Source organism: Phalangium opilio, unplaced genomic scaffold (genome assembly GCF_054372755.1).
Source record: "Phalangium opilio isolate 3A_F unplaced genomic scaffold, DU_Popi_V2 ptg000086l_1, whole genome shotgun sequence".
In the NCBI taxonomy this organism is placed as follows: domain Eukaryota; kingdom Metazoa; phylum Arthropoda; class Arachnida; order Opiliones; family Phalangiidae; genus Phalangium; species Phalangium opilio.
Genome location: NW_028324191.1, coordinates 1613168 through 1685256, shown reverse-complemented (window position 1 = coordinate 1685256; position 72089 = coordinate 1613168). Strand labels below are relative to the sequence as shown.

Here is a 72089-nt window from a genome sequence, read left to right as displayed (position 1 = left end):
TCATCGTATGTACATGCAACAAATACGCCAGGAACACAATCTTCCCAAACTACTTCTTCCGCAGTATTCGGTTTAAACAAAACAACTTTTGTAGCAAATTGATCTTCGGATACTCTCTTGATTTTAATTTCGTTCTCAGATACGGGAAGGAATGCATGGTGTGATCGAGTGCCAGGGATTGTTTTTATGCCAACATATCTTTCGTTGAGCGAGTATTTCTCTTGGTGATTTTCGACATCTTTCTTTGAGAGATATCCAAAGTTGAGGTTTTTTGTTTTTTAAGCACCACTTATACATCTCTTCCGGCTTCTGTATTTGGGAAGTTTTAGTATCCTGTAAACTTGCCTTGGCAACCAATCTCTTTACGGTTCCGCCAATTCCATCTCGCTTCTGAACTAGTTGTCTTCCATCAACTGTAACAGACACACATTCTTTTTTCCAGGACACATCCTTGAGTATTCGTTATTTTCGTAGAACTTAATTATCTCATTCTTTACTTCCTCTGACAGCAACTTTCCTTGCCTAGTATGGCACCCTGGAAGAAGACCTTTTTCTTGTTTTAGTTTTCTGCTTGCTCTGACTATGTATTCATTAACACAAAATTCCTTCATAATTTCTGCCTTTGTGTAGTGTTCTGGGACTAGAGTTAAGAGATTTATTTTTTCCTGTCTAGTAGAAATGTTTACTTTTTCCTTAAGTTGGGAAATCATTTTATCGAGACTTTCACATTTTTTACAAGCTGATACTGTTTCTTCTTCAAAACATGATCTCTGAACATCTGAAGTTGTACCAACATATTTATTAAGAGCCGCTTCGTATGAAGTTGAAAGTTTGTAGACTTTACTCCTAATGTAACTAGCCTTATCTCGTTCGCTAACTCTTTTTATGGGTGACTGACCTAATGCTTTGATGGCCTCGTTCAATTCTTCTCGTTCTTCCTGACTAGGGACGAAACCTTGGCTTGATGAACTATCCTGAGATTCTGAATTATCAAGTATTTTCCTGCAGTCATTCATGCAGTTAGCGCATAGTTTTTGACCAGGAATAAGTGTTTTTAGAGTCCCTATTGCATTCAAAGAATTAGCCATAGAAACAGTGACAGCTCTTAGATTAGTGGTTATTTTTTTCTTGTGTTTGTCAAACGGATTAAAAGTATGTTTTTGCAAACTTTCGAATCTTGATCCATATTTCTTTTCATGGTGAAATCACACGTTATTCAAATCTTTGGCTTTTAATTGGGTCCTTAGCAAAATCAATTCTTTATCGTCCTCTTCTATTGAAATAAAATCTATCAAACCTAATAGCTTTCCTAACTCTAAACTATGACACCGTTCATTTAAAAGATTACCAACAGAACAATTTTCTAAACAAACTTTTTCCATCGTTAAAAATAATTTTAAACGAAATGTTTTACGTTAATAGACAAAACGAGACTGTCTGGTGGGCCGCCGGTTTTCTTCTCTATCCCCGGCCCCGCTTTGGGTGTAGCTTGTTGAGAAAAAAATACAAAAGTGAAAGTAAAAGTAAAACTTAAAACCAAAAGCAACTGAACAAGATGGCCCCGGCCAGATTAGAGGTTTAGGATCTCTCAACCCACTTTAACCCAACTTAACCTCGCACAACTAAAAAATATACTCTGCCCCACATTACACCTTCTTTGGTTTCCTTAAAGGGGATACACCTGAAGCTGTGGGGTCGTACTATTGTTACACATACCCCTATCCGCCCGCCGCGACTGTGGCGTCATTCTCTATAACCAAAGAGATGGTGTTTTTCCCTAAAAGTAAGAAATGACTGTTTCCAGCAAGCCTCCTGACTCTTTTAAACTCGAAGTCTAAAATATATCACCTAAAAATATATGAACGCACAAATAGCAATAGATGGTGAAAGTAGGAAATATAATATCTTGGTCAAATTACTTATTTTTGAGATTTAATTTTAGGGAGAAAGAATTCTAATAATCAAGATTTTTATTAACGCATGTTGTAGCTTGAAATCTCAGCTTTCCTCTGATGTTTCTTTTTATTTGATTTTCGATACCCTACTTTTCGTAATTTGGCTTGGAACACTACCATGTATTGTTATGTTTCAAGAAAAATAGTCAATTAACGGTTCATAAAAACAAAATAAGGAATACTAGGAGCAATTTTGTATCAATATACGTATTCAACGTGCATTTTTCACCCATGATGCACTCCAATTATAATTTTAAGAACACATATTTGGTCACTGTAATCCTTTTATTTTACCTCGCTGAACTAAATTGATGGGAAAATCGCCATTTTCAAAAATTCGTATTAAATTCACCGCTTTTAATTTTTGGTTGAAACATTGCACAGTTACTCTTTAGTGTCCATATTGATGCTGCATTAAGTTTTGTAAATATTTGTTTGATATTTATCGAGTAATGGGTTTAACATCTTCGTGATTTTAGTGGTTGAAAATCGTCCATACCAAGACATGTTTTTTAAAAAAATTATTATTTCCAAAACTAAAAGGAATTTGCAGCTTTAAATTTGGTTTTTCACCAAATTGAACTATATTACAACTGTGTAAATATTCACGAAAATTGATGCCAGTGCCGTGGGGAACTTTTTGTAAAATCGGGATATTAGTCGTGGATTTACCCAGAAGAAGGTAGTTTCTGAAACCAACGAATACAACTGTATTGTTAAGAAATACTCAAAACTCAACACAAACACCTCTATTTCCCAAAACAGCAGCCGCTATTTCTAAAACAGCAGTTTTGAAAAACTCCGCTGTTTTTTTTGGAATCGCGGTTGCTATTTCGAGAACTGCTCTACAGGGAACTGCTCATATGAGGTACATCAGTTGAGTGAACGAATAGCAATTAAGTGTGATTTCCCTCATTTCAAAATCTCTGGTGATGAAGGGACTAGTGAGTGACATATAAGAGTCCAATGCACTTGAACTCCAAAAATCAGTTTTGAATGACATTGATTGAATACCTTCAGTGTGATTTACAATTCCTTGAATGCTTTTAATATCTTCATTGACCAAGTTTTTGACTTGTGGGTACAGCTCTGGTATTATTTTGCTTGAGAATGTGGTTCGTGAAGGGGACTCATTCTGTGGTTCCATAGTATGAAGCACTTTCAGAAAACCCTTCCTTTCCACAATTGAATACGGTTGCATGTCAACAGCCATCATGCATCCGATTTATTTCGTAATTGACTTTGCTTTAGGGTGCTCTGATTGCCACTTCTGACTCTTCTCAAAAAGTGAAACGATGTTTTCAATCTGGGAACTTTGTTCTACTTGTGCTCCTTGACTAGTTGATTTCTTTTTCTTTGCCGACTGTTGCTCTTCTATCATTTTGTAGCTCAACGGATGTTTCAATTTTAGATGGTTTAACATCGAGCTCGTACTGCTGTCTATCCATCTCAGTTCTTTTCCGCAACCTTCAATTTTGCATTTGGTAATGAAAGTGCCACTTACTGTACCACATTTTTCAAAGAAAGACCATACACCACTCCTGTTTTTTCTAGTGCCGTCGGAACAAGTGTTAGCAGGCACTTCTGTCTCCGAAAGGTTACACGAAGCTAGTGTTGAATTAGCAGACTGGTCTTCATTAATATAATTCTCGTTTGATTTGCGACAACGCTTCGCCATTATTTAGATTTTTTCAAATAGGAGGTAAAGCTTTAATTCAGTTTTAACATAATCTAAGATTGCGAGTTGCTGAACAGGCGACCGACAACTACTTTGCTCCTTCAACTTCTAGTTCTAGTTCCCAGAGTTTTAGTAGTAGAATGGAATTTATTTTTTCCGTTCTCTTTTGGTTCTCACGAGTTTAGTATAGAATGGAATTTCCCACGCTAAGACCTTGGAGCAAAGAGGTGAGATGGACTCCAATGATGATAATGAACGATCTGCGGCATTGAGTATATATTTTGCCGTTAAGTAGGGACGTAGGGTCAAGGTAAGGGACTCTGGAAAAACTCTGACACGCTCCTACCGAAACGGTGAATATGCTGGGAGGACTCCGTTTCCTTAGATGAAGGTAGAGAGGTCAGGCATGAAGACACGATTCCATATCCCCTCTTTACTCGAAACAAAGACTGGATATAGCGAGAGAGAGAAACCGAACACCGCGATCTGCGCAATCGCGTTGAAATTCCAAAAATAAACGCTTGAAATAAGGCATGTGACCATAGTTCCTCCCATTTTATCGAATACTCGTTTTATATTCGAATTTAACCCCTTAACAAGGGTCGCAAGAGGACCATTACAATTTTGCGCCACATCTCGTATAAATTAAGCACAGATTATGAGTCCTATCTCCTATTATAATAAAGCAATAAATATGAAATGATTTTAAAAATTAGCTTATCTCGCTGGATTAATTAATGTAGAAATCGCATTAAGAAGAGTAGCTCCACAGTCAATAATTCACATCGAAAACAGACTTGCAAGAGCGAGAAAACGCAGAGCGCAGAGGAAGTGAGATGGAGTCTCATGGAGAAACCGTTTTACATAGCCAGTTCAGGGCCGGAAATAAGCACAGGACACTGGACATTGTCCAATAAAAAAATCCTTATTTCCAAGGTTGTCTGAGCTTGGTCTGTAGTCTGGTTGATATGTGAAACAATTGTGCACATTGGGTTAAAAGCATGAAAATTGGTTTACAAGCGCATAAAGATATTCTAAAACGAATAAAGATTGGAGGCATTCACAAAATGTGACGTAAGAAGTGTGACAATCATTTTAACACGCCCGACTTTCGAAAATCTCTCTAATGAACGGCCCCTAAGAAGCCGATTGAAGAGAGACGAGGAAGGTGCGCTCATTTCTTTCGGGGGTTCGGGATAAACTATATAAAGTATTTTTGTCGAGCTTTGCTTATACCTTTACAAAGTTGATGAGGTATGATATGCTGATAATTACATTTTTATCTAAGTTAATATGAACAATTCCTAGTTTAATTCTTAATTTAATCCATAGCAATTTTTAATTTGCTTTAAAATTGATAAAATATTCAGATACTTTTAAAAAGTTGTCATCGGTATAACTTCAGTAATATGACTTAAGATAGCTTTTTCTCTAGGGGTCAGACACTTTGCTTACAAATCATTCTCTGTTCATGCCTAGATTTTTACCAGTTTGAAATGTTTTCTGCTCATATTTATAAGCCTTGAATTTTGAGTATTCCTAGTTTAATTAAGAATGAGTAAATTAAAGTTAGTTAGTGATAGTTCTTTGGAAAGGAAACCAATAGAAACGACAGCAATGGATTGGAACAAAAGTTTCATTTGCCAAGAAATTAGAAATGAGAAATTAACTTGCCCTTCAAATTTCATAGAGAGATTCCGTTTGGCAAACTTCAAAACTATAGGAAAAATTTTGATAGCCTTCAATAAGATAGGATCTTTACCCAAAAACTTTAAACATTGACGGTTTGGACGATGGAAGCGGTCTCGAAGAAACCTTTAAATTGAAAAACGTGAAATTCCGCCGAGTACAAGTCGCAAACTACCCTCTCGCTATCCCAATTATTAGTTTTCAATTGTTCCCGACGACTCAACGCGAATTTAACAACTAAGCACAACGAAAGAACTGAAACGCCACTTCCACTTTTTTAGGAACAATGATACATTCAAAAACGCGCTCAAAAGATGTGGTAGATACTTTGTACCGCTTGGGACTCTCGGTTTCCTATGATCGTGTCTATCACCAGGGACACAGAAAAATATTAATAAGAACTGTAGATACCGACGTTGTTGTCCTTAGCCTTAGATTTTTACATGCCATTAATTGCGAGAAGCTATTTGTCGCATTTGGAACTGGTAACTCTTTCCGCTACTTGAATGTGACGCAGAGCTTGGCTACGACAAATGCCTGGCCTTGCCAACTTTTCACTCACTAACTGGATGTGATAAGACATCGAGCTTCGGCGGTAAAGGGCTACCTGGAATGCTTTCAGCGATATAACTCCCGCTTTAAAAGCTTTATCTACACCACTCGATCACCATCGAACTCGTTAAAGAATTGCTTCCCACCATAGAACGCTTTATTATTCTAATCATAATGTATGACCGATGCAGCTCAGATGAAGACATAAACTCTGCCAGACTATCCCTTTTCACTCAGAAAAACCGGCAGATTGAAAACATCCCTCCCACAAAGGATGCCTTTCTGCAACACTTATTCAGAGTCGCTTATCAAGCTGGTCATGTTTGGGGTCAATCTCTGAAGAATAATCCCCATTTGCCAGATCCTGGTAATTTTGGATGGTGCAAGAATGAATCAACAACCATCTGGCAACCACTTTGGATGACTAAACCACTGGCCGGTGTGGCTTGTAGAGAAATTATTAAGTGTGGTTGTAAGAAAGGTTGCCGAGGACAGTGTCGCTGCAAAAAGCCCAACTACCATGCACAGGTCTCTGTAAATGTGGAGGGTGCGACAGTGACATTTAAAAATTAAAAATTCTAACGCGATTAAAATTGAACTTCAGTGTTTTGTATTTCTTTGAAAATGAAAATCCAACTTGATAATGTAGAAAATAGAGATGGGCCGATACCGATCCCATATCGGTATCGGTACCGATATTTGTCTTTAACCGATATATCGGTATCGGTTAAAAATGAACCGATATTTCTACCCGATATTTTTTAAAGAAAAATATCGGTTCATTTTATGATTTTAAACTGATACCGATATATCGGTTAAAGTCATATGGGATCGGTATCGGCCCATCTCTACAACCTATATTATAGCATCTATTTTCTTATTGGTATCGGTTAATATATCGGTATCGGTTTAATATCGGTTTATTCGAAGGATCGGGTAAAATATCGGTATCGGCACGTATCGGTTTCCCAAGTATCGAATGATAACGGTATCGGTTAAAACTGGTATAGGTCCATCTCTAGTTGAAAATAACTAGCTTAAATATTTTTTAAAGTAATAGTTTTTTTCGCCGCCTAATATATTTCAAATGGTTATTGAAGTTTTTGAAAAAAAAAAAATATTGCTACATTTTTGTAAAGGTATAAGCAAATACTCGACAAAAATACTTTATATAGTTTATCCCTAACCCCCGAAAGAAATGAGCGCACCTTCCTCGTCTCTCTTCAATCGGCTTCTTAGGGGCCGTTCATTAGAGAGATTTTCGAAAGTCGGGCGTGTTAAAATGATTGTCACACTTCTTACGTCACATTTTGTGAATGCCTCCAATCTTTATTCGTTTTAGAATATCTTTATGCGCTTGTAAACCAATTTTCATGCTTTTAACCCAATGTGCACAATTAAAAATAAATATAGCAGATATCCTCTAGACTACTGAGAGACTGAGACTCGATTTTCTCCAAAAACGGACCCTTTCGCCGCAAAGTGGAAACACTGGTGACATCTCGTTATATTTTAGCGAAATCAACACCTGGCATTTTGCAAAATATATTTAAAATTATATTTCAAATTACAATTTAAAATATTATTTTTAATAAATAATTTATATAATTTAAAATAATATTTTGTAAATGAATTAAATAGCTTAAAATAAATATAAATTTTTAACCAAAATTTCAAGGTAGGCTCGAACGCGCGAGCCTCGGTTTTAAAACAATCCACAAGGAAAAATTTGTGGAGCGTTTTACCACTAGGTTACGACTAGCTCTGCAATTTTCCTTCTGTTTGCGTACTCTATACATATTCTAAAGCTAGACTTGACTGACAGCTGAGGGTGAAAATTAAGGTGGGGTTTTTGACGCCGTCCAATAAGCGGTGTGACGATGACGAAACGAAGGAGGAGTTAAACTTTCCGTTTATGCTCCCCAATATTTTTCGCCATCTAGCGATGGGCGCAAAATAAAAAGATTACTTGGTTAAGGAAACAATATTCGTATTTAAATCGGTTATTCAAATTTTTTTCGAATAATGGTTTTGTAATTCGAATACTCGTTTTTCCCCAAATGTCAAATTCGATTCGTCGAAGCGATTACTCGATTCCAATTAAACGAATACTATTCGAAAATTCGAGTATTCGCACAGCCCTATGGTCCAGGAATATTGAGATGAGACAGAGCTTTATAGCTACACAATTACTAAAAGAATCGTAATGCCGAAACATGTTTAAAATATTTTCATTTAGAATTCTGTAAAAAGAAATTATTATCGTTTTGTAAGAGATCTTTTCATCGTACTCGCTTAATATTAACTTTGATACGCTTATGGTGTTCGATTCAGATGCAATCGTCATTACTCGTTCTATATTAACTTTGGTATGCGTATAGTGTTTGGATTCAGATGCAATCTTCATCACTCGTTCTATATAAACTCTGACTTGTGTCATTTCAAAGAAAGAAGTTTATCTTAAATAATTAAACAAATATAACTGATATTAATTATTTTATTCGTCAGTATTTTATATTAACTATAGATAAGTCGATTTAAGAAACTTTATTCCTAAAATAATTTTAAACATAGCTATTGTTAACGTTTCACTTTTAGCGAACACCTATTTCAGAACTTTTGTAAATTTAGGGTATATATGGCGATTGATTCACGTTAAGGAATAAGAAAATGCGCAATTGCGTGAACCTTTGGTGGAAGCCCAGCATGTTAAAATAATAGTAATCCTGTCGAACCAGTTCGGAACCGCTCGTCACGAGCCGAGCGAGCTGCCGGATCAATCCGAACCAAAAGCAACGAAACGTGTTTCAGTTCGGACTACGGCAATAGATGGCCGTACCCTTATGCGCGGTTAACGAGGACATAAGACGGCTCAAACTACGGACTAAAACAAAATGCTTCTTTTCCCCCTGGGTTAGTAGCAGCAAATCTATTTGACGGGCTTCTTCGACCCTGTTCGAACTAATGTAGAGTGGGAAAACCTCATTTTCATAGCCAAAGATATTAACAGATAAATCATTTAGCTGCTCAAACTTTTCCAACATCCTTGCATTTACTTCTACGGGGAATTTAAGCCCTGTCAAGTGTAACTCGTTTTGGAATGGTAGATACTTCCCAACATGATTAGGGTGATTGTCCCTGTTAACAGGGTGTAAATGGGCTAAAACTGACTAGAGGAAACACTTATTGTCCGAGTTTTTTATATTAACAAGTGCTAATTTAGAGGCTAGGTATTTAGGGGTTTCGAAATACGTCCCCCCACGTAATGGTATATATGCTATAATATTAATTTGGAGAAACATAATTCTATCTAGTACCCAACCACTACCTTGCGCTTCGTACTCCTCAATTAAGCGTTTTAAAGATAAAACCCCTAAATCTATTTGTCCAGGAATAACGTCAGGTGTTAGAATGGAGAGATTTCGGGTCCTATGATAAATTAAACATTCTACATCCTGTTCTGAGTTCCCCAATTCACGCGTATAACGCACTCGAACAGTTAAATACCATTTTACCCCTCTTTCCTGAGCTAATTTATCTGTAAGATATTTCTCTATAGCCGCCCTATGCCTGTTAACATAAAGGTCCGCATCGGTTTCCACCGCTGCTGGTGTATATCTAGCGCAGAAGATTGCATTGCGTAATACGTTCAACTCCTCCAGTTGATCGAGTATGGGTGCGTCAAGAGCGGCGGTGACAGGTTGTGGATTATCCACTTCTGCCGTATCCATAAAGTCATGGATATCCTGGTTCTCCTGGCTTGTTAGGTCGTCCAGGAAGTCGGGATCTTGAAAGTGTTCCGGCATATGGGTGTTCAACTCGTCATGGCCTTTGAACCGCTTATCGCAAATATTGCAGGATAGTTCCGGCGGCTGAGTGTTGTCCAGCGTGGTGGTTGCAGGTTCCAAGTCTCCATGAGAGCTTGTAGCGCTTTGCTCTCCCGCTTGGTCAGGTCAGCTAGAGTGGGGCGTGAAAAACTCGGCGATGCTCTAGAGGCGTCGTCCGAAACGGAGTGAGGGGTCTCGAACAGGGTTGGATAATGAGGTCGAGGGGCCAGAAACGTCCTTGGGGTCTTCTATTTTACGTCTCTTAACAGCGTGAAACTTAGTCTGGTGACTTACTAAGTTTTGACGTCTTGTGTAAGTTGCAGAGCAGTCATCACAAGAGAATTTAATTCCCTCATGTTTTTCACGATTATGTCTCATGAGATCCTTATTCCTTGCATACTGACTCTTGGAAACGTTACACTCAAACATTCTTATAATTTAGGATTACTAAAACTAAACTTTAAATATATCACGAGACTTGTGAAAGAAAGAAAAAATCTCACCCTTTGCAGATACTTTTATCGGTAAAAGTTTAGGATAATAGCTCGAGAACATCCAAGACTGGAGTCAGGAACAAAATAAAATGTTTTCTAATCTTTGGGGTCTTTTTATAGTCTGCTCATGTTTACTTTAGAAATAAGCTAAATCGGGGGAGGGGGCGACGCGTTAAATTTTCAACTTCAATATCGGAGTTAATATGTGTTTGTATTTACACTTTATTTGCATTCTAAACCACTGTAGGTTACGAAATTCAGGGTTTATCCTGTCCTCGTGAGGAATCAGGTACACTGTCCTAACTGAAAACTTACTCTCTTTTTACCGTCTACTTTCATATTCCCCGCTTACTTCGTTAATAAAAATAATAATAATAGGTACCACATCTTTATTCGAGGGAAACATATCATCGAAAGTTAATATGGCACCTAGTGTTAAGCCTAACATGTATCTCCCAAACACGTGGCGGGGTTTCAACCGTCATATTTCATGTTATAAAAGTAAGATAACATCCCTATCAAATGACCTATTGTCAGTGAAAGTATAGATCTAACATGGCCCTCGAAAAATATGATAAGGTACGCCAACGGAAATTCAGTGGCGTTATCTTGAAATTACACGCCAATTTTGCTCTATCGGTTCACATCACGACATTTCACGCCAATTTTTCCTCCTTATCACGGCAATTTTTCCTCCTTATCACGGCAATTTTTCCTCCTTATCACGGCAATTTTTCCTCCTTATCATGCCAATTTTTCCTCCTTATCACGCCAAGGGCGCCAAAAAATAATGATGTAGTGAATTCTAGTTTCAGGTGAAGTTGTGGAAATATGACGCTCAGTCTTAAGCCAAACATATGTTTTCCCTTATCAAAGTCAATAAAGATATGGCGCGCATTGAATATCTGGCGTCAAAGGGGAGATTGAAGCGACTTCAGTGATAACGGCGACAACAGCGACAACGGCGCCAACTTGGTGACAGGCGCCAACAGCGGCAACGGCGGCAACTGGGCGGCACTGCCGCAAAAGACTCTTTCCTATCCTACTAGGGGCACTAATTGCCGTAAAAAAGTCCCTAAAATGTATTCGCCGTAATGATCTAGAAGCCAGTGAGGAATGCGTCTTTCTAGAGATCTTAACCGGAGTTAGCGACTCTCTATTGCTAGGGTCGGGTTATTTTAAACCAGCCAACAACGATGTGCAGTACAAAGTTTATAGTGAACGATTAATTCAGGAATTAAGTAACTTTGAAAATGATATTAATCTAATCGGCGATTTTAATCTCCCTAAGGTAGACTGGGAGAATTACGGCACTCAGGGCTGTTCCTCAGTGACAAAATCCAAAGCACTCCATATTTTTGAACTTTGTTTTTCTTTAAATTTGAATCAAATTAACCGTAACCTTGGCTATTTAAACCTATTAGATCTCTGTTTAACAAATGTTAACGGCTTAAATGTTGTCCCTCTGTCATCCCCTCTAGTTAAAATAGATAAATTTCACCCACCCTTTCAACTTACTTATAACACAAAGGCCTCACCATCGCCTACTGCCATTCCCTCTCGGTTCAAATTTCAAAATGGTGACTACTAACTACTTTACAAAATGATTAGAGATACAAATTGGTCGGCAGTTCTTCATTCACGCGACCTTGATTTTTGTGTGACCTATTTAACCAACCGAGTTCAATATGCTATGGAATCTACAATACCTAAGAGCAAGGCCCGGTTCTGCCCTAAATTTCCTCCATGGTATTCTCGAGACCTCCAATTAGCCATTAAAAGGAAAAAGTACTACTTTACCAAGAAAAACCGCACTGGGGATATAAAAGACTTCATTGAATTTAAGAGACTGAGGGCTGTAGATCGACGGTTGACTGTTAGGGACCGCAAATCGGAAACACTGAGATTATGTGCGGATGCCAGAGCACATCCCAAAAAATTTTTGGAGTTACGTTAATGGGAATTTAAAACCGGCTTCTATGCCATTATCTCTTAAGGTTAATGGTGCTAATATCACCGATGCAGAGGTCTTAGGCCAATATTTCAGCCAACATTTTTCAAAGATTTCAGTTGATACTACAAAACAATATCCCACTGTTGCTTCTCAATTAACTAATGTTGTTCACTACGAGTACCAGTCTCAAACTATATCACCTACTGAGATCTATGCGGCCATTAAGGCACTACCTTTGAAATTCTCAACTGGCTGCGATGATATACCGGCCTTCATTATTAAGGGTTGTGCAGCTCCCCTGCTTCCCGCCCTCACCCATATATTCAATCTATCTCTAGAGCAAGGCGTATTTCCAACTCTATGGAAAAAAGCCGTTTTAGTTCTCATTTACAAGTCCGGGCCTGTCCAGGACGTGAAGAACTACCGACCAATTTCTTTATTGTGCGTATTTGCCAAATTATTTGACAAACTAATGCATTCCCACTTTCAAAGCTGGTTCAAACGCTTCCCCAATGATTCCCAACATGGGTCTCTACCAGGCAAGAGTGTCGCAACGAACCACACATCCTTTTTGGATTTCGTGGCACCGCAGGTTGAAAGCCGCGGTCAGGTTGATGTTGTTTACCTTGACCTGGCCAAGGCTTTCGACCGAGTGTCGCGTGGTCTTTTATTAACTAAATTGCAACACCTGGGTGTGGATGGCAAGTTGTTGCGTTGGGTGGCTAACTACTTATCGGATCGCGTCAACGTCGTTAAGTGTAATGGGGCTATGACTAATAACTCTTATGTGGTATCTTGCGGCGTTCCGCAAGGCTCGTCACTCGGTCCTCTGTTGTTTAATTTATATGTCTATGATTTACAATTTGCCATAAAGAACTCTAAAATTTTTCAATTCGCCGATGATATTAAAATATGTAAAGTTGTCAGTTCCCGCCACGATAGCTTCCTATTACAGAACGACCTTGATGCCATCTCTAGTTGGTGCGATTGTAACAATATACCGATTAATCGGGCAAAATCAGTCCACGTGACGTATACACGACGTGTTTGTCGAGAGGTCAAATCGAAATTGTACATAAATAACTTGTTAGTTCCTCAAAAAAGCACGATGAAAGACCTTGGTGTCACTTTTGATAGAGGACTGTATTTTCGGGAACATATAAATTACACCGTTAATCGTAACCGTCGAACACTAGCTGTTATATGTAAACTTACTCGAAAGCTTCACTCCCTAAAACACTTCAGGTTACTTTACCTGAGTTTAGTCCGGTCTCGTATCCTTTATGGCTGCTCAGTATGGAGCGGCTGCAGTGCCTATTTACTAGATAGATTGGAAGGCGTGCAACGGAAATTCATAGCCTATTGCAGTACATTCTACCTGAGGGACCATGTCTATAACTACGATTTATTATTAGATACTTTGGGTTTAAGAACACTAGAATATCATTGGAAATTAGCAGACGTACAATTTATAGCTAAACTTGTACAGGGTAATTTTTCGTCACCGGAACTTCTGTCTAAACTGGCTTTTTTAGTACCTTCCAATATACGCAGATCTTTAACTTTTTACCCCTCACCCCTAAGACTAAATCCAATTTATAGGATGCAGAAAACATGCAATATCTTTCAGGATAGGTTTGATATTTACACCACTAAAATAAAAGATATAAAACTATAGATTAAAACACAATTCATTACAAAATCCTCTTCAATTTAGGTTATTTATCTTTAATTCAAATCTGTTAATTTTAACTTTCTCTAATTAATTCAGTGCATTGTATGGTCAAGGTTAATCTCACTCCCATGTATATTTGTAAAGAAGTGTATTTTCTGTAGATATTGTATTGCTATTTTATGCCTGTCTATATTCTCGTGAACTACATGTATAGTTTTTTATATAGACATTAAAAATCTATTTCATTTCATTTCATTATTATTATTATTATTTCTTTCTCAACCCCAAAATGGTTTAAGAAGCGGTTGCGTTTTTTAAACTATGTCGGACGAGAAGCATGCAAGAGATTATGATCCTTAACAAGTAGAAAGCGTAACCGGCTCGTTACCCGTGCGATGAAGTCGTAAGCTATACGTTCTCGTAACGACCCGCCTGAATCTACGCGCTTATGAATGATGACTAGTTATTAAGTTCTTACGGGGCTATGGATTATTATCAAAATGATTTTTTATAAAATGAAATGTGTTTTAGTAGCGTATCGTCACCCGCAGTGGTGAATGTGGAGTCGTCCGATATTGTGAGTTCCGATGAAAAAGAACTATCGCAGTTCCTTGAAAAGTACGTAATGATCGGCCTACCAAAGGTTTGAGGTTTGGCCATTGTACGGATTTCTGATTTTATGTGTAACATTTTGTTTGTTTGCGTAATATGGTAACTTAGAATATATCATAATCACGATATTTCTTAAATATGCCTAACATTATTTCGAGTGTAATACCTCTGTTTTTAGAGATCGGATGAAATTGCCAAACCATTTTAGACATTTTGTCCGAGGCTTAAAGGAATAGAATTAATTTTTCTCACAATTTTTACTTAGTCTTTCCGATTCACGTGAAGTTCATGATGAAGATGACTCAAGTCATGAAGAAGTTAACGAGGATGAACCATGTGTTCATTTGGAATCCTTAGTTGGCAAGGAAAAAAATAATACCTTGGAGGCAGAGTGAGAAAAAGCTGCTGTTGAAATTGATTCGAACGATGATGTTTTCTAATTAAAAAATAAACAAGCAACGCAAAAAACTCCATTTTGGGGTCTAGTATTTGAGAATGTATGAAATTTCAGAGGAATAAAGGTATCTTTTTGAATGAAGGGTTTCATTGTTAAGCTTAATTCGCACTTAATGCCCTGCAGTTTATTAACAACAAAAAGCAAAAGTAAATGAATATTCAGCTTAAATAACTGGGTAGTGATAGTCTTCTCTACTCGGAGAGGTAATATTTTAGTTTTCCCAACTTGTTATTTCTTTATTTTTGTTTTTTAATAATGTATAATTAATATATAACATCAATCTAAATCTAATGTAATACTCTGCATATCTGTGAAAATTGCTGAAGCATGTTGTTATATAGAGTTAATAAATAGTGAATTGAACTAAAGGCAAATCGAACAAAAGTGGGAGTGGAAAGCAGTCCTTGTGTTTTGCACTGAACACTCAATAAATCCAGTTCATCTTCTATAATCAACGAAATCATCTTCAGGTAATAATAACAATGGATAAAAGTAAGCGGTTTAAATTATATTAAACTATAAATTTGTACATGTTTCAATCAATCGTGATGATTCAATGTCATCCGATTCTCCCATCAGTGTTTCCCGTGCATCCGATTCTCCAATAGATGTTTCTCAAGCATCTGACTCCCCAATTGATGTTTCTCTAACTATTCAAAGTGCGAAAACGTCATATCATGTCGACTATAGACGACGTTATATTTAGGCTCTATGGGTCGACAGTGTTCTCAAAGTTGCATTTGAACAAGGGTTACCATCAACTAGAGTTGGATGAAGACGCACGCCCTGTCACCACTTTCACCACTCACAAAGGCTTATACCGCTATAAGAGGCTTACCTTTGGAGTTAGCTCCGCGGCGGAAATCTTTCACCATACCAAACGATGTTTGCTCCAGGATATTGAAGGATCACTCAACGCATCAGATGATATCCTAATCATCGGGAACTGTCACGCAACTCATGATGCCATACTTAACAAAGTTGTGTAGCGTCTGAAAGAAAACGTTCTCAAACTAAACATGTCAATATGTGCATTCAGTCAAACCAGACTATAATTCTATGGCCATGTCTTCTCAAGCTCTGGCGTGAGCGTCAATCCGGCAAAGATACGCACTCTGCAAAATATCCAGACCCCAACCACGCCTCTGGAAGTCAGGAGTATATTGGGTCCGGCCACCTACTCTGGACGCTTTATACAAAACTGTTCTGACGTTACTGAACCATTACGTCATCTCACCAAACTGAATTCCCCGTGGATGTGAGCTGGCGCACAGGAAGAGTCTCTCCGTCTCCTGATGACATACTTACTAAAAGAGACGATTCTATCTTATTTTTGTTCCTCTGAAGAATACCGTTCTCTCTCTCTCACCGGTTTGGGTTGCATTTTGTCTCAGAAGAATAAACAGGGGAATATTCAATTGTACCGTATGGGAGTAAAGCCCTGACCGAAGTCGAATCAAAGAATTCTCAAACCGAACGAGAAGCCTACGCAGTCGTATGGTCATGCGAACATTACTATCTGTACCTGTACGGAGCGTCTTTTCGCATCATAGCCGATCACATGCCTCTATTGACGCCGTCCACGCTTCTGCAACTGATCCCACCATTGAACTTGCTATCCGGTGTATACAGAGAAATGGATTGGACTTACCTCCTCCCCCTGATGTGAACGCAGATAGCATGGCTGTTCTCCAGCAAGTTCAACATGAACTCACCGTCTCTGACAAAGTTCTTCTCAAACAACGCAAGCTCTGTGTACCGAAGTCACTTCAAGCTAGAGTTATCGCCATTGCTCACGAGGGGCATTTGGGAATGGTCAAGACCAAACAGCTACTCCGAACCAAAGTTTGGTTCCCGCGAATGGATTACATGGTTGAAAGGGTTATACACTCATGTTTACCCTGTCTAAGCGTTACGCCACAATGCACGAAAGAACCATTGAAGATCACACCCCCACCGGACGGTCCATGGACTCATCTTGCAATGGACCATTTAGGTCCATTTGATAATAGGTATTACCTTCTAGTTCTCATGGATAGATATACAAGTTTTGCACTAGCCCAGATTGTTACCACTACGGCCTTAGAGGCAAACCTGAAGGTGCTTTCTTGAGTCTTCTCTATCTTTGGCCTGCCAAAAGTCATCAAGTCTGACAACGTTCCGCCGTTTAATGCTCGAGGTTTCACCGATTATCTTACCGGTCTGGGAATAAAACATCAGAAGATCACTCCCTTGTGGCCACAAGCAAATAGTAATGCAGAAAGCTTTATGACTCCTCTAGCTAAGTCGCTACAAATAGCGTCTATAAATGACACGCGGTGGCAGGATCAGCTCACCTCCTTTCTAACCAGTTACCGCCTCACTCCTCATTGCAACACTGGAGTCGCGCCATCTGAACTCATGTTCGGTCGCCCACTCAGAAGAAAAATTCCTTCAAGCAGTACAAGTTGTCAACCGGACGTTATATCCGATAAGGTCTTACGAGAAACGGATTCTGTAGCGAAGAGTAGGATGAAGCTGTATCATGGTCGTCGACTTACTGTTCACCAACCCAACTGGAATGTAGGTGACACCGTTTTAGTCAAGAAACCGCAAATGCGCAAGCTGGATCCTCGTTTCGATCCCCGACCATATATGATCACAGCCGTACACGGATCACGTCTCACCGCTGACCGTAATTCCTCGTTTTACAAACGCGTTCCATCTCCACCTGCTATGCCAACTTGTCAGCTCAACAATGACTCCCCGCGCGCGAACCCAACACCTGATGTAGCCGCCCATGACCCACAACCTGGATGCAATGAAGTCGTTGACAATACCATACCTACGTCAACGCCCTCCATCGCGGTTCCGTCACGGTATAATATACGCTCACAAATAATCAAAGCACGTCGACTCATAGGGGAATTGTATTAGGAGTTACCCCCTACACTCTACCTCAGTGTTATATTTTTTAACCATTTTTGTATTTACCTCTAAAGGCTTCCTCTATAAGAAAAGGGCAAATGTAGTGTTCACCTCAGTTATTGTGCCTTCTTTAAGACTTATGTCAAGCCTCTAGCAGACGACGCTGGAGATAAAAAATAACAAAAACCAAAGAACACTAGTTTTAAGTATTCAGTATTGTCTGATCCCCGGATCACACTAGATCATTTTTGTAAAGTCACGATGTGAATAAAATTTATAACGTTTTTTAATAGTTATTACGTTGTTATCAATCGACCACCAATACCTTTCTATTACAGACAGCAGGCAAGATAGTACAAAAGATGAGCAATTAAGCATTTGTTTACGGTACGTAATGATTGTCGTAAATGAAAATCATAAACAAGATAATATTTAGATAAAAGAGTCATTCCTTGGATTTTATCCCTCTAAAGACCGAACGGCCGCTGGAGTTACCGAAAAGATTTTAACCGAAATCGAGGAAATCGGTGTCGACGTAAAAAAATGTTGAAGTAAAGGTTAAGATGGTGCTAGTATTGTGAGCTGTGTCTATTCCGGTGTTCAAAGTCGCTTAAAAGCAATTCAACCCAATGCCGTTTTATGTTTATTGTGGTACGCATAATTTAAACTTGGTTATCAATGACACTATAACTGGATCAACTGAAGTTAGGGAAGTAGCTAACTTCTTTGCCATATTACAAGAGGTTTACACATTTTTTGGACTAAGCATCAGTCGCTGGGAATTGTTGCCTACTTTTTCCGGAGAGTCGACGACAATCTTGATAAGGATACATCAACCCGCTGGGCTGGTCGGCTCCTTTCACTCTTAGCCATTCGCGAACGATACACGGACTGTTCACGAGTAGTTGAGCGGTTTTCAAAAGAGCGTTTTGGAATAAAGCGGTTCCAAAAACAGCAGTTTGCAAAACCGCGTTGAAGCAAAACCGCGGTTGCTTTTTCCGCGTTTCTCAATATAGCGCTATTTTCCCAACCAGCGCTTTAGTACTAAAGCGTTTCATAGCCGTTTGTGATCCTCAGGTTATGGACTGGTTCGCAGAAGAGCGTTTCTGAAAATAGCGGTTCCCTAAACAGAGTTTCTGAAAATAGCGGTTCCCTAAACAGAGTTTCTGAAAATAGCGGTTCCCTAAACAGAGTTTCTGAAAATAGCGGTTCCCTAAACAGAGTTTCTGAAAATAGCGGTTCCCTAAACAGCGTTTCTCACAATAGCGGTTCCATAAACAGCGATTCTGAAAATAGCTATTTCCTAAACAGCTTGTTTGTAAATAAGCGGTTCCCTTAACAGCGTTTAATACCGGGTGGAAACTGCGCCAGCGTCCAGTCGAGATACTTCCCCTTACGCATTGGTGTTATACCATTATTGATTATAAAAAAACGTCTTGGTTTGGACCAAGGCCGAAAAAACAAACGATATGTGTGAGGTTTATCAATTGACTGAAGTTTCAGATATTGAAATTTTTTTCTAGTTATTTCTATCCACTCAATCCTTAATCAATATTTAATTCAATCAACTGATTTTACTGTTAATCGATCTAGTCCCTCTAAATTAATTGAAAAAATTACATATCTACGCTTTTTCAAGAACAATTACATTTTCCGAAAACATTTTATCATGAAATTAATTATTTTGAAGGGAGTACGTGTTGAGGGATTAGTATTGAATATTTGAAATGTTCTACTGGATGTCTAAAAAGAGCAAGCGAACTTTGGTATAACTCGAATGGAAAATGTAAATATTTAATAGATGCCAAACGAGGGTGTTGCGCGAAATTATACATTTAATTTCGTATATAGAAATTCTTCATTTCTATTGCCGCCTCTATGAAGGTAAAGTTGCACTAGAACTTCCATTTCCGTACTTTAGAATTTCTTGGTCATAACTCAGTCCTCATTTGAAACGTCACCACCCCTTTCTACATTGTTGGCGCTACTTTTACACCGGTTACGTATTACGCGTAATCATTTTAGCAAGCGCAAAGATCAGGGGCGAGGTGTATTCTCCGTCGCACCAAGGGTCATCGCCAGACGGTGCCAAAGTTCACTACGGGCAGGAGGCTAGTCAACTAGCAAAGCCTATAGCGGTGTTTCTAAGCGAGCGAGAGAATGAGAGAAAACACCCCAATGGCGGGATCACACCTGTGTTTTAGTTTCTCTGTATGTAATTTCCAAAATGGTCTACTCACTTACAAATGTACACCGATTACACTGAGTGATCGGTCGTTCGGGCGCTAGCGAGTGTCAAGCCATAACCATAATCATTCATGTACACGAATGTTTTATAGTGTTGGGTTAAAAAGGTTGGTGGGCAAGTCCGGAGTGTCATGTACCGTTTACTAATGTGAAAAGGTTTCGATCTATTGGCTGAGTGTGTTGCGACGGCTCAGATGACCCATACACTGGAACCACTGGTTATTATAAAACGCCATATATTGGGAAAATAGAGGAAGGGAAGGGTGTCGGAGTTAAATGTGACCTTCTTGGCATAACTAGTAATGAATGATGTGTTTAACCATATTATTTCCGCGGGAAATGAATATAACAAGTCATTGGTACTGAGAAGTATTTCTGTTTATGTGATCTTTACCCTTTACCACACAGGATAAACTTTGTTGCTTTGTCTTAAGTAGACGACATTCACTGTAAACGACAGTTATCAACAACTTAAAACAGATTTAAACTTCTTTTGGTGCAAACTTGAAAATTTGTCAAGCCAGCAACAATTAAAACTATGTCGGTCAAGGTGCTTACAAGTTAGTGAGCATCGACACGAAATCCCTTCAAAATAATTAGTTTCATGATAAAATGTTTTCGGAAAATGTAATTGTTCTTGAAAAAGCGTAGATATGTAATTTTTTCAATTAATTTAGAGGGACTAGATCGATTAACAGTAAAATCAGTTGATTGAATTAAATATTGATTAAGGATTGAGTGGATAGAAATAACTAGAAAAAAATTTCAATATCTGAAACTTCAGTCAATTGATAAACCTCACACATATCGTTTGTTTTTTCGGCCTTGGTCCAAACCAAGACGTTTTTTTATAATATCTGTCACTTCAGTCTTAATGTAATTAAATTTTGAATAATTATGTTTGCTTTACCGTCATACCATTGCACTCTAAAATATAACGGTTCATTCAAACACCATTTATGCTGTTTTTTCCGGTGCCAAAAAAGACATCATTCATGGTGTACTTTAACCCCATTTTTATGATCAATTGACGCCATTTTCTAATATCATTTGCAAGTATTAAGGAAATATTAGGCATTTATGCACCATTTACAGTGGTTTTTAACATCTTTTTTAGGCAATCTGTTGAACTTCTAATATTACTTAGTTTAATGGTGTTAAAAGTAGGGAAAAAGTACGCTACCTATGTCACATTATTAAACCAAGTGAAGTGAAAAACTGTGAAATAGTTGTTAAATATTTATTTTTTCCATATTTAGCACCACGTTTATGGTGTAAAACAAACCCGTTAATACACCATTTCAAGTCCCTGTTTACCCATTTAAAGACCCTATTTCCCCCGTTTTAAGGCCCTATTGACCCATTTAGGTCTGATTAATTTATAAAGATTGAGTGGTTATGTAAAATGAGCAAAAATCCCATCTATTTTGTAAAACATTAAGCAAAATTTATAGTTTAGAAGAATGAAATATTTTTAAGTCGCAGAAATGGACCGTTATAAAGCGATTCGCTTATTTTAATTTTTAAGTCAAATTACGTAACACTGTAACGAACTTAAACGAAGTTTGAACATAGAATGAGTTCCCAAAAATAATTTTCTAACGTAATATAGTGCCTATATTATTACATATTATTAAAAGCAAATATTTTTATTTTTAAACGCTGTCAACGATAAAACGTTTGTTATTATTGAACTATTTTTTTATTAAATTTATAGCATTTATAGGATAAATACTTCTACTATTAAGAGGCACAATGCTTGAAATTTGTGTCTCAATGAAACGTAACCTAACTAACATATGCCTTACCTAACCCGACCTATAAAACAAGCAATATTTTCAACGTTTTTAGTTGAAGGACCTTGAAAAATAAACGATTTTTTTTGGAAAAGGCCCGCGTTGTTTAGTAATGACCTAATATTAAATCTCGGTTTGTAAAATAAAAATAAAATTTTTATGCCATGAAATATTTTCCAATAAGCAATAATTGAAAGCATGTATTTTTAAAAAATTGTGCATACAAAACTCAGAAAGGTTTTTAAGTGATGTTTTAAAAAGTAAAACATGCTCATTATTAAAACCAATATGACTCCATTAGTTGTTGCCCAAAAGAGTTCATTTGGATAATTTCAACGGCATTAACTTATAATCGTGTTCATTCAGGATTGATATAATAAGAAAGCCTTCAACGTGTACATACACAATAGGAAAGGTAGTGAAGTCCCACTGAACACGACTATAAATATTCCTGTAAATCAGGCGTATGGTCCTGAAATGGGGTGAACATGGGTTTGATATGAGATTAATAGGGGTTTTAATTTGGGACATGAAATGGGGGTAAATATGGACTTGAAAAGGGGTAAATATGGACTTAAAATGCGGGTAAACATGGACTTGAAAAGGGGTAAATATGGACTTAAAATGCGGGTAAACATGGACTTGAAATGGGGGTAAATATGGACTTGAAATGGGGGTAAATATGGACTTGAAATGGGGGTAAATATGGACTTGAAATGGGTGTCAATATGGACTTGAAATGGGTGTCAATATGGACTTGAAATGGGTGTCAATATGGACTTGAAATGGGTGTCAATATGGACTTGAAATGGGTGTCAGTATGGACTTGAAATGGGTGTCAGTATGGACTTGAAATGGGTGTCAATATGGACTTGAAATGGGTGTCAATATGGACTTGAAATGGGTGCCAATATGGACTTGAAATGGGTGTCAATATGGACTTGAAATGGGTGTCAATATGGACTTGAAATGGGTGTCAATATGGACTTGAAATGGGTGTCAATATGGACTTGAAATGGGTGTCAATATGGACTTGAAATGGGTGCCAATATGGACTTGAAATGGGTGTCAATATGGACTTGAAATGGGTGTAAATATCGACTTGAAATGGGTGTAAATATGGATTTGAAATGGGTGTAAATATCGACTTGAAATGGGTGTAAATATCGACTTGAAATGGGTGTAAATATGGATTTGAAATGGGTGTAAATATCGACTTGAAATGGGTGTCAATATGGACTTGAAATGGGTGTAAATATCGACTTGAAATGGGTGTAAATATGGATTTGAAATGGGTGTAAAAATCGACTTGAATCCTCATTTAATTGTAAAGATTAAAAAGGAAAATTGAGACTGGGTGAAAGATAAGTTTAGTTTTAATTTTAATTAAATAACGTATCCATGAATTGAACCAAAAAAATCGTGTTTTGGGTTAGTTTCACCTTAATTTTATTTAAGTTTAAAGGTTTATCTCGATTAAGTTTAGTTTAAAGGTTTATCTCGATTAAGTTTAGTTTAAAGGTTTATCTCGATTAAGTTTAGTTTAAAGGTTTATCTCGATTAAGTTTAGTTTAAAGGTTTATCTCGATTAAGTTTAGTTTAAAGGTTTATCTCGATTAAGTTTAGTTTAAAGGTTTATCTCGATTAAGTTTAGTTTAAAGGTTATCTCGATTAAGTTTAGTTTAAAGGTATATCTCGATTAAGTTTAGTTTAAAGGTATATCTCGATTAAGTTTATTTTAAAGGTATATCTCGATTAAGTTTAGTTTAAAGGTATATCTCGATTAAGTTTAGTTTAAAGGTATATCTCGATTAAGTTTAGTTTAAAGGTATATCTCGATTAAGTTTAATTTAAAGGTATATCTCGATTAAGTTTAATTTAAAGGTATATCTCGATTAAGTTTTATTTGAAGGTTATATCTCGATTAAGTTTAATTTAAAGGTATATCTCGATTAAGTTTAGTTTAAAGGTATATCTCGATTAAGTTTAATTTAAAGGTATATCTCGATTAAGTTTAATTTGAAGGTATATCTCGATTAAGTTTAATTTGAAGGTAATATCTCGATTAAGTTTAATTTAAAGGTATATCTCGATTAAGTTTAATTTGAAGGTTATATCTCGATTAAGTTTAATTTAAAGGTATATCTCGATTAAGTTCAATTTAAAGGTATATCTCGATTAAGTTTAATTTGAAGGTATATCTCGATTAAGTTTAATTTAAAGGTATATCTCGATTAAGTTTAATTTAAAGGTATATCTCGATTAAGTTCAATTTAAAGGTATATCTCGATTAAGTTTAATTTAAAGGTATATCTCGATTAAGTTTAATTTGAAGGTTTATCTTGATTAAGTTTAATTTAAAGGTATATCTCGATTAAATTCAATTTAAAGGTATATCTCGATTAAGTTCAATTTAAAGGTATATCTCGATTAAGTTTAATTTAAAGGTATATCTCGATTAAGTTCAATTTAAAGGTATATCTCGATTAAGTTCAATTTAAAGGTATATCTCGATTAAGTTCAATTTAAAGGTATATCTCGATTAAGTTCAATTTAAAGGTATATCTCGATTAAGTTTAATTTAAAGGTATATCTCGATTAAGTTCAATTTAAAGGTATATCTCGATTAAGTTTAATTTAAAGGTATATCTCGATTAAGTTTTATTTGAAGGTTTATCTTGATTAAGTTTAATTTAAAGGTATATCTCGATTAAATTCAATTTAAAGGTATATCTCGATTAAGTTCAATTTAAAGGTATATCTCGATTAAGTTTAATTTAAAGGTATATCTCGATTAAGTTCAATTTAAAGGTATATCTCGATTAAGTTCAATTTAAAGGTATATCTCGATTAAGTTCAATTTAAAGGTATATCTCGATTAAGTTCAATTTAAAGGTATATCTCGATTAAGTTTAATTTAAAGGTATATCTCGATTAAGTTCAATTTAAAGGTATATCTCGATTAAGTTCAATTTAAAGGTTTATCTTGATTAAGTTTAATTTAAAGGTTTTAGGCTTAATTGAGTTGAAATTAATGAAGGATTATGGTTTGGCAATATTGATTTAGCTTATAAATTGAGCTTGTTTAGATGAGTTTTTAATTAGTTCCAACACATAGCCCCGTGATAAATTTGCGGTAACGTGAAGATTAACAATAAAATATGTTGTAACGGGGAGCCTGTTACAACGGATCACTACAAAGATTACAATGTTAATGAATGATGTGATTCCATAGTTTCGCTTAAATACCAGTAATTAAATCAAATACCTAAACAATTCATAGCAATTCTGACAAATAAACAAATGGCAATGAGGACTGTGGAAATAGCGAACGTAACCCTCTGTTTCCCACATGGTTACGTTGAAAAAATCTCCACATGCAATTTATTTGACTAATTAAATTACGTAAAGACAATGTTCTCCTGGATTAACCAGCACCACTGTTACTTATATTTCTGAATTAAACAATCCACTCTTGGAAACAAATAATTTATAAAACGAAATATCATATACGGACTGTTGCAACGGGAAAAAATTGTTTTAACGAATGATGTCGTCCTCTACATTGGTTGAGTTTCAGGAATTGTACCACACACCTTCTGAATTAGTAGCATTTTGGTGAGATTAACAAATACTAAAACCCTGTATACCTCAAAGGAATGTTGAATTAACTGCTATAGAAACAGTTATTGTAACGGTTGCGGAGCTTCTGAAATTTTAATAATACTTCTAAAATAAAATAAAGATAAGTCCTTCAAGTAGTAGCTCTTTTTCTACAACATACTGTTACTATCCTAAAGAGTAAAGATCAAGAAGCATCACTATTATTAAAATTATCCAAGTCTGTAAAGCAAAAACGTTGCAAGTTTGCAACATAACCTTCAGCTTAAAAACACGAGAGTGTAGGCCAAACTAGACGACACTGGAGGCTCAGAAGCTGGGTAAGTGTAACTGGGTTCTCCCGAGTCCCGACTCCCGACTCCGAGAATCAAGAATATATACAAATACAATACATAAGAAACCTAAGCCTTGGTCTTAAAGAACATCCAAAAACCAATATCTTATAATTTAATGAAATCAATTACCTTTAGTTTTATACCTGGATTGCTTTATTAAACAAAATTTCGACCTGATAGCAAAGTGTTTCTTAGCAAGAGTGTTACAGAAAATTTATAAAATGAAATAAATATTTTGAGCCGGTAAAATACTAAACAAGCGTCGACTGCTCAAAAACAAGTTTAACCATGGAGCCTGTATCTTGTTAAGATTAAGGCTCCATGGTTCAACTTCCACAGAATGAATCAAACTGAAAATGTCAATTTAACTTGTTATTAGGCACAAAGCTAGGCCCTCCCTTGTTCTCAATATGCTTGAAAATTGAAGAAATGGGTATCAGCGCGCTAACAGGTTAACCTGACGTTTAACTCAAGAGTTGTACTTCCGTAATTAACTAAAATTAACATACTTAGACTTAATTGTTTCTGATTAGACTAGCCGATCGCACACCCTGAATACTTAATTGTTAAATTAAGAGTATTCCGAAAAGTAACTTCGCTCTAGTTTTTCGGTTAGAGGTGGCTAAATATCACGAAAAACCCCATGTTAATCTCCATAGGAAAATTGGCAAAAGCATGTGAATTTTGCATTAACGTTACAGAAGAGTATCAAGTCATATCTACAAGGGCCTACCGGCCCTGTAGAATAACGCCAAGGGAAGATGTATCAGCAGCATTGTTGTCAAATGCTAATATAATGGACGAAATCTCACTATGCGAATTGAACGCAGCAATATCTAATTTGGTGTCTGGAAAGGCTGCTGGTGAGGATAGCATAACAAATGAACTTTTAAAAGGACTGGGCCCACTTACCTTGCAGAGATTACGCGACCTTTTTAACGAGGTGCGAAACACTAATGTAATACCGACCTCGTGGAGCCACACAGAAATAAGGCTGATACACAAAGGAGGCAATAAAGACGAAGAAGACCTCTCGTCCTACAGACCTATAGCGCTATCGCAATGTATTTCAAAGTTGTACATGTCTATCCTGAAGGACCGCCTCGAAAAATTTGTTGAGAATAATAAGATTATTGGAGAACTACAAAATGGCTTTAGACGAGATAGACGTGGCTCAGACAATCTGTTCATTGTAACCCAGACCATTGAAATGGCTAAATTAGAAAATAGAGAGGTATACTTGGGGTTTTTGGACCTGAAGAAAGCCTATGACAGTGTTAACCGTCAAAAACCATGGAGTACTATGTTTGAACTGGGTATACCAGCAGCACTTGTTAACCATATATCCCAACTTTATAACGATACTCACTATCGCTATTAGCTTGGAGATACGAAGACGGACTTTATAGAGAGTACAGTTGGTCTTAAACAAGGTTGTCCGCTATCTCCTATTCTTCTTCGCGCTGTACCTAGAACCGTTGGAAAAGAACTTACTGGCATCTCAAAAGGGTTACCATTTCAAACACCCATCGTATGCGGCACTCGATTTTATGATACCCGGAGTTTTTTCGCGGACGATATTTGCGTCATGGCTGAAACCGGAGTCACACTAACTGATCTCTTAAAAATTTGTGGCGACTACGCGAATGACTTCGGTTTACTATTTAGACCCAATAAATGTCAAGTCTTGCACTTTGGAAGTGACAAGTTACCGAATATCCCCATAACTCTTCAAGAAAGTGAACTACGGATCGTAGAAGAGGCGACTTACCTGGGAATAACATTTACTCCGCATGATGAGTACCTGGCAACCTTCGAAAAACATCTCGCTAGTAAAGCTAGTAGACTTCTCGGAGCTATTAAACACAAAGGTTGCCAATCTTACAACAAATACCATGTCATTCGTCAAAAATAATTACCGCTACCTACGAGCTACGGGACTTAGAACCCGTTGGATTAATCGGCTCTCTTTCCTCGATGGGACGTATGGATGCGGTTCTAGCAGAGTAGGAGTCACTAACACTGGAGACTGGAACAAGATCGTGGATAAGTCTGTTAAAGATCTCGCCGAACAGAAATGGAGGGCCGAATTAGAACGTCACCAAAGCCTGGCAGTTTACCGCGCCAAAACGTCTCCATCGGTAGAACCGTTCTACTCCAAAGGGAAAGAGAGCGAGCTCATCTTTTTAGCAAGAACTGGAGCTTTACCAACAGCGGCTCGAAGAGCAGAAATTTTTGGGGAAGACCCAGCGTGCCCGAGATGCGGTTCGGCGCGTGAAGATATTCCTCACATCCTGTTAGAGTGTCCCTCTTTTAGTCAATACCGCGAAAATGCCAACGGAACATCAAATGCACAAAATACTTTGCTCCTTAGACTAGGTTTTACGGGTAAAGACAAAGCCAAGAATGTGCAATCGACAAAAGCCCTCCTAAAAGCTTGGAACAATATTAGACCAACTCCTGTCACCACAACAACAATAACCGCGCCTTAAGCTTTAAACCATATAATAATCTAATAAATAAAATGTTCTAAATTGTACAAAATTAAACTCGCGAGCAGCTTAAGTGCTCCTCCCTGGTCCAAAAGGGATTCACTGTATGTGAAAAGAAAATAAATATTCATTCATTCATTCATTCATTCATTCATGGAGTAAAATTTTAAGGGATTTACAGGCGCTTTTGGGATCAGTTCACTTCAGTTCCACTTAATATCAAAGGTTTCAGTTTTGATGTAGAGAAATGAAATGCATAAAGTAATCAATGACGGATTTTAATCAGGAAAGAAAAGATGTCACTTGCGGAAACCAAATAGCCCAAATTGAAGTTAATTAAACATTTCCAAATTTAAACATTAAACTCTTCAAATTCAATTTTAATAACAAAGCATTAAATTAAATGTTCAAAATGTCTCCCGTCGACATTGAAACATCGCCGACAACGGAATTCTCAGTTTTCTCTTTCGCGAGTTAACATCTCGGGAGAAACGAGAGCAGCCGCTTGCTGAATTCGGTCTCGAAGCCCAACAAGTGTTGGTGGCTCAGTGGCGTACACAAGGGTTTGTACATACCCCGAAAAGAAAAAATCCACCGGCGTTAAATCTGGCGAACGAGGTGGCCAAGCGACTGGACCACCACGACCTATCCATTGGGGACCGATTTCCGCGTCTAGCCAATCCCGAGAAACACGTGCAAAATGCGGTGGTGCACCATCGTGCTGGTACCAGACTCGTCTTCGTTCTGCTAAGGCGTCGGACACTATGGTGTTTAAGAGATGAACGTATTGATCTCCGTTTAGATGTTCTTCGAGAAAAACAGGTCCAATTACCCGATCAACTAACAATCCACACCAAACGTTTATCCTCCAGTTTTCTTGGTGATGATTCGCCCTTAGCCAATGGGGATTTTCACTCGCCCAGTAGTGCATATAAATATTACCTCTCCGAGTCTAGAAGAGGACTACTAACAAACTTATTTACCCATATATGGAAATGTTTCTTTTTTTTATGAACAAATACTGAAGTTAAAATTTACGAAATATTAAAGCAGTATTCAAAGCATAGCAAATATACTGTAAATCAGACGACATTTTATATCCAATAAGGATATACTTGTACACATTAAAATCATCCGATGGGGGAAAACGGGAAATGAAGATATAAAACTTTGGAGGGATATTACCTTTACGTGTTTGTAAAGGCCAAATTTTCTACTCCTCAACTGTATACCCTCTATGTTCAAAGCCATATTCACAACAGGGTTGCCATGTAAACACTATCCTCTCGTTTCACCCCAACGATTTTCTTAGTTTGACAACATGACTGTTAACGTTACATAACACCAAAGCTAATTTGTGGCTACACACACTGAAGGTAAATGCGCACCATAAAAAGCATGAAAACACGAAGCTATAGTCCGATTACGATCAGACCTTTCACTGGTCTGGGCTGCGTCCAGCAGAGCTCCCCAAAATGACAGCGGGTTTTGGAAAACGTTTACCGGTGAGATCTGTCGCCATAGCTTTTTTCCGGTCATCGGTGTTTTAAAAATGACGCTAGCGCAATAAAGCGTGTAAGGTACCAAGGCTTAACAAAAATTGTATGATAACATATTTAATGAGATAGATAACAACAACTTTTATGATTAAAATTAGAAACTAACATGTCTCTTAAAATTCTCGCGTGATCAACTGGTTTCACGCCAATTAAATAGCTATAGTCCCGTCAGAATCAGCAAGAGCTATTTGTATTAATTCCTCTATGATTTTTTGCCAAGCTGAGAACTACGCGTTTTACGTCACGTTATCCAAAAACCCGACTATTTTCTTTGAAGACCGCGCTGGCTCAGCGCTGAGCACCCTGACGTCAAAATTCAATAACAGAACCTCGTTCTGTAGGACACTGCTAACAGCGCTGAGCTCTGCTCAACGCGGCCCAGATTTCCATCATGATTATAAAATCTAAGCCTAATTATTTAAAAGTGTGTTTAACTTTCGGCTCACTCTGAACCGTTAATGTCTCGGCTTTACAGAAACGAAAACCAAACCCAAGCGTTTTCTTTTTGGTTCACTAGGCCTATTGGCAAAATAAAGTTCATTTGACCAACGTAGTTACGTTCTTCTTGAAATCACTTTAGAAAGGATTATGCTATAAACAGATGTAGTATAGCTTACGTAATATATAAACATCGATTTCAAATAATAATATAAAAAATATTCTTGGGATATCAAAATGAAACAGAGCTTTATAGCTAAAAAACCACTAAAGGCATCGAAATTACGAAATATATTTCCATATATTAATTATAAATTATGAGAAAAAAATATTAAGGTTTTGTAGGATTTCTTTCCACAAAACAAAGCAAGCTGCTAACGCGGTGCACTAACGGACTGACACACACAGACTAAAACATAAGACTGCTTTTTAACTCTTTCTGTTTTAATTTTGAGTTGAGAAACAAGATGATCTTAAATATTAAAATAAATATAATTAATATTAAATATTTTCTTCGTTAGTTGTTCGCCTTATTGAGTGTTACATCGCATTGATAAAGAACAATTAGACATTCTTGAGAGACTTGACTAATATTGGCGTTTGAAATAAAGCATACGCCGGTTGCTTCGCCTTACTCAAATAGGTAGTATATAAGGGTGTCGAACTACAGCTAAAAGCAGGAACAACAGCAATTGCGAAACCCTTTGGTGGCGATCCCACCTTAGGGAGGCTAGACGTTCCTCGTTACCCTAGCTCATCTCCGCGAATGTCTTAAACCCAACGATGACGATGGAGTAGAAGCCAGGTGTGCAGACTGGTGTCCATGTGGGATGGACTAAAACGAAGACCAGAAGATGGTGGTGTAGAAGCCAGGTGAACAGACTGGTGTCCATGTGGGATGGACAAAAACAAAGACCAGAAGATGGTGGTGTAGAAGCCAGGTGTACAGACTGGTGTCCATGTGGGATGGACAAAAACTAAGGCCAGAAGATGGTGGTGTAGAAGCCAGTGTGTACAGACTGGTGTCCATGTGGGATGGACAAAGACCAGAAGATGGTGGTGATTAGAAGCCAGTGTGTACAGACTGGTGTCCATGTGGGATAGACAAAGACCAGAAGATGGTGGTGATTAGAAGTCAGTATGTACAGACTGGTGTCCAAGTGGGATGGACAAAGACCAGAAGATGGTGGTGATTAGCAGCCAGTATGTACAGACTGGTGTCCGTGTGGGATGGATCAAGACCAGAAGATTGGTGTGAGAACTCAAGTGGAGGAGCCATTTCCGTGACTGTGAATGCAGTTCGGAAATGGCGAACACGTTTGCTCCGATTTGGAAACTGCGAACGCGGTCACGTGGGTGTAACAACAGACACACACACAGACACAGACACACGGTCGTTACAGAACCTCTCCGTGACATACGTCACTCGGAGAGGTAAAAATTTGTGCAAGAACGTTCACGAACGTACACGCGGAGAGAGTTTTAGGGAATTTGTTTTCCCGATGACGCGCACGAGTTGGGGAAAGAAACCAGCCTCAACGCGGGGAACTACCAGCCATATATAAAAATATTTGAAAATACTATAGAGCGAAGGGAATAACTTCATGCTTTGCATGTTCTTGCTACAATCGTATACCTAGATGACATCTTGATAGCATCCGAAACTTGGAAGCAACAGAAGAACGCTCTGGTATATGTCATGACTAAATTGAAGAACGCCGGCCTCACACTTCAATTGAGGAAATGCCGATTTGCCCAGTCAGAAGCAGTAACTGGGACATGTCATAAACAAATCGAGAATCTGCATAGATCCATCCAAAGTGGAAGCCATCAAGAATTTTCCCCAGCCGAGACGCTAAAACAACTCCAACGATTCCTTGGAATGGCTGGATGGCACCACAGATTTATACCACACTATTAGAAGAAGCCACTCCGCTCAACCAGTTGAAAAAGAAACGTGTCAAGTTCGAATGGGGTCTCTCTCAAGAGGAAGCATTCCAAAAGATCAAGGAAGCTATCAGCAGTTCTCCACCTTAAGCAGCATACAATCCAGATACACCAAGCATCCTAACTACAGACGCCTCAGATGCAGGCTTAGGAGCAGGGTTGGCAACTACCTATCCAGTCCAGTTTAAACCACCTGGTTTAATCCGGATTAATCCACTTAATGAATTTGGAAAAATAAATTTTGTGCCATAAAAATAATTAAAATACAACCAGAAACAAGGCAAAAATATTTGAAGCGAAAACTAAAGATTACTAATTATAAATGATAAAACTAATAGTTATGTTAGCAGTTACTGTCCAGTTACAGCTTACAATATATTACCAGTATTACTCGAACTTAAAGCATAGCGCGGTTCCAGTGGATCCCCTACAAGTTGACTTTCCTTGCGAACTCCAGTTTTGGCTTGGGAAAGCTAGAGGCATTTGTGGGCGGGATTTATACAACTAGCCTTTGCCAAGCCAAACCCGGAGTTTAGAAGGAAAGTCCCCTTGTAAGGGTTCCACTGGAGCCGCGCTAGTGTTAGGCTCGTGCACTCAGGAAACAAATAGATTTCATGAAAACATTTTAGCAGTTAAACTAGAAGACGATTTTGTATTGGAACCGGGGCTAGGGGTCGGGGAGTGCCCCAATTCAAATAAGAGCTAAACAGAAGTACTTTGCCTTCAAAAACACCTAAAATGACTCAAAAAATCCGGATAAATCCAATAAAATCCGGTTTAATCCAATAAAAACCACTGGTCTGGATTTTATTCAAATTATCCGGATTTTTGCCAACCCTGCCTAGGAGCAATGCTGTCACAGATACAAGACGGAATTGAAGTTCCAATAGCCTACGCCAGCAGAAATCTAAGGAATGCACAAGCAAAGTACAGCACATCCGAAAAGGAATGTCTCGCGATATACTGGGCCATAGGAAATTTCCGCCCGTACCTAGAAAGCAGACCTTTTACCGTCGTAACCGATGGGCAATGTAGCTCCAAACTTTCGACTTCAAATTGCAACACAAGAAAAAAGTCGAAAACACCGTCGCAGATGCCCTTTCAAGAGCTCCGATTGGACTGTTTGCGATGACAGTCGACTCCACCGTGGAAGAGAAAATCAAGAAGCACCATCCGAAAACTCAAAAGTCCCATCTGATCATTCTCACCATGCGTACGTTCTTCCTCCATATCCACATGCAAACTTTCACATTTTCGACCGCGACGACATCATTACCGCCCAAAGAGAAGACCCCATTATCCGCGAAATCATTGAACAACTAAGACAACACAATCCTCCGGAACATCCAGAATTCGAGATTGTCAACAACTTGGTATATAGAAAAGCGTTTGGAACGCGTCCAGCAAGAATCTATTTACCAAGATCTCTCCGAAGGGAAACTATGAGACTTCTACATGACAATCCTCTTTCCGCACACCGAGGAAATTACAAGCCAAGAGAGAAAGTCGGACAAAGACATTGGTAGCCCGATCTAGACAAGGACATAAGGCAATACGTCAAAGAATTCGTCTTCTGCCAGCAATACAAGATCAGCAACCGAAAAACTCCCGGACTTATGATATCCACAGTTCCGACTGGCCCATTCGACAAGATAGGAGTAGACATCATGAGACTATTTCCCATCAGCCGAAGAGGATATAAATTTCTACTCGTATTCACAGACTATATGACCAAGTTCGTCGAATTAATCCTCTTAAAGAGAATAACAGCAGATACTTGTGCTCTAGCCTTAAAGAACTTTGTCTGCCGACCGATGGGCAGCGCCAAAACAGATCCTGAGCGATCAAGGAACCCAATTCGTGTCGTTCTTATGGCACGACACATGAAAGTTATTCTAAATTTCTGTTCAACAAGTCTGTTCTGTGTTAATTAGCCATTTTTACGATCTTATTAAGGAATCAAATTTAATTGCAACGCTTTACCAACAGGGGTTACGCTTTTATCTTATTTTTACCTCTTAGAAATTCTATAATTAACGCAAGATTTGTGGCTATTTTCTCTCGTTCCAATAGCTAAGCTCTAGAACCCTCCCACGTCTCTCTTTTCTCAGCTATTGCCAAGACAAATCTTTCAAAGTTAACTGTTGACCATCGAAAACCTTAAACTTGCTCGAGGGCCGATAACGTTACCCAGCCATGAATTACTTTAAAGGGAATATGAAACTATTTGTGCAACTTTGCCAGGTACCATTAATTTTAGGGTTTCCTCCGGGTTAAATTTTATAAGGACTCCAGGAACTTTATATTCCCTTTAAAATCTCTGTACTAGTTTAAAGTGCAGACCACTGACGAATATCTCTCTTTTTCTAATCATAGTATGGCTCATCTCATACCAGCCGTTGTCTTTCCTCACAAAGTTCACATAATGGCCCTCAGCGAACTATTTACCTTTATGAATAATCGCCCCTTAACTTTTAAAAGGATCTCGTTCAAAGTGACGCGTTGATTTTCGAAACTGAATACTTTAGTTGTAATGTTAAATGGTCAACCATCTTTGTAATCACCTTGGAAAAGACAGAAATACGTTCTTCCCGCTGGATATCAATACAAATTTTATCTCGGTTTTCTAGTGGAAGATATAAAATGTTGCTTTCAACAATATTTTCCGAATTTTGTTCAACTTGACATTTGAGGCATTTGATAACTTTTCGCGACTTTTACCAAAAAGGATTATCCCACGTGGCCTTGTTTCGACTCTATTCTTTCCAAAAGAGGCTGGGGCCTGAAACGTACAGGTTACTGTAAACCTTCCTCTTAGAAATCCTTTCATTAAGGCAAGACTCATGGTTTTTTTTCTTCTCGTAGCAAAAGCAAGGCCCTACAACCCTCCCTCCGCTTCCCTTTTCACAGCTAATGCCAAGACAACTCCGAAATGAACCTTGAACCAACGTAAACCTTAAACTTTCTCGAGGGCCGATAATTTACCTAGTCATGAATTACTCTTAATTTATAAATTAGAATTAAAATGAGATCTGCTACTTCATGGAGGAATTTTTTTTAAAAACTTTAATTAAAATAATGGATTGGCAGCTCAGATTGAAAAAGAAAACGACCATCAAATTGAATGGGATTCAATAGAAGTTTTATGTCAAGAGACGAATTGGTATAAACGATGCTTCAAAGAAGCAGTTTATATTAAGGATAGAGCAAAATTGAACTTAGACCTAGGGTTGATAAATACAAATGGTTGGGGGGGGGGTTTAATCTTAAAAAATAGGGGGCGTATCACTGTCTATAGATAAAAAATATGTATGTAAAAAAACTGAATTATTAGTTGTGTATTAATTAAACATTTTAATTTTAACAACGGCTGAAGAGGGACCGCGGTCCGAAAGCTCCCGTATTAACACTTTTAATTAAAGTTTTTTTAATTAAAGTTTTTTAAAAAAAATCCTCCATGAAGTAGCAGATCTCATTTTAATTCTAATTTATAAATTAAATTGTTTGCCATGGATCAAAATTTTAATATTTATGAGAATTACTCTTAAGGTAATATGAAACTATTCGTAAATCTCTGGCAGGACATGAAACCATCTGATACGTAGCATTAATTTTAGGGTTTACTACGGGTTCATTTTTTTAAAAAATTCGGGCGCTTAACATTCCCTTTAAAATGTCTATACTCTTTCCAAAAGCAGAACAGTGACGTCAGTCAAGTTACTGACGAATCTCTCTCTTTTTCTAATCATATAGCGATTTCCACTGACTGCACTAGAGCACTCTAAGTGCACTCTTGGTGCGTTTTCGTCCGCCACTGGGAACACGAGTGCAACACTCGCCCAGAATCGCGTTTTCCACTGACCCCAAAAACTGCCCGAGAATTGCTCTTTCGTGCTCTGAAAAATTCGACGGAGCGACGGTGCTCGAGTATGACGTAATAAAATTAAAATGGCGGACCAGGCGGTTTGTGATAGAAGACGGGCTCTCGCTTACGCGTATTTATTTTTGGAATCATCTTCTGAAAGTTCTGAAGATGAAGAATACGAAGTTTTGTCGCATTACTTTAAAGATATTACGCCTCGTCCTAAAATCAATAATTACATCGGAGACGTTGTCGATCACTACTCTGATATAGAAGTAATGAATCAAAATAGATTTTTTGTAAATTAGTTGAAATATTAATTCTATTAATTGGTTTCAGTTTCGTAGAAACTTTAGGTTAGAAAGAAAAACGTCCGAGTTTCTAATTGAACGGTTCGAGAATTCCACATATTATCCAAAAATGTCTGTGGGGGAAGCCCAGCAATTTCTGGCAAAATTCATGTGTTGGCATTTTTATGGTTCGCTGGTAATAAAACAAGCATTCGTGATGTGGCCAGTAGATTTGGTGTTGGTGAAACATCGTTCCATCGACAGATATCTAGAGTTATGGACTTTTTAATCAGTTTAGCCCCTTCAGTAATATGCTTTCCTAGTACGGAACAGGAAAAAGAAGATGCGGCAAAAGATTTTGAAGCTATTCTACAGGGCCGGTAGGCCCTTGTAGATATGACTTGACACCCTTTTGTAACGTTAAAGCAAAATTCACATGCTTTTACTAAATTTCCTATGGAGATTAACATGGGGTTTTTCGTGATTTACCCCCACCGCGCACAGAAAAACTACAGCGAAGTTACTTTTCGGAATACTCTTGAATTAACAATTAAGTATTCAAGGTGTGCTATCGGCTAGTTTAATTTAAATCAATTAACTCTAAGTATGTTAATTTTAGTTAATTCTGAAAGTACGTCAAAAATTACTTTTGGGTCAGACTATCTAGCAGTAGACGCTGACAAATTACTTTGGTATTTCATCCGAACTTGAGCACCTTTATATATATTTTTTAATTAACTGTAGCACCCTTAATAAGAAATACGTCGTTATCAGGTCGAATTTTCGTCTAGAAAAGTAATTCAGGTAAATAATTGCAGTTAACAGAGGTTTTTATATCATTTAAAGTAAGTTTTTGGAACGTTCTTTACGGCCAAGGCTTAATTTGTATTTTAGTTTGTCTATGTAATATAGTCTTTATAGGGTCTTTCCCAGGGCCGGAAATAAGAAAATTTTCTTATAGGACATGTGTCCACTGACCCCTTGCTTGACTGGAAAATTTATAGGACATTGTCCACTGGAGTGTGTAAAAATTGTATCGCACCTCCATAGTCAAGCTATCAAAACTTCGGGAAATTCATTGGTCAAACTGTCCAGTGACCCCCTTAGTTTTTTACAAAATTATGGGACATTTTAAAATTTTATTGGACAATGTCCAGTGTCCTGTGCTTATTTCCGGCCCTGGTCTTTCCCCTTTAAAGATAAAAAAGCTAATTTCCAGCTCTGTATTTCAAAAATACGCAGTCTGCTTCGTTTTCTGCTACCAACAAATATTGGAGGTATACAGGGTTTCATTATTTGTTAATCTCACTAAAATGCTACTAATTGTGAAGATGTGTGATATTATATTTCCTTAAACTGAACCAATGTAGAGGAATTTCCATGTTTACATCAGCACAGATTCTCTCAACGTAACCACGTTGGAAACGATTCGTTAAAACAATTTTTTTCCTGGAGAAACAGTCCGTATATGATATTACGTTTTATAAATTATTTGTTTCCAAGAGTGGATTGTTTAATTTAGAAATATAAGTAACAGTGGTGCTGGTTAATCCAGGAGAACATTGTCTTTACGTTTAGTCAAATCAATTCCATGTGCAGATTTTTTCAACGTTGCGTTCGCTATTTCCACAGTCCTTATTGCCGTTTGTTTATATGTCAGAATTGCTATGAATTGTTTAGGTATTTGATTTAATTACTGGTATTTAAGCGAAACTATGGAATCACATCATTCATTAACATTGTAACCTTTGTACTGATCCGTTGTAACGGGCTCCCCGGTACAACATATTTAATTGTTAATCTTCACGTTACCGCAAATTTAGCACGGGGCATGATAAAAATTGAACGCAATGCATTGGAACTAATCAAAAACTCATCTAAACATTAAAATTAAGGTTAATAATTTTTTGAAGCTCAATTATAGCTAAATCAATACTGCCAAACCACAATCCTTCATTAATTTCAACATAATTAAGTATAATTAGGGTGAATTTAAACATAAAATATACATATTTTGGATAAAAACACGAATAAATTTTAAATGGACTACTTAATTAATATTTAAACTGTATAGCTGTTGATAAAGCCTCGTATTTCTATTTCACACTTAATCAAGATAAACCTTCAAATTAAACTTAATCAGGATAAACCTTTAAATTATACTTAATTAGGATAAACCTTTAATCATACTTAATTCGGATAAACCTTTAATTAAACTTAATCCGGATAAACCTTTAATTAAACTTAATCCGGATAAACCTTTAATTAAACTTAATCCGGATAAACCTTTAATTAAACTTAATCCGGATAAACCTTAAATTAAACTTAATCCGGATAAACCTTTAATTAAACTTAATCCGGATAAACCTTTAAATTAAATTAATCGAGATAAGCCTTTAAACTAAACTTAATCGAGATAAACCTTTAAACTAAACTTAATCGAGATAAACCTTTAAACTAAACTTAATCGAGATAAGCCTTTAAACTAAACTTAATCGAGATAAGCCTTTAAATTAGACTTAATCGAGATAAGCCTTTAAATTAGACTTAATCGAGATAAGCCTTTAAATTAGACTTAATCGAGATAAGCCTTTAAATTAGACTTAATCGAGATAAGCCTTTAAATTAGACTTAATCGAGATAAGCCTTTAAACTAAACTTAATCGAGATAAGCCTTTAAACTAAACTTAATCGAGATAAGCCTTTAAACTAAACTTAATCGAGATAAGCCTTTAAACTAAACTTAATCGAGATAAGCCTTTAAACTAAACTTAATCGAGATAAGCCTTTAAACTAAACTTAATCGAGATAAGCCTTTAAACTAAACTTAATCGAGATAAGCCTTTAAACTAAACTTAATCGAGATAAGCCTTTAAACTAAACTTAATCGAGATAAGCCTTTAAAATAAACTTAATCGAGGTAAGCCTTTAAACTAAACTTAATCGAGGTAAGCCTTTAAACTTAATCGAGATAAGCCTTTAAACTAAACTTAATCGAGATAAGCCTTTAAACTAAACTTAATCGAGATAAACCTTTAAACTAATTTTAATCGAGATAAGCCTTTAAACTAAACTTAATCGAGATAAGCCTTTAAATTAGACTTAATCGAGATAAGCCTTTAAACTAAACTTAATCGAGATAAGCCTTTAAACTAAACTTAATCGAGATAAGCCTTTAAACTAAACTTAATCGAGGTAAGCCTTTAAACTAAACTTAATCGAGATAAACCTTTAAACTAATTTTAATCGAGATAAGCCTTTAAACTAAACTTAATCGAGATAAGCCTTTAAATTAGACTTAATCGAGATAAGCCTTTAAACTAAACTTAATCGAGATAAGCCTTTAAATTAGACTTAATCGAGATAAGCCTTTAAACTAAACTTAATCGAGATAAGCCTTTAAATTAGACTTAATCGAGATAAGCCTTTAAACTAAACTTAATCGAGATAAGCCTTTAAACTAAACTTAATCGAGATAAGCCTTTAAACTAAACTTAATCGAGATAAGCCTTTAAACTAAACTTAATCGAGATAAGCCTTTAAATTAGACTTAATCGAGATAAGCCTTTAAACTAAACTTAATCGAGATAAGCCTTTAGATTAGACTTAATCGAGATAAGCCTTTAAACTAAACTTAATCGAGATAAACCTTTAAACGTAAGTAAAATTAAGGTGAAATTAACCCAAAACACGATTGTTTTGGTTAAATTCATGGATACCTTATAAAATTAAAATTAAAACTACAATTATCTTTCACCCAGTCTCAATTTTCCTATTTAGGAGCACTTAAGTCCATATTTTGACCCATTTCAAGTCGATATTTAGACCCATTTCAAGTCCATATTTAGACCCATTTCAAGTCGATATTTAGACCCATTTCAAGTCGATATTTAGACCCATTTCAAGTCCATATTTAGACCCATTTCAAGTCGATATTTAGACCCATTTCAAGTCCATATTTAGACCCATTTCAAGTCGATATTTAGACCCATTTCAAGTCGATATTTAGACCCATTTCAAGTCGATATTTAGACCCATTTCAAGTCGATATTTAGACCCATTTCAAGTCGATATTTAGACCCATTTCAAGTCGATATTTAGACCCATTTCAAGTCGATATTTAGACCCATTTCAAGTCGATATTTAGACCCATTTCAAGTCCATATTTAGACCCATTTCAAGTCCATATTTAGACCCATTTCAAGTCCATATTTAGACCCATTTCAAGTCCATATTTAGACCCATTTCAAGTCCATATTTACCCCCATTTCAAGTCCATATTTACCCCCATTTCAAGTCCATATTTACCCCCATTTCAAGTCCATATTTACCCCCATTTCAAGTCCATATTTACCCCCATTTCAAGTCCATATTTAGACCCATTTCAAGTCCATATTTAGACCCATTTCAAGTCGATATTTAGACCCATTTCAAGTCGATATTTAGACCCATTTCAAGTTCATATTTACCCCCATTTCAAGTTCATATTTACCCCCATTTCAAGTTCATATTTACCCCCATTTCAAGTCCATATTTACCCCCATTTCAAGTCCATATTTAGACCCATTTCAAGTCCATATTTAGACCCATTTCAAGTCCATATTTAGACCCATTTCAAGTCCATATTTAAACCCATTTCAAGTCCATATTTAGACCCATTTCAAGTCCATATTTAGACCCATTTCAAGTCCATATTTAGACCCATTTCAAGTCCATATTTAGACCCATTTCAAGTCCATATTTAGACCCATTTCAAGTCCATATTTAGACCCATTTCAAGTCCATATTTAGACCCATTTCAAGTCCATATTTACCCCCATTTCATGTCCCAATTTACCCCCATTTCATGTCCCAATTTACCCCCATTTCAAGTCCATATTTACCCCCATTTCAAGTCCATATTTACCCCCATTTCAAGTCCATATTTACCCCCATTTCATGTCCATATTTACCCCCATTTCATGTCCATATTTACCCCCATTTCATGTCCCAATTTACCCCCATTTCATGTCCCAATTTACCCCCATTTCATGTCCCAATTTACCCCCATTTCATGTCCCAATTTAAAACCCCTATTAATCTCATATCAAACCCCTGTTCACCCCATTTCAGGACCATGCGCCTGATTTACAGGAATATTTATAGTCTTGTTCAGTGGGACTTCACTACCTTTCCTATTGTGTTTGTACACGTTGAAGGCTCTCTTATTATATCAATCCTGACTGAACACGATTTTAAGTAAAAAAGTTAATGCCGTTAAAATTATCCAAATGAACTCTTTTGGGCAACAACTAATGTAATGGAGTCAGATTGGTTTTAATAATGAGCATGTTTTACTTTTTAAAACATCACTTAAAAACCTTTCTGAGGCCTGTATGCACAATTTTTTAGAAATACATGCTTATTGGAAAATATTTCATGGCATAAGAATTTTATTTTTATTTTACATACCGAGATTAATATTAGGTCATTACTAATCAACTCGGGCCTTTTCCAAAAAATCGGTTATTTTTCAAGGTCCCTCAACAAAAAACGTTGAAAATATTGCTTGTTTAATAGGTCGGGTTAGGTTACGTGTCATTGAGACACAAATTTCAAGCATTGTACCTCTTAATAGTAGACGTATTTATCCTATAAATGTTATAAATTTAATAAAAAAAAGTTCAATAATAACAAACGTTTTATCGTTGACAGCGTTTAAAAATAAAAATATTTGCTTTTAATAATATGTGGTTTTTCATAGGCACTATATTACGTTAGAAAATTATATTTGGGAACTCATTCTATGTTCAAACTTCGTTTAAGTTCGTTACAGTGTTACGTAATTTGACTTAAAAATTAAAATAAGCGAATCGCTTTATAACGGTGCATTTCTGCGATTTAAAAATATTTCATTCTTCTAAACTATAAATTTTGCTTAATGTTTTACAAAATAGATGGGATTATTGCTCATTTTACATAACCACTCAAGTTACTCAGATGTTAACGGGCGTAGATAGAATTTTAATTTAAGCCAAGATGTTTGTCCCATTAGACCAAATCCAAAACCGCCAAATTGCGGTAGTTTTCAGCCGAGTTGGAATTTGGTAGTAAGGCAGGCAAGCGGTTAATTACCATAGTACAATTAACTTGAAATGGGTCAATAGGGCCTTAAAACGGGGGAAATAGGGTCTTTAAATGGCTAAACAGGTCTTTAAATGGGTAAACAGGGACTTGAAATGGTGTATTGACCGGTTTGTTTTACACCATAAACGTGGTGCTAAATATGGAAAAAATAAATATTTAACAACATTTCACTTCACTTGGTTTAATAATGTGACAGAGGTAGCGTACTTTTTCCATACTTTTAACACCATTAAACTAAGTAATATTAGAAGTTCAACAGATTGCCTAACAAAGATGTTAAAAACCACTGTAAATGGTGCATAAATGCCTAATATTTCCTTAATACTTGCAAATAATTTTAGCAAATGGCGTGAATTGATCATAAAAATGGGGTTAAAGTACACCCTAAATGATGTCTTTTTGGCACCGGAAAAAACAGCATATATGGTGTTTGAATGCACCGTTATATTTTAGAGTGCAAATGTATGACGGTGAAGCAAACATGATTATTCAAAATTTAATTACATTAAGACTGAAGTGACAGATATTATAAAAAACCGTCTTGGTTTGGACCAAGGCCGAAAAAACAAACGATATGTGTGGGGTTTATCAATTGACTGAAGTTTCAGATATTGAAATTTTTTTTTCTAGTTATTTTTATCCACTCAATCCTTAATCAATATTTAATTCAATCAACTGATTTTACTGTTAATCGATCTAGTCCCTCTAAATTAATTGAAAAAATTACATATCTACGCTTTTTCAAGAACAATTACATTTTCCGAAAACATTTTATCATGAAATTAATTATTTTGAAGGGATTTCGTGTCGATGTTCACTAACTTGTAAGCACCTTGACCAACATAGTTTTAATTGTTGCTGGCTTGACAAATTTTCAAGTTTGCACCAAAAGAAGTTTAAATCTGTTTTAAGTTGTTGGTAAGACTGTCGTTTACAGTGAATGTCGTCTACTTAAGACAAAGCAACAAAGTTTATCCTGCGTGGTTAAGGGTAAAGATCACATAAACAGAAATACTTCTCAGTACCAATGACTTGTTATATTCATTTCCCGCGGAGATAATATGGTTAAACATATCATTCATTACTAGTTATGCCAAGAAGGTCACATTTAACTCCGACACCCCCTCCCTTCCTCTATTTTCCCAATATATTGCATTTTATAATCACCAGTGGTTCCAGTGTATGGGTCATCTGAGCCGTCGCAACACACTATATTATATTACCATATAGATCGAAACCTTTTCACATTAGTAAACGGTACATGACACTCCGGACTTGCCCGCCAACCTTGTTAACCTAACACTATAAAACATTCGTGTACATGAATGGTTATGGTTATGGCTTGACACTCGCTAGCGCCCGAACGACCGATCACTCAGTTTAATCGGTGTACAGTACATTTGTAAGTGAGTTTGGAAATTACATACAGAGAAACTAAAACACAGGTGTGATCCCGCCATTGGGGTGTTTTCTCTCTTTCATTTTCTCGCTCGCTTAGAAGCACCGCTATAGGCAGTGCTAGTTGACTAGCGTCCTGCCCGTAGTGAACTTTGGCACCGTCTGGCGATGACCCTTGGTGCGAGGGAGAATACACCCCAATGGTGGCCTCGCCCCTGTGTTTTCCGAAATGATCTTTACGCTTGCTAAAATGATTACGCGTAATACGTAACCGGTGTAAAGTAGGGGGTGACGTTTCAAATGAAGACTGAGTTATGACCAAGAAATTCTAAAGTATGGAAATGGAAGTTCCAGTGCAACTTTACCTTCATAGAGGCGACAATAGAAATGTAGCATTTCGATATACGAAATTTAATGTATAAATTCGCGCAACACCCTGGTTTGGCATCAATTAAATATTTCCATTTTCCATTCGAGTTATGCCAAAGTTCGCTTGCTCTTTTTAGACATCCAGAAGAACATTTCAAATATTCAATACTGATCCCTCAACACGTACTGCCTTCAAAATAATTAATTTCATGATAAAATGTTTTCGGAAAATGTAATTGTTCTTGAAAAAGCGTAGATATGTAATTTTTTCAATTAATTTAGAGGGACTAGATCGATTAACAGTAAAATCAGTTGATTGAATTAAATATTGATTAAGGATTGAGTGGATAAAAATAACTAGAAAAAAAAATTTCAATATCTGAAACTTCAGTCAATTGATAAACCCCACACATATCGTTTGTTTTTTCGGCCTTGGTCCAAACCAAGACGGTTTTTTATAATACCAGTAAGATTTCAGGAACATAGCAAGTGTATAACTTTATTTTGAAATTATTTTTTTTAAAGCAAGGTGGAATTCCAGGGGTTTTGGGCTGTATTGATGGATCCTATATTTCAATAAGAACACCAGTGCATAAAATAAAATCAACGTATATTAATCGACATGATGGAACTTCTATTACTCTTCGAGGAATCTGTGATGCGAAGCGCCGATTTATAGATGTTTTCACAGGCACTCCAAGTAAAATCCATGATGCTAGGGTGCTCCGATTATCATACATATATAAAGCTCTTCCCTCAAAATGTGGTGATGGATATCACTTGTTAGGAGACGCTGCTTATCCATTGCGAGAATGGCTTTTGACCCCTTACCGACAATATGGAACTTTAACCAATGCACAAGTTAATTTCAACCAAAAATTTTGTGCTACACGCGTTTTGATTGAGAATACGTTTGGTATTCTCAAGCAGCGTTTTCGACAGTTAATTAGACTTGACTTTCATCGCGTAAACACTTCCACTAAATTCATTGTTTCCTGTTGTGTTTTACACAACTTATGTATTGACTTCAAAGACGAATGGGAATATGAACCAGAGACCCTAGGCGATGACTCTAATGTTGAATGTTTTAATGAATATGGAAAACGAGAAACATTGCTTAGGAAATTAGGAGAAGCAAAAAGAGATAGAATTTGCCAAATTTTGAAAAAATAAACATTTTATTGAGCCACTTTAATGATTTGGCGCTATCAACCAAAAAAATAAAATAAATATTCAAACAAAATGAAAATAAATATAAATAAACAAAATTAAAAAAATAAACAAAATTAAAAAAAATAAACAGAAATGATAATAAATAATCAAACAAAAATCAAAATAAATAATCAAATAAGCTCAATCAGTTCTAATAAAACTTATTTTCCAAACAGTTCTTTTAAAGCTTCTATTTTCTCTTTGTGTCTGCGTTCTTTAGCCTCTTCTTTTTCCTTATGAATTTGAACCAAAGTCTCCGCAATCACACTAGGTGCAGTCTTTTTACTTTTCTTTTTAACAGGCGACGAATGTGCTCTTTTTGAGTTGAAGGTGACTTGTCCAACGCCTCTAATAACTTCAGGTATCACACTATCATCATTAGCAGCTATTTTGAGAATTTCCTCTTCAAATTCAACATTTTTGCGAGTTTACCCTGATTTTTTATTACGTTCCACACTGTCCTTTTTCCTTTTCAACACAGTTTTGAAACGATTTTCACACTGAGCAGCACTTCTAATTAGTTGTAGATGTTCTTTAATATCTTGAGAAATTTTTTCCCACATATCTTTTTTCTTCTTAAATTTTTTCATGGGGCCAATTTGCGATAGATACAAATCATATCGATCTAGAAGAAATTTTGTATCGCCATCATCCCATTCAACATCTAAAATGTTTTTCATTTCATTTATTAAACATTTAAAATATTATATTATTATTGGTTATTTACTTTTTGCAAACTCTTTGTGGCTAGTGGCTGAAACTTGACTTGTAGATGGTGATGATGTATCAAGATTAGAAGCTAAACATGATTCTGGAGTTACAACTAGATCAGGAGAACTATGTGATAGTGCCGCATTGCTTGTTGATTGTGTTAAGGTTTTACTACTTGTTCTTGATGTCGATAGGTCAGATAACGTTGATGGTAGAATGCCAGATTTCTGCAGAAGTATTTTTGCTATTTCCATATCTTGACTTTCACCTAAAAATAATTAACAATTAGAATATGAACTATATTGAAAAATAAAAGCAGCCAAGACAAATTTTAATAGCCAAGTTTAAGCAGATCATAACAATTATTATAACATTGTGTAAGCTAAGGCTTACCACCTAATCCTCGGTTCAGTTTCCGTGACTTAAAAGACGGAATAAGTTAGAACGAGAAATATGCAATAACTAAATGAAAAATAAGTTTCTTACCATTTATTAAAACATTACAAAGAACGCCATTCGATGTTGATACAGGTAGCCCATTTGTGTCAAAATATATGCACTTTATTACAATTTCGTCTCCGGACGACGCCATTTTTGATTAATGAACCAGACTACCAGAGCGCCCTCGGACCTCTCGATCGTGTTCCACTGACGAAACTATTCTCTCCAAAACTCGCCGAGGGCAGTTACGTCATCCTAACCCTGAGAGCACTCTTTGGAGCAGTCAGTGGAAATCGCTAATAGTGTCGCTGACCTCGTACCAGCCTTTGTCTTTTCTCACAAAGATCACATAATGTCCCTCGGCTAAAGATTCACCTATATGAATAATCACCCCTTTAGTTTTAAACAGCATCTTGTTCATTGTGACTTTCTGATTTTCGAAACTTGAAATTTTAGTCGAAATTTTAATTGGTCAACCATCTTTGCAATCGCCACGTAGAAGACACAGAAATACGTACTTTCCGCTTGATGTTTGACTGGATTTCTGTTTAGTGGAAAGTAATTTTCACGACGAAGAATTTAATATTGTTAGGTATGTTTTAGATAATTGATTTTTCAAACCTCGCGTGTTTCTTTTTTATGAACTGGGCGAATCACAGGTACTGTGCCTCCTGAAATATGTCTTAAAAACCGCGGAAAAAAGACCTACTGTATGCACTGATATCGTAATTATTACTCGTAGCTCAGCCACCTACATGATCATATTTGTTTTGTATTTGTGTTATGTCTTGGTAATCATGAACCCCATCAGGTTCTTGTACATCCATGGTGTTTCCTAGGTCATCAATTGTAGGATTACCTTCTCCCACATCATCGATCATTTCACTTGATTCAGCCTCAATTAATGCATTGTGGTCCAAAATCTCCACAGACTTCCCATTGCAAATAATATATTATTAACCAAGCTGGGTCTTAATTATTATTATTTTAATTATATTATTATTTTTCGAGATATGTACATCGACGTTGTGGACGGCTGATGTACAGACTTCTACTTCGTGGGTAAAGAACTGAAAATCTGTGATCGATGATGAAGACTCTGTTGCGCGATGTTGGGTGGGTATTGTACTAGGCAATGCACTCTCAATGTGTGGTTTCTGCGAATCTCTCGCGCCCGATTTGCCATAGGTGCGCTATTATGTTACATACTATGTACTGACATTCCGAAATTAATGTGTTATTCAATTGTTATGTATACTTGTGAACCGGCTTCATTAAATCTTTAATAAAACAAAGAAGGTATTGCCTCGTCCTTTAGTAATTTCAGAGTTTTGTGGTTTCTGTCTTCACTTTCCTGAAAGTGATTACCGCAAACAAAATGGTTTTGCCCGGCACTAAGTCCAACCGTTTTATAGCCGCGAGCCATTTATGACATAATCGTTTGTTTAATTGTGGAAATCTTAATTACATGAAAGCAACGAGTATAAATTATTTCATATTTAGAAAAAGTGCAACCAACATGCCAGTGAAATGATATTTTATTTGTTGTTAAAAGGCGTTTGCAGTCCGGAACGGCACAAACTTTAACCATTTCAAAGCCTACTCATTAAATGAGATATTTAATCAATTTCAGGTTTTTATTGCATTAAAAATGTTCAAAAAGACATTCTAAACGGTTTTACTAATTAGTACAATTCACTTTCCACTTACCGATTATCCTTTTTAACAACGCCAAAAGCTTTTAAGTTTTAAAAATATGAAAGTTGCAAATTGAATTTCCCGCCTTTTTTCAATAATTTGTATAGGAAAAAAATAAAAAAATAAAAAAAACAGAACATTTTTATTTTTAGTTTCCCCATCCGCCGTTAGGTGGCTAGTGTCGCTTTATTCCCCACCCTACCGATATACATGCCGAGGGGCAAAATTCGATTTTTGGCTTCATTGAGTCTCGAGCGTTAAATCAAAGGTAGTATATCTAGGCTAAAATAGTGTATTTCTATATCTATGCTTAACTGCGTTGTTGATAACATCCAAGACTCTTAGCAGACGACAACTAAAAGTAATGAAAAAAATCTTCGTAGTTCAGGATTTCAAGTAGAATCGAGAATAATATGAACCGAAGTGAACTGACTTCCATTTCAAAATCCAGTACTACAGAGGGAAAAACAACTTACAGGCGATTTTTTTATCGGTCTAATAGTAATGTTTTGCTCAAACCCTGAAATTAACACTGAAAAAGTTTAACGGACTCTATTTATTGGAGGAGGAAATTCCCAACATGTGCAAGGACAAAACCAAAAAAATTTATTCGTGGTACAAAATTGTGTACGAATGTTACCCCAAAGAAACGTCAGAAAGAAAAACCATTTATAACATCTAAGTCGTACATGGATAACTGTAATAACGCCGTATGTAACGCGTAAAAGAAGCACGACTACCCTTGTAAACGTGTAAACAATTACTTACTTTTTATTATGTTACTACTGGCTTTTATACAACTTGAAACGTATTAATAAAAAACATATAAATCGATAAGGTGCAAAGGTTATCACACCTCCCTCCTAAATTGTTAATTTAAGATTGTCCAAAACGTTCGGGTGGGCGTGATATTCTGGATGGTCTTCTCGGTCGCTGGTCAACTCTTGGTACTTCGGGTGAACTGTCTGGCGTAAGAACCGGGGGTTCTTGAACCTCTGGTGTCGCTAACCGTATTTCTGGTGGCGCGGGTAGGGTCGTTGTTTGCCCATTGCCATGAGCCCCAGGTTTATGACGCCATAGTTGATCGGCGTGCCTATGCCATGTTTGGTTGTCATTCGTTCGGACCATGTAGTTGCGTGTACCAGAATCTTGACCGAGGACTGTAGAGCTAGTCCAAGTCTTGCCACGACGATAATCTTTGGCCAGGACCTGATCACCAGAAGAAAACGGTCGGTTTTTGCCACCATGATATTGAACCTGACGTGACTGGCATCCCTGGACAATCGTTGATAGAGACGGACGTACCAAATCGAGACGTGTACGAAGACGACGACCCTGTAGCAATTCGGCTGGCGTAACGCTTGTCGTTGTATGTGGTACACAACGATATGAGCTTAGAAATCGTAGAAGTGCCTCATCTTCTGAAAAGCCATCCTTCACCCCAGCGCCATTCGTCGCCGGATGTCCGGGAGCAGTGAAAGTATGGCAAATTCCACACGACTTGACAAAGGACTCGAATTCGGCGGACCGGAATTGACTACCGTTATCCGTCACCAGGCGCTCGGGCAACCCGAATCGAGAAAAGACAGTGCGAAACACCCTTATGGTTTTTTCGACAGTAATGGACTGCATACGAAAGATCTCTGGCCATTTACTGTGCGCATCCAAGATCAGCAAAAACATGGAACCATGTATTGGTCCAGCGAAGTCCGCGTGAAGGCGAACCCAGGGTTTTTCTGGCCAGTCCCACGGGTGCAAAATCACTTTAGGGGGATTTGTCTTCGTCTCTTGACAAGCTTCGCAATTCTGGACGCATTCCTCGATAGCCTTGTCTAATCCAGGCCACCAAACGTGCTGGCGGGCAAGATTCTTCATTCGGCTAATGCCAAGGTGTCCCTTATGAACTTCGTCTAACATTCTCTTATCGAAGAACGAACGTAACTCGGAGTCAGGACACTGTTCTGGCCAACCGTCCCTTGTCCATCGGATAGCAGCCGATAGTACCGGATCCCGTCTTGAATGATGCGCAATGATAGAGGCTGTCACCGGCAAATCGTTGAAAATCTGAACTTGACGGAAGTCTAAGTCATTAGGTTCGTGATCCTCAGGTCTGCTTCGTTGTGGCAGTCGTGAAAGCATATCAGCAATAACGTTGTCACTAGACTTGAGAAACCGTATGGTATATTGGTATCCAGTCAAGAATATTACCCATCTTTGCATTCGTAACGATAATGTGGACGGAATCGGCGCGTTTGTCTTGAACAGCGTAACGAAAGGCCTGTGATCTGTCCATAAGGTGAAATGCCGGCCAAACAGATATTGATGAAATTTCTTGACTGCAAATATAATTGCGAGGGCTTCCTTGTCGATTTGGGCATACTTAACTTCAGTCGTAGATAGTGTCTTTGACGCAAAGGCAATAGGTCGCTTCGCACCGGTGTCCGCTACTTGAATTAGCACCGCTCCAATACCATAGCTGGAGGCATCACAGTATAGTTCCACTGGTAACTTGGGGTCGTAATGAACTAATACCGGGGCCGTGGTTAGCAGCTGTTTTGCGGTTTCGAATGCCGTCTGACACTTTGAATCCCATTGCCAGGGCACATTGTCTCTCAAAAGACGATGGATTGGTCCTAGTACCTCGGATAAATTCGGTTGAAATTTCCCGTAGAAGTTAAGTGCTCCAAGAAGGCACGTAATTGAGTCTGGTCTTTTGGTACTTGAGCTCGGAGTATGCCCTCGACCTTATCCTCAGTCGGCTGGATACCGTCCCGTGTAATCTTATGACCTAGGTAGACAACTTCTGGTAACATTAGTGAACATTTGTCCTTACCTAGCCGGAATCCGATGTCCTCCATGGTGCCCAAAACTCGATCTAAGGTCAGCAAATGATCGTCATCGTTCCACGCTGTGACCAACACGTCATCCAGGAATGACTGACAGCCTGAGATACCGCCGAGAACTTCCGCCATAATGCGTTGGAAAATGGCTGGGGCCGACGCCACTCCGTACATCAAACGAGTCACCTCAAACAAGCCCAAATGCGTGTTTATAGTGCAGATTTTCTGAGAGTCCGTGTCCATTTTCATCTGCGCGTACGCGTGTCGCATGTCCAGCTTCGTGAACTTCTGTCCCCCTGCCAGCTTACTAAAAAGCTCAGGTGCAGTGAGTAGGGGATACTGTTCGATCCTTAGATTTGGATTAACGGTGACACTGTAGTCCGCGCAAATACGAACCTCCCCGTTTTTCTTCATTACTGGGACGATTGGCGTGGCCCAGTCGGACACTTTAACTGGTTTCAAGATTCCCTGTTCTTGTAGGCGTCTAAGTTCCCGTTCAACTGGTTTGAGCAACGCGAACGGCATAGGTCGCGGTTTCTTAAAAACCGGTTTCACATCTGGAGGTAGCGTGAGTGTAGCGACTTGATTCTTAACGCAACCCAGTTCGTCCGTGAATAGCGTTGAATGTTTTTCCATGACGTCCTTTAGTGTAACCGTTCTGACTTCTTTAGTCATGCTACGGACATCTTCCAGCTTGATCTGGAACTGCCGGAAAAACGTGCGGCCAAGTAATGGTCGTTCCTTGCCCTTGACTACGAAAAACTCATGAGTACGAGTGATCTTATTATGGGTTATGGGAGTGGAGAACGATCCTAGCGGATAAATCCTCTCAGTGGATTTATACGGCCGAAGTGCAACCGTAGTAGGCTGCAACGGACAGTTGAATTAACGATGGATGTCGTTTGATGATAACACCGAAACACCGGCCCCCGTATCAAGTTCAATATGGCATCCTTAGCCTGGATGCGAATCATAATTGGCGGATCAGCACCGCTACTTAAGTGAAACATCAAAACATCGTCAATATCGGTGTGATCCACCGATCGTACATCCTTATCTCTCAGTTTGTCATTCTGAGTTTTCGGCCTGTCACCCTGGTCTCTCGCCTTCCGCCGTCGTCGGCTCCTAGGTCCTGCTTTGCCCTCTTTGGAACGACACACAGTTGAAAAGTGACCTCTCCTACCACAGGTACGACAGTCCTTATCCTTAGCAGAACAATCGTCCGGACTATGATTACTTCTTCCGCAGCGAAAGCAAGGGTCGCAACTGGCACCTGACATCGTAGGGCGTACCTTCTGGGCCCGGAGCGCTTGAACCGGAACCGTAGATCCATTACCCTTGATATCCTCAGCGTCCCGTGTAGCTAGCTCCATTGACATAGCCAGTTCTGCAGCCGCGGAAAATGTTAGAGACTTGACAGACAACAGTTTCTTCAGCGTAGACTCGTCCCGAATACCCGCCACAAACTGGTCTCGTAAGTAGTCATCGATCTGGGCCCCGAACTTGCAAGTTTTGCTCAGGTGTCGCAGTGAAGCCACGTAATCCGCTATCGATTCTTGAGGTTTTTGGTGACATCGGCCAAAACGTCGCCTCTCAGCCGTGATATTTGGTTCGAGATTGAAGTGCGCCGTTAACTTAGCCACAAGATCGGTGTAGGATACATCGCTTGGCGCCGTCGGCGCGCATAAGTCCTGGATAAGAGCATACACCTTCTTACCCACCGAAATCAGCAACACACCCGCCTGTAACTTCTTGTCAATGCCGTTAACCGTGAAGAACAGCTCCAATCGTTCGACGTAAGACTTCCAGTCGTCCTCCCCCGGAAGGAACTCGCCAACAGACCCCAAATATGCCGCCATCGAGAAGCGAAAGGACACTCCGTCGCCACTGTAATAACGCCGTATGTAACGCGTAAAAGAAGCACGACTACCCTTGTAAACGTGTAAACAATAACTGACTTTTTATTATGTTACTACTGGCTTTTATACAACTTGAAACGTATTAATAAAAAACATATAAATCGATAAGGTGCAAAGGTTATCACAATAACTGATGAGCGGGAGGAATGTTTTTGAGAGAGTTACCTATGCTACAAGCGAAAATCAAATTTCATGAACCTCGTACTTTGCAAATGCTCACACTATGAAGGCTTACGTAATTTGAAAAAATTGTTAAAATACTCAAAATTGGACGGGGGTAATTAAATTGCATAATACAATAATTTGCCGAAACGGGAAACCGTTTTGGAGATGAAAATTTAATGTTTTTCTAATGACGCCTTAAATTTAAACATGACGCTGAAAATGAAATTAATAAGTTGGCGCGGTATAAATTTAATCTACGGTCGACTTATTATTATTTTTCTCGCCCAGATCTTCGAAGATTTTATATTGAACACGCGCAGTTGAAAACGTATTAAATTCATTTAATTAGCATAATTGTTCCGTTCGGAAAAAAAGCTGTTACATAAAAAAACCATAACAATTTTGTAAACTTATTTTTTATCGTTTGTTTATTAGTCTACATTTTTAGAATTAATTTTTTGTTCGAACTATATAATAAGATAACTTAATATCAAAGGACGTTGTTGGTTTTAAAGTCGCCGTCCGGGTACTTCGCTTAGTTTTACCATTAGTCAAAATAAAATTGTTAACGTTTAGTTAACCAAGTTCGCTTTCTTGTCGTCAGACACCACAGCCGCGTCCAGGCTAATTATAACCTTTTACCGTATCAAGCCGTCCGCGCAAGTTGTCCGGTAGGCCTATTCGACTAGTTCACGAACAATAATTTTCATTAAATTTTAGGAATATTTTGAAAAACACTCAAAATCATAAATCCATAACGGTGACCCGAAGGTAAAAATGTGATTGAAAAATTTCCGCTTAAAATCGCTAAACTTTAAACCTCAATTTATCGATACAAGTGCACCTTTTGATAGAACAGGTTATGATAAATTAAATTTATTCTTTATTGACATTTAGGCGAACAAAGCTTAGTTCAAGCATAAATAAATCTTCAAAAAGTTTCGCTAAATGCATGGGAAAAAGATTAAACAAGATAGGAGAGAGCCCATTCGCTGATTTAGTGACTTCACTAATAGTAAAACTAGTTTGTAAGTGCCACTTTGAAATATTTACGACGAAGCTGATTTCCTTCGACTAATTCGCTTGGTTTCATTTAATCATTTTTATTTTGGATGTCAAGTCGCAAAATATGGCTGTACGACATCGCTAGAGGAACAGCTTAAACCAGAAATCGTAGAAGCCTACAAAAATATAGTGGAACTATTTCCAATTTGGAAAAAAAATTGCATGCCTCAAGAGCTATAAGAGAGCTACCCATACGCTAGAAACGAAGATAATCCTTCTTTGGAATGTTTGAATGACGGTTAGATAAATTTTGTGTCGTGTAAAACGATTTTCGTGCAAACGTCAATGAGATTGGAGGGGGTTGATCAATCAATTCATGATGGTAACTTACGAAAAATTAAGTATACAACAAAATTTTTGGAAAATAATGCCTGGAACAATAAATCTCAGACTTAAAGGATTCGTACAATTTACGCGAGGAGGCCGGGCTACTACTTGGCGTTCAATAGCGCCTAAATTACTAAGCTTCAAGTAACCTGGCCTCTATTTCTGAAAACTTTACGTAAGCGCACATGACATATTTAGTTTTTAACGATAACACAGGCATTAACTATCGGCAAGTTTGTTTTAATTAGTTTTACGCTTCAAAACAGTGGCGCAGCAACGGAGGGGGCGGTACAGGGGTACAATGTACCCCCGTAAATTTTAGGTGGGGGATACCGTACCCCCTAGATTAACAAACTATTTTATTTAATAATTTAAAAACAATTGTTAAATCTGTGTAAATTAAATATTTGTATTTCCTAAAAAGAATTTAAGACTAAACTGTAAAGTATTATTGTCATATTAATTATAGGGAAAAATAGAACACCACGATGGCGCTAAAAGCCACTTTATCTGACTCATGGCGCATGCGCTACGGATCGGGCGCTCGGCTATCCTCCTTGCAAGAGCAGCTTTGTCTCAGTTAACGTTGTTGTTTTTCCCGCGTTGCCAATGCTTGATTTGGAAAGTGAATCACATTAATGGTTTATTATAATTTTAGTCTCGAAACTGTCAGTCAAAGATTAGATAATTATTGGTAACAGACTAAAATTGTAAGATGAAAAAGAGCGGCGAAAAGAAAATAACGAACTTCTTCAAAAACGCTTAAGCCCTGACCATATAAGTAAGTATCCATGTACTGTGTATATAATACCTATTCTCATTTTTTGGGGAAAAAGTAACAACCATTTTTTATAAACTCTATAAATTGACGATTTTAAGTTCCACATGCTCAACCACCAATGAACTTGAATTTTTCGACAGTTCAACATTGCAAGCGAGAAAACCGGACGCTGCTGCAATGTTATCTTCGGGTGGGGGTCCAGAAAATGTTAACAAAACAGTTGAAACTGCTTTAAAATCTAAAGTTTATTCATTGATCGAAAAGCCTCACCAGCCAGAATCCGCACTCATTCCAAGCCAGGTTATTCAAGGTCTCAATTTTATCTTTCAGAAAAGATTCTATAAAGAGTACCCTTGGCTTCACTTTGATAAAGCCACACATGGATTTTCATGTTTTCATTGCGTAAGAGCTCAACATAAAAAACTCCTTAATAGTGCATTTTTGAAAACATTTGAAGAGTCTGATCTGCTTAATGGAAAAGGATTCTGAAAGTGGAACAAAGCTGCTGAAAAGTTTTTTACTCATAACAATAGTAATATTCACAAACAAGCTTTGTTTAAGCTAAACGCTTCTACTAGCGTTACACCAGTTATCTCTCAGCTTTCTGATGCTAAAATGGAAGAGCAGCGTAAGGCTAGAGTCGCGCTTAAAGCACTTTTAGAAAATGTCCAAGTACTTAGCTCGCCAGGGTTTAGCACTAAGAGGACACGTTGCAGAGAGTGGAAATTTCAGTCAGCTAAATGAACTAAGAAAAACTGATACCAGAGCTTAAATATTTTCTTGAGAGAACAAAATCGTACACATCTGATGAAATTCAAAACGAAATTCTCCAGCTATTGGCTCGCCGATTACTTGGAGAAATAATTTCGGAAATAAAACCTGATCAGATATTCAGCCTAATTGTCAACGAGTCTCGGGATATAAGTAATCACGAACAGGTTTCTGTTTGTATTCGAATTGTTGAGGACCTAGAACCAGTAGAGTTGTTTCTTGGATTGTACGAAACCAGTAGTACAACTGGTGAAAGCTTGTTTCAGATAATTATGGATGTTTCGCAACGCTTCGGGTTGAGCATTCAAAATTTAAGAGGACAATGTTATGAAGGCACATCAAACATGTCAGGCGCTTTTAAGGGTGTTCAATCTTTAATGAAATTCAAACAACCGATTGCACTCTACGTACATTGCTGTAATCATAGCCTGAACCTTGCGTTGCAGGACGCTATTAAAGCTATTCCTTTGTTGAGAGACGTCCTAGGTTGGTGCAATGAAGTAGGAGTGATTATTAAGAATTCACCTAAACGGATGGCAGCTTTCAATGATATTAAAGCTTCTCATGAAAATCAAGAAAAATGTTGTCCAAGCCCTCTTTGTCCCACGAGATGGAGTGTTCGGGTACCAGCCTTGTTATCGCTCTTAAAAAATTACGAAGAAGTTTTGGAGTTCTTAGATGAATTAGCCCATTCGAAAGACGATGTCGCTTGTAAGGCAAGAGGATTACATGACCAATTTCTAAAAGGCTCCGTTTACTTCGGTCTTCAAGTATGTTTGGCCGTATTTGAACCGACAGAGAGACTAAGCATCGCGCTACAGAAAGCTGCCGAAACTGTAGTGAGTGCAAAAAAGCAGTTGACACTGTTTCAAATTATTTTAAGTCAATCCGCAACGAGAAAGAGTTTGAGAATTTGTGGATCAGTACAGCTTTACGTAGGCCACGGAAAGTACCAAGGCGTTTGGAAAACCGTCAACTGTCTGCGAGAGCCGATGCAGCGCCTCGAGAAGATAGAGATATCAACGTTCTTCATAGATCCCTTTATTTCGAAGCTTTAGACACAATGTGTACACAACGTCAATCTAGATTTGACCAGCCAGATTTTTATGAAAACATGGGGATGGAAAGCGCTCTGAGAATGCCTGATAACTGGGATGATTGCACAAAAAATGTCATCGAGAAGCGTGAGATTGACATCCAGTCAATTAAATTAGAGCTAAAGATGCTTTCGAGATTGCTTGAAAATAACGAAAAGATGACCGTCGATGGCTATTGACAAAAGCTAAAATCTTTTCACAATGAGACTAGAAGCTTGTTTCCCAACGTTGAGGGACTGCTAGAAAATCTGATAGTAATCCCAGCTACATCAGCTAGTGCTGAACGATCATTTTCTATGTTAAGACGTTTGAAGACATACCTGAGAAGAAGCATGACACAAACAAGATTAAACCATCTCTGCGTTTTAAATGTATATCCAAAGCGTTCGGACAATATAGATCTAAATGTTGTGATGGAAGAATTTGTAAATAATCACTATCGAGTTTGCGTGTTTGGTAAAATATATCAATCGAAATAAATAAATAAAATAGTATCAAAATCCTAAAATGTATCAACCGATGGACCTTTCATCAACATGGTAAGAAAAAACGTTTTTTAAAGAAGACCTAAGAAATCTTTCTCTATAGTTATATTCATGGCATCGATACTCCTTATTCCCCCGGCGAGTCGGAAAACTCGCCGGGGACATCCCGCTCGGAGACCCCCGAGTCCGGGGACAGGGTCCCACAACGCCCTCGCTGCGTTGTTGGGCCGCAGCGACGCCCACAGCTCAGCCCGTCTCCATCGCCCAGCCCTTCACCGCCGCCCACCCCACCAAGGACTCCTTCACCAGCGCCTTACATTCCTCTCCCGGCTATATACTATCCTTGGCAATTAATGCCACGGCCGGGAGAGGACGATCTTAACATCAATGGGGACTTCTAAGTGATTCATTTAATTTATTCATTATAACATGAATTTATATTCTCTATTTACTCGTAGCCTCATATACCAGATCACGATGTACCTGGCGGTACTCGCCGAGGTCCTCGAGGATAATGAACTCATGCACGACCTGCTGAACCAAGTTCGGTAGGTCGTGTACAACAAATGTACTTTTATTCCTCACGAGTGAGTTTTTACCCGTTATTTTATGATTTTATCTAAATTTAATATTTAGCCTCCTGGCATTCAACTGTCGCGGGTTCCGGTGAGTTAATTTTTTTATTAGTCGTTTAATACTTTATTAACCCTCTTTTATCTCTATCTCTCTCTCTCTCTATTCCCCTCACAGGGTTATCCAGGAACTCTCACAGTTGTACCCATACCGTCGGGTACGGTTTCTGGAAGTCACCGCGCACGACACACGGATGTACGGAGATGACCTAATATTCAGCGGCTTTCGTGCACTCGTGCAAACCCTCTCGTAGCCGTGAGCGAGAGGGTGGAGGGGGGGCAAAAAAATATGTAAAATAAATTTTTGTAAATTTTTTAAATATAAAAAAATTTTGTTTTGGCTTTATATATGTCTCTCTTTATTTAAAATAAGCTTATATTTTTAGCGTCAAAGTTGTTTAGGCTTAAATAGCAAAAGAATCAAAAGATATGCTTAGTATTAGTTATATAAAAGGGACCAGTTTTTCGGTTTTAAATTCAATTTATTTTAAACACCACAAAAACAAATTAGCAAGTAGATATATATTAAAAATGAGTTAACATATGCATTTGTTTTTCAAAAACGTTATTTGACCCGAAATCACAGAGAACAAATTGTAATTATAGAACTTGTAGAGTTTATCTCCCAAGCGAATAAAAGACGATACTAATATTGTATACTTTCAGATGGCTTCTAACAACCCTATTCCACCTTGGAAATTTGACCTCCCTAAACGAATGCATCGAGAACAAGGACTCAAAAAAGATCAATGAGCAAAACGGAGCAATCCTTAATGATACTAGAGGGATATTGTCCGAAGAAGCCAGAAAAGATTATTAAATGCCGCAATTGCGATGATTTTGGACATGAGGCAAAAAACAGCTACATGCTCAATAAGTATATGAACCATTCCCCTGGGTTATACCCTATGACACCTCCCTCTTCAATTCAGGGCGAAGCTGACCCTTGGTCATTAATTCGTTTCCTTCCACATCCTCATCGTCAGACGGACGTTAACGCGCCTGTCACTGTGTTTCACAAGTTCAAGGCAGAGATCCTCGCAAGTTCTAAAGCCCCAAAATTAGAAAATACGCCGCGCCAGTGGATCCCCCCGGATGCTAATAACAACGACGACGACGATAGTGATGACGAAAAGAATACGGAGGGTTTTGGAACTATGGGGTGGACCCCAAAAAACAATCTACCCAAAATTTTAATTCCCTCGAAAATCGCGGACGCTAAGCATCCTCTGATTTGGTCCACTTCTATCTGTTGGCGTTACCGAAAAATCGGACACCATGTTGTATCCGATTGTCCAGGAAAAAGGACTATAGCCTCCATAGACAGAAGGAAAGCCCGTCGGCTATCCCGATTAGAGCAAAAGCGAAGGGAGGAAGAACTCAGATAGGAAGATACCTCAACATGAAAAAAAAGAGAGAAAAAAATTCTTTGTGATATTTACACCCTACCCCTGCCAAAAAGACTCAGGGTTCGTCGGGGTAACCCTTTTTGCCTTTTTGTTAGGAAAAAAATTGTTATAATAAACATAGTTCCTAAAGAGGGAGGATGTAACATGGCTGCCAGATTCCTTGGAGTTTCTACTCCTTGGATCTGGCAGGGTATATAATTTCGCCATTCATTTTTTTGGTTAAAGGTGTTAAAAGGTATGTCAGGCACATATATAACACACATATGATAATTCAAAGTGTATACTTAGTAGGTTCCTTTAACAATTTAAAATTCGACATATGATTGTTTATACGGATTGCCGTAAAGCTTTCCGAACAGCTGCGCAACTTATGCCCAAAAAAAAAAACGAGAAAATATATCTGATATTTGAGCGCATAGTGAAGAAACGAAAAAGCGAAATTATCGACTTGACTTTAACCCGAAAATGGTCTTAATAGCTAAAGTATTTTACGAATTAACTTCATCCGCAACAAAATCGGAAGAATCATTTCTTCTTGATAATAATTATGACAACCAATCTGAACAGAACATGAAGAAAATCACAAAAGAACATAAATTGTACGAAAAGGTTTTAGGCGAACTTAAAGAAAAGTATAACAATCCAAATACATCGTATGGTGAAAAACTACAAATTTTGACAGTTTCACCATTTGGTGTCCAACGCACAATGAGAGAATTTTCAGCGACTCAGCACATAGTCAAACGCAGCAGAAAGCTCAAACTTGAAAAAGGTATTCTGTCGCTACCCGAAAAACAATCCAAAGGACGAGTACTTGGTGAAGAAATTTAAAAGCAAATTGTTGACTTTTACGAAAATGATGACAAGAGTCGCATGACACCAGGTCAGAAGGAGTTTGTTTCGGTGAGAAACCCTACAACTTTAGAAAAAGAACATCGCCAAAAGAGACTACTTTTAATAAATTTAAAAGAACTGTACCAGAAGTTTAAGGAAGAGTGCAATGAGTCAGACGAATTTCTACTTTTTATTCACTTCGACCATCTTGGTGCATCTTAGCCGGTCCAAAAGAAACTCATTCGGTTTGCGTTTGCACTTACCACCAAAACGTCAAATTGATGATTTCGGCATTACCTGCAAATTGCCTAATGACAAACGAGACTGATTTTATGGGATTGACAGTTTGCGATATGCAAAACAGAGACTGTATGATGAGAGCCTGTCAAGATTGTCCTGGAAAAAAGGGACTACTTGAAAATGAACATTGGACGTGCTTCTGGAAGATCACGATGAAATTAAATTTATGCAATGGGTGTCCATTGATAGTACCAGACTTGTTACTTTGACTGAGGTAATGCCGAAATCAGCGACAGAATACCTTTTTCAAGTTTGAGCTTTCTGCTGCGTTTGACTATGTGCTGAGTCGCTGAAAATTCTCTCATTGTGCGTTGGACACCAAATGGTGAAACTGTCAAAATTTGTAGTTTTTCACCATACGATGTATTTGGATTGTTATACTTTTCTTTAAGTTCGCCTAAAACCTTTTCGTACAATTTATGTTCTTTTGTGATTTTCTTCATGTTCTGTTCAGATTGGTTGTCATAATTATTATCAAGAAGAAATGATTCTTCCGATTTTCGTTTAAGGAATGCCTGTCCGGAATGAAATTTCTTCATTGCCAGGTTTGTCTTATGAATTGAAGAGAGCCCTTCTGTTTTAAAAATTAAAAGAGGTTTACTCCATTTTCATAAATCTAACTCTAAGATATAATAAGTCGCGTTCTTGTTTTTATTGGAGACTCATTGAGATGTCTTAATGCTTCGTTCACTACAAGCAAAGCGGTTTCTTTGTCAACTTGGCTTCCAGTTCCTGATGAACAAGGCTCTTCACTTAATATGTCACTTAACGGAGTTGAAGTTCCACTATTTTTAGCGGTGTTCATTTCCATAGATGCTTGAGACTCACTGTTTTGTGATTCTGAAGTTTCACTTTTGAGCTTTTTGTCAATATCAATTTGGCATTGGATACACAATTTTTGTCCAACAACAACATGCACATTTATCATCATAAGTTTTTTATAATGGTCCAATGAAATTAATTTGAGAAATTTCTTTCTGTCCGCTTCATGTAATTTAAATGGGTTTGCACACTTAAATTGTCTTTGAGAAAGCCTTTTCATGTACACTTCGTTGTGATGGAAACAAATGTTTCTAATTTTAGTTATAGGAACGTTAGTTCTAGAGTTTAAAATAACTTTGTCATCTTCGGAAAGATGATTTATAATTCCTATGGTTTGGATTAAAGTTTTCAAGTGGCACACGCTTTCCGCAGTCCAAAAGGCACATTTGCGATCCATTTTGAATCTCACAACAACATCAACAACCTACCAGGGAGTAGTCGGGAGAGTCGACTCAGCCTAGAACAGGTGAAAGTTAGTTTTTAAATGGAGATCCAATCGCCCCCTGGCTGTCATACGGAAAAACGTCGTCTGCTGCATAAAGATTGGCGGGAAATTTAAACTTTAAAAAATTGGCGCATTACATTGAAATGTTTTTATTAGTTATCTATTTAATGACATTTATTAATTATTATATTAAACGCGTAATACAACTTTTTAAATCATTCGTTTCTTAGTTTTTGTAGCTTTTTTGCCCCTGAATCTTTTTAGTTTTAGGTGATGTATGCCTACTTGCAAATAATTTTTCCCTCTCCCTAATTTTTTTTTCTTTTCATTTTCCTTCCGTTTTCGTTCTTTCTCCTCAAAAACTTCTCTGTTCTTCAGACGAATATTATGGAGGATTCTGAGTCAAATATAAAGTTTTATAATTTTTTCTATTGTTGTTGGACACATTTCAGGGTATGATTTTAAATTACGTAGCCCTTGAGCCAGTTTTGCCGCAATTCCCATGCTTAAAAGCAAAGTTTTAAATGTCTCGTTGAAAAGGAACTCCATTTTCTCAACAAGTTCATAAAACGGAGTTGAAATTAATGTCAGTCTCCCAACTTCACTACCTTCTTCTTTACAGTATGCTTTGAGAACTGTCAAAGTTTCCCTTGTATTTGTCATTTGCTTGTTTTCTTTCATAATTGCAGTTCTACAAAGATCGCAATCATGAAATAATAAACATTTTTCTGCAAGAAAACCTCCAATATAGGTAATAACATTAGAAGTTTTTCTATCTTCTTGCTTAGGTATAAATGCTTCACTTATTGATTCTTCGTTGTGACTAAAAAACGGGACTACACGTTCTTCTGGCTGTGGCTTATTCCGCTCACTATTTCGGTTGTTTAACAGATCCATTAAAAAAGCGTCAGTGTCTGGCTTTTCAGCACAATTCGCAGATTCTGGCACTCGAAATAAAGAAGAGGCCATTACTTTCCTCATCTGCAATCGAAATAATTGAGGCGTAGGATTGTCTTGGCAGCCACCAAGTCTTCTAATTTTTCCAAAAGTTTCAAGTACATCTTGGCTGAATCGAGATGTTCAAATGAAATCCATTCCTTCTTTTTCTAAAAGATACTCTGACAGCTGTATTACGCATGAAATAGTGGTTTTCCAGCCTTGAATGACTGGTGGCTGTCGCTCGCAATCAAATTGAAGCCCATCCAACCATATTAATTTTTCTTTGAGAAACTTGAGATGAATGGAATTTTTGGTAATTGCGCATCTATACTCCTTCGCTTCATATTTCCTTGATGAATTTAGAGAATCAAAAATCTTGTCAAATTCAATGATAAAGTTGGCTGTTTCCATAGCTTCAACAGGAAGGTGATTTTTCATGGTGTAGAAATTTATTCCCATTGCAACACTGACTGATTATTTGTGTAGCTAATTTTACTTTCATTTTTGAAAATGCCGTTAAATTTAAGTGCTTCAACGTTAGTTTTGGAACAACTTTCTAGGTAAAAAAGCCTTTCAATGTGTGCCCAAGAAGCTCTGCACGCTTGTTCTGAGACATCATGATTCTTCAGGTTGTTTCGCAGGTCTTTAATTAAGTGAGATGGGTCATGCATGAAGAATATTTGTTTATTCTCCAAAAAGATGGAGTTTTTTCAGTAACATTTAACGTTTTGTAAACACTTTGGTTGTTTGTCCCTTGATCACAAACCACAACTTTTACATCTATTCCCACAGCAATGAGCTTCTTGAGAACGTCCATTAGAATACTGTTCAAGTCTTCCTTTCTCATTGGGCCTCTTGTCAAAAAATAAGCAAGCGGCTGTTTCCATTTTGAAGAAATGCCAGCAATCATGAAAACCATAGCGTGATTAGCTAATTGTGCATTTTGACAATCAGTGCCCACATTGGCATAGCCTTCTATCATATCTTCTCCCTCGTTATTAATAAGACCTTCTTTAAGTGCAATTTCGTCAAAAGTTAAAACAGCCATTGTTTCTTTCCTGGTCATACATTTTAATTTTTTACCCAAAATGCCCCAAAATTCTAGTACAATCCCCGGCTTACACGGGATATTTTTAAGCCATGATTTTAAAGAGGTTGAAGAAGGAAGAACGAATAATTCTTTTAAAAGAAAATATGATTTTGGGCCATGGTAGTGTAGAGTAAGACACAGCTCTTTCTCTTTGGTTGTCCATCTCCATCCTTTAGCTTTTCTACCCGCAGCCCTAAGCTGCATATCAAAGAAGTTGGCACCATTTTTCGGTAGATATTTTCTTATTTCTGTCATTAAGGTTTGTTTCGTGATTTTTGGGCGTTTTTTAGCTAACCTCCAATTTCTCAAATACTGCTTTTGTAATAATTGTTTCGCCCTTCTCTTGCTGGGTGAAACAAGGTTATCTGTTTGAATTTTAAGGCTTCTAGTCGGTTTCTTCACCTGAATTGATTTGTATGTTCTGCTCAAAGTACTATTGCTTTTGGGAGATGCCAAAAATAAGGTTCTTCCCTTAAGTCTTGGTCTTTTTGGGGTATGTAGAAACTCAATTTCTAGGTTATCATTAGCTGTAGCTCGTCTTTTCTGTGGAAATTGACTAGTATTTGAACCTGGTTGAATTCATTACAGCATTAACTTATGTTATGCTAAATACATCTTGTAAATCTTGGGCAATATCCTATAATTTTACCACTATCGAAACTAATTTTTCGTCTTTGACTAGGTCTACTGCTTCTATTTCGTAAATCCCTTTTAACTTCTCTGCTCATTATTGGTGTTTGATTTAATTGATCATCTGATTAACATATTACTTACTTTGTGAACTAATGCTCAAGAACAAAGAAATGCTATCTATGTTACCATTCGGGTTATATTCCATTTCTATGGTTTGTTGGTCCTGAGTAGGAGTTACAGTATTTGTATTTTCAAGGGTTATAAGTTGGCGTGGCGATGCATTTTGAAGGGCTTCATTTTCATCAAATCTATCCGGGATAGCATGTGAAACTAATCTAGGTCTAAAGGAAAAATAATGAAGTTGCATACAAATAACTCATGTTTAAACTCAGGCACCTTGGCTTTAACGTTAAAAACTGGTTCTTCTTGAAGTGGTCACTACTTTTTTTTGGAAAACATGCTCTTTCCTCCCCATTAAATCGTCTCTTCCTGATTGAAGCAACCATTGTTTACACCTTTAACCAAGGCTTATGTAAAATGTGTTCCTAGATATTTTTCCCATAAAATGTTGATAATAATCTCGCTAAATTCACCTTATAATATCTTTCGGATAGTTGAAAAATGAAATATCACCCTTGAATTTGCCTATGGAATTTAAACATTTCAAAAAAGAGCAGCTTGCACCACCGTAGTGATGCCATGATTTTTAGCAGACTACTCCCTGGTTTTCCGTACGACAACCAGGGGCGCTCATGTCAGCAAGGCTACCAGCCACTTTTCAAAATAAAACGTCAACATAACTTGTTATCAGCCACAAAGCTAGGCCCTCCCTTGTTCTCAATCTGGTTGAAAATTGAATGGGTATCAGCGCGCTAACAGGTTAACCTGACGTTTAACTCAAGAGCCGTACTTCCGTAATTAACTAAAATTAACATACTTAGACTTAATTGTTTTTCATGACACTTGCAAAAGGCACACCCTGAATACTTAATTGTTAAATTAAGAGTATTCCGAAAAGTAACTTCGCTCTATTTTTTCAGTTAGAGGTGGCTAAATATCATGAAAAACCCCATGTTAATCTCCATAGGAAAATTGGTAAAATCATGTGAATTTTGCTTTAACGTTACAAAAGAGTATCAAGTCATATCTACAAGGGCCTACCGGCCCTGTAGAATACTAATCGGGATGGAACCATTCTTAACATACTAATCGGGATGGAATCAATCTTTACATACTAATCGGGATGGAACCATTCTTAACATACTAATCGGGATGGAACCATTCTTAACATACCAATCGGGATCTAAGCATTCTAAACATACCAATCGGGATCTAAGCATTCTAAACATACTAATCGGGATCTAAGCATTCTAAACATACTAATCGGGATTTAAGCATTCTAAACATACTAATCGGGATCTAAGCATTCTAAACATACTAATCGGGATTTAAGCATTCTAAACATACTAATCGGGATCTAAGCATTCAAAACATACTAATCGGGATCTAAGCCTTTTAATCAATCGAACTTTGATTAAATCTGCTGAAGGGTGGTCGTTAATCAATGAAGAGATCGTATTGAATTACGATCAGATTTAATAAATCTTGTTGAAAATATTTACCCCATTTAAAATGTTTAGAATGTTCAGTTTTTTGTGATAAGTAAAATTTTTCCTCCTGCAACCTGTAGGTAGTTTGGTTATATTGACTAAAAATTGAACTATGAGGATGAAAGGTTTCTTTCAAATAAATTGATTCGGTAAAATATTTAGAACGCTTGGATCCCGAACATTTCAATTTAGTACACATTTCTTCAATCCGAGTATCGTTTTGAATTAAATATTTAAAATATGATTACATCAATTTTGTATCAGTGAATAGTATTATCGACTTATGCATGCAATGACTTTCTTCAAATGCATTGCAGAACTTGCATCTAGGCATAGTTTTGAGTGAAAAAGAAGGGAAGAGACCGGCACAGTGGGTGGAATCAATCCCGACTAAGAATGTGAAAAAAGTTGTTTCACATCCAGACCAAATTTTCTATAAAAAGGCAATGGTGGACTTAGTTTAAATGGTCTTCTATTCCGAGTTGTTGAAAGAAGGGGCTTTCGCCTTTTTATGGAGACTGTGGCGCCGCAGCTGACAGTGCAGTCGAGAAGAGCCGTGGTTCGGGGTTTAGAGAGCGCAATTTTGGAACTAAAGCCAGAAATTTTAGTAAGGGCTAATTTATCTATATTCATTAACAAATGAATCACATCTAAGGGGTGTCAAAAACTTCGGTATGCGCTAAAATGAATGGCATAATATTTTTTCTCATAGAGTCACCTTAAGAATATTAAGAATGTTCACCTTTCAATGGATTTATGGAGCAGCCGGCGTCGTCAGACTTTTTTGGGGACAAGGTGTCAATTTATTGATGAATTTTGGAATTTTATTTTAGAGTCGTGTAATAGCAACTAATCTCATGCTTATTAGATTTGCTACGTAATCGCGAACAACGCAGCTAACATCACGAAAGCTCCTAATATGAAGAACGTCTTGCCGGAAACGTGGCCAGTGGAATTTCAAGACTCGGAATCTAATGGTGGCAATTCTTGTGGAAACTCAAGAAGCCGATGAAGATGAAGACTTTAGCGACATGGAATACAACTCGTGGGATAGGAAACGCTACGTGGCCCACACCTTACAGTTAGTCGTCAACGACTCGTTGAAAAGCGACGATAAAGTGACGCCCCTATTGGACAAGCTTCACTCCTGGATAAACTTTTTTAGACGGTCTCCGAAGCACACGGAAGAGTTGACATCCAAAACAAACGGCCGGGATTTAAGGTTATTGGAACGCTTTGTTTTACGGACTGGAGATTTTTGTTCATGTGAGATATTAAAGGAAGAATGAAATTTAATGAATTTATTTTGATGAATGAAAATCATTAATCAATTCTGAGAAAAAAATCAGGTTACTTTTATGAGAATTTTCCAGAGTTACAACGCGGAATATATTTAGTTTTTAATTAATGATTTTCATGACGTTTTATCAATGTAAATCTAATAAAAATTGTGTTTCTCATTAAAAAGGAGAACTTGCTGGATGGACTGGTGTATGTGATTAACCAGGCCAAAAAAGACTCTAAAATTTCGTGCAAAATCGACATCGAACCTCCGACAGAAGACGACGCCGAAGAAGCCAAAGAACTCTTGGAGCTGTTGCGGCCTCTGAAAATGGCCACTGACTATTTCCAGGCTAGCCGACCGATGGCCCCAGAAGTAATTGGAACTCTATTAACGGTATTTCAAGATGTCTATTATTGAACCGCAGAAAGGTTCAAGGATCTCAAAAGGAAATGGTTGAAAAACCTTGAAGCAAGGTTTTCAACAACATTGTGTGATGACACATACGTGATGGCATCGCTGTTGGACCCGGCACAAAAACTACTGCTTTTTGAGAGTAAGTATTTATTGCTTTAAATTGTTAAAATATATGCCACAATAATTAAGCACAGGATAAAGAAACGTTTCGGGTTCTAACCATAATTTTTGGCTATTTCATCTACGGGTTATTATACAAATCCGGTTTGGATTGAAGACTATACGGATTTCAGCTGTCTCTCCAGGCTGATTCCAAGTTTACAAAAAAAATACCTTTTAATTACTTCAATTATTTTAAAATTAACTGTACATAAAATATTTCAAATGCTTGCCAATAAAAAAATTAGCAAGATTTGGTTTATAAAAATTTGGCCTCATAATGTTAAACCTCGCAGATTTCAATGCTAATGTCGGATTGAATCTAAATAATAAAATCGCCACAGCTATAACCTTACTAACTTATTGATCCCTGCCCACCTAAGAAAAAAAGAATATTTGGAACATACCCGATGTAACCTTGTCCAGCGAATTAAACTGATCACATATCCAAAAATATAAGAAATTCTAAAAATTATTTTACATATCTAGTCTACTTTAAATACTCATATTGGAATCTGTTACAAGTTGTGATTTATTATCAAAATACCAACGAATGTTTTAGCATCTATTTCATATTTATGGTTATTATTGATATCGGTTAATTTATCGGTATCGGTTTATTAACGGTTTATTCGAAGAATCGTGTTAAATATCGGTATCGGTACTTATCGGTTTCCCAAGTATCGAATGATACTGGTATCGGCCCATCTCTAACAGCAAACATAACACTAAAAAACTTACATCCAATCAAAAAACCTTCCTTATACATTAAAGCCAGTATGGGCAGCCAGTATGGGCTCTTAAAGATGGGGTGAAGAGGAAAATCAAGTGATTTTTTATCGATTCTTCTACTAATTTTAAGACCAGTCTACGGAGAGAAACACCCAGGAAATATTTCCGAATGATTTTAAAATTCAAATTAGGTTCAGATTTTATGGATAGTTTGAAGTAAGGACCCCCGATCAATCGCGTAGCGCCCTGCCTTCCTGTTAACAAAATTTCCGTTGCACGCTCTACAACTCGCGCCACGATTATCACATCGTGAGAATTTTTTTATCAACAGGTACAAAGCTACGTTACATAGAGACCTAGCTTTGCGCGTGCTGACCACCGATGTTGTAACAGAGTATATACAGAAAAGGTGTCGTTCGAGATACCGAGTTGCCTATCCTATAGCGTGAAAACAAATTTCCTCGCGCGCATTCATTATCCATGGTACTAAAATGATTATACATACATAAAACTTAATTAATACACGTTCAGAAAGTTTTAGTTATTCAATATAGACTTATGGGAAAGCATACTTATTTCACCTTATAATTTTGCACCATGGACTTATGCCCAAAAGCGTTTCATGATGAATGTAACAACTGGCACCAGTCTTGAACAACCACTTACTAAGGTCTTATGAACTTCTCGTATATTCAATTGAATCTTCATTTAATTAGGTAACTAAGATAAAAATGTTCACTAACATATACTATTGGCAGAAGGGAATAAGAGAGAAGGGACACACTTTATATCTCCATAATGCTTTACACTCGTAACAACAGTCTTACTAACCTCAAATCAACTACCCTTAACTGATTGGCTATCTAACTTCTGTCTTAGCTGTGACGTCAGATAAGAAGGTGACGTCTCGGTTGACGAATAAAAAGTAGTTTTGTTTACAACTTTACATTGAAGGAGATAAAAATGGCCGAATTTCATGTTGATAAACGAAATCAAGCTGTGCAATTAATTTAGATACACGGGTATTGAAAACATACCAAAATCAGATAATTTGAAGGTGATAAATAGATGAAAACTAATTATTCTGAATTAATATAAAAAAATACAAATTAGTTTCAATAAAATACATACTCGAGGTTATACTTACACAAGAATGAAACATTGACAGCCCTAAGCCTTTGGAGAATGAAAATCTAGCAGACAAATGGGCCGATACCGCGGAGAACTTAAAGAACTATTTTTGGAGTAAATTGGTTAAAAGCTGTGTACTTGCGCAAAGTTTTCGCGGTTTTCTTGAGGTTGGTCGGACTCTCGTTACCAAAGCAGGCTCTAATGTCTCCCTTCTCTCTTATTCCCTTCTGCTATTGGGTATTCTTTGCTATAATAGTATCGAGTCAAGTTCAAATTTGGGTCTATTCTATACGAGAATCATTCTCAATTAAATGACGCCTTTTTTAATGTTAATAAATAACACGACAAAGCTCTAATTATTTGCGTTACAGAAGCCAAGAATGTAATTCAAGGGCATCGAAAATTAGTACTATTAATTAATTAATCAAAACGCGTCTTGGATTTAACCAAGACCTAAAAAGTATCGATAAGAACATGGTTAATCACTTGACTGAATGAGCAGATATTGAAACTTTTTTTTAATTAAATCTTACATGCTTAAGAAAGTAATGTTCCATCACCCTATTCCATTGAATAAACTTATTTATTTTCCCTCTCAATAATTTGAAAAATTTACTTATCTCGGGTTTTCGAGCACAATTCCATTCCCCGAAAACATTTTATAACTACATTTATTATCAATTTTAAGAGAGTAAGTGTATGACATTGTGTCGTTAATAGGTTGCTAACATATCCCCCCGTTCATGCCCTGTACGCTCCATAGTGAAACCTTTTGTTAATTTTAGTGCAAATTTCAACAATGGCAGCACATTCAATGGGGACGTAATGATTTCTGCTCTTGGTTAAACTGAATTATGTAATAGGCCACTTTGACATATCTTAGAGGGAAAGACACGGGGGTAAAACTTAGCCTTCCAACTTGCTCGATGGAAAGATCATAAATAGAGCAGAGACGGTGAGGGGTCAAACCCCCCCGTATGTCCCGATACTGAGGATTGACATCTCTTTTTATTTTGCGCCATCTAGCGATGAGCGTAAAATATTAGGGAGCATAAACGGAAAGTTTAACTCCTCCTTCGTTTCGTCTTCGTCACACCGCTTATTGGACGGCATCGAAAACCCCGCCTTAATTTTCACCCTCAGCTGTCAGTCAACTCTAGCTTTACAATATGTATACAGTACGCAAACAGAAAGAAAATCGCGGAGCTACTCGTAGCCCAGTTGGTAAAACGCTCGACTGTTTTTTCCTCGTGGATAGTTTTAAACCGGCGGCTCGCACGGCGACTCGCTCGTTCGAATCTACCTTGAAATTTTGGTTAAAAATTTATATTTATTTTAAGCTATTTAATTCATTTACAAAATATTATTTTAAATTATATAAATTATTTATTTTAAATAATATGAAAAAGTAATATTATAAATAGTAATTTTAAATATAATTTAAATATATATTTTGGAAAATGCCAGGTGTTGATTTCGCTAAAATATACAAGATGTCGCCAGTGTTTCCACTTTGCAATTATTGACTGTGGAGCTATACTCTTCTTAATGCTATTTCTACATTAATTAATCCAGCGAGATAACCTAATTTACTGCTTTATTATAATAGGAGATAGGACTCATAATCTGTGCTTAATTTATACGAGATGTGGCGCAAAATTGTAATGGTCCTCTTGGGACCCTTGTTTTTACGTAGAAAGGGTCTATAGCAGCGGTACGACAGACAATGGTCACACGGTTCTATGCCATGGCGTTTGTATGGTTCGCAAGCAGTAGGGGCGTCAATGATATTCGTAATTTTTTGATTTTCTTTGTTACAATTGTTAACTTAAGCACGGTCGTAGCCTGAAAATTCTGACTTG

The 72089-nt window shown here is 37.3% G+C and overlaps 2 long non-coding RNA genes and 1 pseudogene across 2 annotated transcripts; 2 read left to right on the top strand and 1 right to left on the bottom strand.

Moving 5' to 3' along the window:
* Positions 1 to 36757: 36757 nt before the first annotated feature.
* On the top strand, positions 36758 to 37970 carry LOC149650560 (uncharacterized). Its single transcript, XR_016371572.1, has 3 exons — positions 36758 to 37191; positions 37587 to 37847; positions 37910 to 37970. It is a non-coding gene; the product is annotated as an uncharacterized LOC149650560 (long non-coding RNA).
* A 46-nt stretch (positions 37971 to 38016) lies between these two features.
* LOC149650559 (uncharacterized) lies at positions 38017 to 41801 on the top strand. Its single transcript, XR_016371573.1, has 2 exons — positions 38017 to 38282; positions 41500 to 41801. It is a non-coding gene; the product is annotated as an uncharacterized LOC149650559 (long non-coding RNA).
* A 3852-nt stretch (positions 41802 to 45653) lies between these two features.
* On the bottom strand, positions 45654 to 46055 carry LOC149650558 (uncharacterized; annotated as a pseudogene).
* Positions 46056 to 72089: the final 26034 nt, after the last annotated feature.